Source organism: Cyprinodon tularosa, unplaced genomic scaffold, assembly GCF_016077235.1.
Source record: "Cyprinodon tularosa strain WSP-4 unplaced genomic scaffold, ASM1607723v1 ctg581, whole genome shotgun sequence".
Classification (NCBI taxonomy): domain Eukaryota; kingdom Metazoa; phylum Chordata; class Actinopteri; order Cyprinodontiformes; family Cyprinodontidae; genus Cyprinodon; species Cyprinodon tularosa.
This window is the reverse complement of record NW_024039320.1, coordinates 543,799-615,887: the sequence shown is the minus strand read 5'-3', so window position 1 is coordinate 615,887 and position 72,089 is coordinate 543,799. Positions and strand designations below refer to the sequence as shown.

At 41.3% G+C, this 72,089-nt stretch overlaps 11 non-coding genes across 11 annotated transcripts; all 11 read left to right on the top strand.

The window, feature by feature from the left end:
* The first annotated feature begins 20,019 nt into the window (after positions 1 to 20,019).
* trnal-cag lies at positions 20,020 to 20,102 on the top strand. The gene has a single exon. It is a non-coding gene; the product is annotated as a tRNA-Leu (tRNA).
* A 1,382-nt stretch (positions 20,103 to 21,484) lies between these two features.
* trnal-cag lies at positions 21,485 to 21,567 on the top strand. The gene has a single exon. It is a non-coding gene; the product is annotated as a tRNA-Leu (tRNA).
* Positions 21,568 to 22,949: 1,382 nt separating this feature from the next.
* Positions 22,950 to 23,032, top strand: trnal-cag. The gene has a single exon. It is a non-coding gene; the product is annotated as a tRNA-Leu (tRNA).
* A 1,382-nt stretch (positions 23,033 to 24,414) lies between these two features.
* On the top strand, positions 24,415 to 24,497 carry trnal-aag. The gene has a single exon. It is a non-coding gene; the product is annotated as a tRNA-Leu (tRNA).
* A 1,382-nt stretch (positions 24,498 to 25,879) lies between these two features.
* trnal-cag lies at positions 25,880 to 25,962 on the top strand. Its single transcript has one exon. It is a non-coding gene; the product is annotated as a tRNA-Leu (tRNA).
* A 2,868-nt stretch (positions 25,963 to 28,830) lies between these two features.
* On the top strand, positions 28,831 to 28,913 carry trnal-cag. The gene has a single exon. It is a non-coding gene; the product is annotated as a tRNA-Leu (tRNA).
* Positions 28,914 to 30,295: 1,382 nt separating this feature from the next.
* On the top strand, positions 30,296 to 30,378 carry trnal-cag. Its single transcript has one exon. It is a non-coding gene; the product is annotated as a tRNA-Leu (tRNA).
* Positions 30,379 to 33,375: 2,997 nt separating this feature from the next.
* trnal-cag lies at positions 33,376 to 33,466 on the top strand. Its single transcript has one exon. It is a non-coding gene; the product is annotated as a tRNA-Leu (tRNA).
* Positions 33,467 to 34,848: 1,382 nt separating this feature from the next.
* trnal-aag lies at positions 34,849 to 34,931 on the top strand. The gene has a single exon. It is a non-coding gene; the product is annotated as a tRNA-Leu (tRNA).
* Positions 34,932 to 46,515: 11,584 nt separating this feature from the next.
* Positions 46,516 to 46,598, top strand: trnal-aag. The gene has a single exon. It is a non-coding gene; the product is annotated as a tRNA-Leu (tRNA).
* A 1,381-nt stretch (positions 46,599 to 47,979) lies between these two features.
* Positions 47,980 to 48,062, top strand: trnal-cag. The gene has a single exon. It is a non-coding gene; the product is annotated as a tRNA-Leu (tRNA).
* Positions 48,063 to 72,089: the final 24,027 nt, after the last annotated feature.

Below are 72,089 nucleotides of genomic sequence, written 5' to 3'. Positions count from 1 at the left end.
TTACCTTGGGAGAGTCACTGTTGGTTCTGGAGAGGGGTTTGTCAGCAGAGTCCGTTTGCTGCTTCAGCGTCTCGCGTCTTAGTTTGAACAGACCTTGGCTTGATTTCCCAGCTCTAGTCCAGAGCTGCTTGGGGGTTCTCTGAGAGTCTTCAGGGTTTGGCTCAGAGGGTCGGCTCGGCAGGTTAGCTCTTCCTGAGCTTTCACAGAGGAGGCACAGGTTTCCTGGAAAACAGAGACAGTAGTTAGAATCCAGACTGGATTCAAGGTCATGGAGATACACTGAGAATCAAGGCTTTAGCGCTGACCAACTGGAACAACACTGCGGCGTTGAGGCAAGGTCTGAAGACAGCTTATATAGTGGATCCTCTGATGGTCTTGATGAGCTGCAGCTGCGCAGGAGGCTCCCTCAGAGGATCCACAGCGGACTCTGCTGGAGAAAGATGGAATTTCTCCAGCTCCCAACAGTACCCCCCCCTCAACGACCGCCCCTTGGAGGTCCGGAAGAGGTTGATGGGCAGGAACGCTCGTACTCCTCGATGAGAGCTGGATCGAGGATGTACGAGCCTGGGACCCACTGGCGATCCTCCGGTCCGTAGCCCTCCCAGTCGACGAGGTACTGCCATCCGCGACCTCGTCGACGGGAGTCCACGATGCGGCGTACTGTGAAGGCCGGATGGCCATCGACCTCCAGGGCGGGTGGTGGGGAGTCGGACGGTGGGCACAGAGGGCTCGAAGAGACAGGCTTGATCTGGGACACGTGGAAAGTGGGATGGATCCGGAGGGACTGAGGTAACTGGAGACGAACAGCTGAGGGGTTGATTACTCGAGAGATCCTAAAGGGTCCGATGAATCTTGGGGAGAGTTTACGAGACATCCCTTTGAGAGGGATGTCTCGAGTGGAGAGCCACACCTCCTGGCCCTCAGCGTACTCGGGAGCGGGACGTCTCTTGGCGTCGGCGAAACGTTTTGCAGATGCTGATGACTGATTGAGTGTGGCAATGGTCTCCCTCCAGATCCTCTGGCAACGGCGAATGTGATGATTGACGGACAGCACCGATATCTCTCTCTCATCTGCGGGGAAAAGAGGTGGCTGATATCCGAGACTGACCTGGAAAGGGGACTGTCCAGTGGATGCAGAACGGAGGGAATTGTGGGCATATTCAATCCACGGGAGGAATTGGCTCCAGTCCACGGGGTTACTTGATGTGAGGCAACGGAGGGTTGATTCCAACTGTTGATTCATGCGCTCGGTCTGACCATTCGATTGGGGGTGGTAACCTGAGGTGAGAGAAGGTTTGCAGCCGAGCGCAGAGCAGAAAGCTTTCCATACCTGGGAGATGAATTGAGGGCCTCTGTCCGAGAGGATCTCCTGGGGGATGCCGTGAAGCCGGAAAACATGCTTAATGAGGAGTTGAGCGGTCTGGAAGGCTGTAGGAAGCTTTCTGAGGGGAACAAGGTGGCAGGACTTCGAAAAACGATCAACTATGGTGAGTATAGTGGACATACCTCGGGAGATTGGGAGACCGGTGACAAAATCTATGGCTATATGGGACCATGGACGCGAGGGAACAGGTAGAGGTTGAAGCAGGCCTGAAGGAGGTTGGTGTGAGGCTTTGTTGCGTGCGCATGTGGGGCAGGCCAACACATACTCCTTAACGTCCTTATGAAGAGAGGGCCACCAGAAGCGCCTGGAAATGAGAGCAACTGTCCTACTCACTCCAGGATGAGCGGTGAATTTGGCGGCATGCATCCACTGGATCAGACGGGACCTGACGGAAGATGGGACATATGTACGATTAGGCGGACCGGTACCTGGGTCTGGTTCAGTGGCTTGGGAAGAATTGATTAGATCCATTATCTCCCAGTTGACCACTCCAATGGTGCATGATGCTGGGAGGACAGGTTCAGGAGTCTCTGGATGATCGACGGAGTAGAGACGAGAGAGAGAATCGGGCTTCACGTTCTTTGATCCGGGCCAGTATGAAATGATGAGATTGAAACGAGAGAAGAATATTGACCACCTGGACTGGCGAGGATTTGCCTGCTTAGTTGACTGGATGTAAGCAAGGTTCTTGTGGTCTGTCCACACGAGAACCGGATGCTCAGCTCCCTCCAGCCAATGCCTCCATTCCTCCAATGCCAGCTTAATAGCCAGGAGTTCTCGGTCACCCACGTCATAGTTTTGTTCGGCTGGAGAAAGCCTACGGGAGAAGAAAGCACACGGATGAATCCTTTGATCTGAGTCGAGTCTTTGAGAGAGAACAGCTCCAACCCCGGAGTCTGAAGCATCCACCTCTAGGATGAACTGTTTAGTTGGATCTGGTTGAATGAGAACCGGTGCTCTGGAAAACAAGGATTTTAGTTTTTCAAAAGCTGTTTGAGCCTCGGGGGTCCACTGAAAAGATCGTTTGATGGAGGTTAGTGAGGTTAAAGGAAGGGCGGTCTGACTGTAATTCCTTATGAACCGGCGATAGAAGTTGGCGAAGCCTAAAAACCTCTGTAGCTGCTTTCGGTTTTCTGGAACTGGCCAGTCCAAGACAGCCTTTATTTTGTCCTCTGAAGGTTTTACCTGGCCGCCCTCGAGCACAAACCCCAAAAAGGTGACAGAAGGTTGATGGAACTCGCATTTCTCGGCTTTCACGAATAGTTTGTTTTCCAGTAGTCTCTGTAAGACAAGACGAACATGTCTCTTGTGTTCCTGGAGGTCCTTGGAATAAATGAGAATGTCATCTATGTACACAAAAACAAATACATTGAGGAAATCTCTGAGAACATCGTTAACCAAAGCCTGAAAGCAGGCAGGAGCGTTTGTTAGACCGAAGGGCATCACCAGATATTCGAATTGACCCAAGGGTGTCTTAAAGGCAGTTTTCCATTCATCGCCCTCACGAATCCTAAGGAGATGGTAGGCGTTTCTTAAATCCAGCTTGGAAAACACTGTTGCACCCTGTTCAGGTTCAAAAGCAGAGGCGAGAAGAGGCAGTGGGTATTTATTTTTAACTGTGATCTGATTCAAACCTCGATAATCAATACAAGGTCTCAGGGAACCATCCTTCTTGCCCACGAAGAAGAAACCAGCGCCCAATGGAGAGGATGAAGGGCGAATTATTCCAGCAGCTAATGATTTGTTGATGTATTTTTCCATTGTTTCTCTTTCAGGCTTGGAAATGTTATATAATCTGCTGCTAGGAAGGGGTGCACCAGGTAAAAGTTCAATGGCGCAATCGTATGGTCTGTGTGGAGGCAGGGACGTCGCACTGACCTTACTGAAGACAGGGGCTAAGTCATGGTACTCAGAGGGAACTGAAGAAAGGTCAGGAGAGTCCATCTCCCCCCCACCACTAGGAGGCCCTAACATAGGGGCAGCAGAACGAAGGCAGGTTTCGTGGCAAGTAGTGGACCATGATTCCAGAAGACGTTTAGTCCAATTAATGTGAGGGTTATGCTTCTCTAACCACTCGAACCCGAGGACCAGCGGGGAACATGCAGAGGGAAAAACAAAGAAAGTTATAGTCTCTCGGTGGTTACCTGACAGAAGTAGCTCGAGGGGCTGGGTTTGGTGGGTAACACGGTGGAGTCTTTTCCCGTCTATGGCGGACACACTGAGAGGCTGAGAGAGAGGAACGGTTTTAATCTGGAGTTGCTGGACGAGGTTAGAGTCGATTAGGTTACGCTCACAGCCTGAGTCGATGAAGGCGGAGAAAGAGAGACTTTGGTTATCACAGAAGAGGGTGGCAGACAGCAACAAACGAGGAGATTTTATTGTATTTATTTGGCCCGCCAGACTCCTCAGATCCTCTGGCGGGCCCCGGCTTTTGATTTTCCCGGGCAGGAGGCGATGAAGTGTCCACTCTCGCCACAGTAGATACATAGCTTACTTAGGAAACGCCTCTGTCTCTCCTCTGGAGTGAGCCTAGTGTGTCCCACCTGCATTGGTTCATAATCCCTTTCCCCCGAATGAGAGGCTTGAACAGGCAATGGTAGAGACTGGGGCTTAGACCTCTGAGTGGGCATCTGCTCTGTAGAGGGAGAACACACAGTCACGTTAAGAGAGGCAGGAGAGAAATTACTCTGCTTCTTAGAACTGTTTCTGGCTCGAATCCTATTATCTAGTCTAATGGAGAGGCGAATTAAATCCTCGAGGGAAGCAGGCTCGTCGAGGGTTGCTAGTTCATCTTTAATCTGTTCATTTAAGGCCATAAAGAAGGCTCCCTTCAAGGCGCTTTGGTTCCATCCGGAAGCTGCCGCCTTAACCCGGAAGTTTATTGAAAAATCTGCCACCGATGAATTTCCTTGTTTAAGACTGAAAAGAGCTCTGGAATCAATAGTTTGATCAGTTTCCTGGTTGAAAACCTGGGTAAATTCAGCAATGAAGTCAGAAAAATGGCAATTTAAACTGTCGTCAGTGGCAAATCTTGCCTGAGCCCATTCCAAGGCTCTTCCTGTTAACTGAGAAAGAATGAACGTTATCTTCTTGTGATCTGTGGAAAAGCTACTAGGAGAGTTCTGAAAAATTAACCGACACTGGAATAAAAATCCTTTGCAATCTTTCATGTTACCGGAGAATTTTTCAGGAAGACAAGGGCGGAACTCTGATGACGTCACAGGTTGTGACCTCGGGGGAGGGACTGGACCCGGAAATGGTTGCTGAACAAACGCAGCATTAGCGCTGTTGAAGTAATTAACGTAACTTTGGATTGCTTGATTCTGTCTTTCAATATGGGTGTTTAACTCACGTAGAGCCAGGCCATGTCCATGGATTTGGGCAGCCTGTTCCTCTAGTCGACGGAGTTGTTGATCTGCTGGGCCTTGAGTTTGGCCGCAGTGTTCTGTCATGATGGGTTCACTAAAGGAGACCCAGTTATGCAGAACACCACTGATGGACACAAGGATGAAAAGTTGAACAGTTTATTTAAGCACAAAACACACAGAATGTACTGATTCTGGTTCTGGTCTGGGTTCAGGTTCACCGGAGAGTTATTGGTTAAGACCACGTGGGCTGTTTGGCTTTGTAGCCAATGAAATAAGGTTTCAAACAAGCCTAGACATGGCTGGGTTATATAAATCAGAGCCGCGTTACTGGCTTGCATAAGAGTGAAACACAAAGCTGAGACTGGATTAATGCGCCCAGCTCGAACCTAAATAATAAAAAACATCCTTTCTTTTTAAGTTTAGAGACTGATTTTGTTTCATTACAATGCCTAAGGCTGAAAAAAGAAAACAAAATACAGCTCAGAAAAGGCACTGGGGCCTGACTTCAGCTTGAAAAGCAACAGTTTCACAATTTTTTTAATAGATTTTTATGTTATGTATGTGTAAAAATGTTAAATTTTGTTATATACACTGATTTAGAAAAAAAAGTGAAAAATACTTGCTTCATAAATGTTTTGTGGCCATCAAAGTAAAAGCATTTCACACAATTGGGCACATGTGGCACATTTTTAGACAACCTTTTACTTCTATTCGTTACATTTCTGGTTTTTACATTTATCATTACTTTCTACTCCTTACATCAGGCTTTTATCCAGCAATGCGTATGGGTGTACATTGTATGACCTTTACAAAAAAAGAACAAATTGTACGCCCTGTTTTTCCCCTGGAAAGTTATAGTCTCTCGGTGGTTACCTGACAGAAGTAGCTCGAGGGGCTGGGTTTGGTGGGTAACACGGTGGAGTCTTTTCCCGTCTATGGCGGACACACTGAGAGGCTGAGAGAGAGGAACGGTTTTAATCTGGAGTTGCTGGACGAGGTTAGAGTCGATTAGGTTACGCTCACAGCCTGAGTCGATGAAGGCGGAGAAAGAGAGACTTTGGTTATCACAGAAGAGGGTGGCAGACAGCAACAAACGAGGAGATTTTATTGTATTTATTTGGCCCGCCAGACTCCTCAGATCCTCTGGCGGGCCCCGGCTTTTGATTTTCCCGGGCAGGAGGCGATGAAGTGTCCACTCTCGCCACAGTAGATACATAGCTTACTTAGGAAACGCCTCTGTCTCTCCTCTGGAGTGAGCCTAGTGTGTCCCACCTGCATTGGTTCATAATCCCTTTCCCCCGAATGAGAGGCTTGAACAGGCAATGGTAGAGACTGGGGCTTAGACCTCTGAGTGGGCATCTGCTCTGTAGAGGGAGAACACACAGTCACGTTAAGAGAGGCAGGAGAGAAATTACTCTGCTTCTTAGAACTGTTTCTGGCTCGAATCCTATTATCTAGTCTAATGGAGAGGCGAATTAAATCCTCGAGGGAAGCAGGCTCGTCGAGGGTTGCTAGTTCATCTTTAATCTGTTCATTTAAGGCCATAAAGAAGGCTCCCTTCAAGGCGCTTTGGTTCCATCCGGAAGCTGCCGCCTTAACCCGGAAGTTTATTGAAAAATCTGCCACCGATGAATTTCCTTGTTTAAGACTGAAAAGAGCTCTGGAATCAATAGTTTGATCAGTTTCCTGGTTGAAAACCTGGGTAAATTCAGCAATGAAGTCAGAAAAACGGCAATTTAAACTGTCGTCAGTGGCAAATCTTGCCTGAGCCCATTCCAAGGCTCTTCCTGTTAACTGAGAAAGAATGAACGTTATCTTCTTGTGATCTGTGGAAAAGCTACTAGGAGAGTTCTGAAAAATTAACCGACACTGGAATAAAAATCCTTTGCAATCTTTCATGTTACCGGAGAATTTTTCAGGAAGACAAGGGCGGAACTCTGATGACGTCACAGGTTGTGACCTCGGGGGAGGGACTGGACCCGGAAATGGTTGCTGAACAAACGCAGCATTAGCGCTGTTGAAGTAATTAACGTAACTTTGGATTGCTTGATTCTGTCTTTCAATATGGGTGTTTAACTCACGTAGAGCCAGGCCATGTCCATGGATTTGGGCAGCCTGTTCCTCTAGTCGACGGAGTTGGTGATCTGCTGGGCCTTGAGTTTGGCCGCAGTGTTCTGTCATGATGGGTTCACTAAAGGAGACCCAGTTATGCAGAACACCACTGATGGACACAAGGATGAAAAGTTGAACAGTTTATTTAAGCACAAAACACACAGAATGTACTGATTCTGGTTCTGGTCTGGGTTCAGGTTCACCGGAGAGTTATTGGTTAAGACCACGTGGGCTGTTTGGCTTTGTAGCCAATGAAATAAGGTTTCAAACAAGCCTAGACATGGCTGGGTTATATAAATCAGAGCCGCGTTACTGGCTTGCATAAGAGTGAAACACAAAGCTGAGACTGGATTAATGCGCCCAGCTCGAACCTAAATAATAAAAAACATCCTTTCTTTTTAAGTTTAGAGACTGATTTTGTTTCATTACAATGCCTAAGGCTGAAAAAAGAAAACAAAATACAGCTCAGAAAAGGCACTGGGACCTGACTTCAGCTTGAAAAGCAACAGTTTCACAATTTTTTTAATAGATTTTTATGTTATGTATGTGTAAAAATCTTAAATTTTGTTATATACACTGATTTAGAAAAAAAAAGTGAAAAATACTTGCTTCATAAATGTTTTGTGGCCATCAAAGTAAAAGCATTTCACACAATTGGGCACATGTGGCACATTTTTAGACAACCTTTTACTTCTATTCGTTACATTTCTGGTTTTTACATTTATCATTACTTTCTACTCCTTACATCAGGCTTTTATCCAGCAATGCGTATGGGTGTACATTGTATGACCTTTACAAAAAAAGAACAAATTGTACGCCCTGTTTTTCCCCTGGAAACTTGGCTGAAATGTCCAAAATTTCAAAAGAAGCCGATGTTGGAGCTGGAAGAAGTGAACTTTTGCTGCTCTACGCGCCACAACAACCAACCAGAGAAGCAGATCTGTGAGCTGGTAGGGAGAAGGACATTGCTGCTGATGCAGAGAGCTATGATCACTCCACTGAAACGGTTGATCAACACCGAAATTTGCTAAAAATATTGAAACCTGCCAGCAAAATATGTTCGCTTTTATTATTCTAGTGCTTACAGTTTGAGCTTTACATGAAAAACACTAACATCTACTTTCAGCTGTTTTTTTTCAACATTACTTGTTTTCGATTAACTGTATATGAAAAACTTTCAAAGCTTTTTGCAGGCTTTAAGTACTTAGTGAAATCCTGTGTGAGCTAAACAGGCAGGTACATTGGCAAGACTGTACATCTTCCCAAGTATTAATCAATGCTGACTTGAATGAGAAACACTGAAATTTACCATTCCAGAGTTTGAGGTGAAATCATTTAGCCTTATGTTAAAAGTCACAACAGATTAATAAATATAAAAACAATCTTGTCAGGTTGGGTGGAGGCTTTGAGGACCCGAAAGCAGAGATGAGTAGGCAGAGGTTTAGTTTTGCTGATTTAATTAAGGATTAACAGCTGTTTAAGATCCTCAAATATGGTATTGATTATTATAAAAAAAATTATGAGATGTGTATGTTTGGTTGTCAGGATGAAGACAAAAAGAAAATGTTGATGAAAATTGATCAGACTAACGCAAGCAATGACATTTAAGCCCATTATCCATCCAAACTGTAAGTCAAAAACTTAAGAATGAACAATGACACGCCTGAACCTGTGCTTTACCTGGCTCCACCCTCCACCCCCTCAGAGTGGCCAGTATGTTAAAGACATGCTTGGTGGTTGAACACCCAGGAAGGAACAATGGAAGGAACAATGGTTTCATTTGAAATATATTCACTCCAAAAGGGTGGTAATTTTCTGTATAGACAAAGGCTGTTAAATGTGGACATAATGAGGCTAAAGGTGGGTTGTTTGTGCTAACTTTACTTCATTAGCTTTGTGTGCTGCTATAGAAAATGGTATCATTTATGGCTGTGGAGAGCAAGTGTAATACCCAGCAAAATTACCTCCTTGTTTATTTTCAGTCGGCATGTTTTGATATGTTTACCAGGTCAAGTTGTGTGTACTGTGTTATCATTAGTAGTTTAGAATAAAAGCCATAGGTTATAATGACCATGTGTCCTGATTTCAAGGAAAAGTCCCCATTTTCGAACATCTGTCCTTGTCTTGCTATCTGTACTGACTCAATTAAGCTCTGTCTTCACAGTGGCATGTTGCTCAATCACCCTATATACACACCTTTAAGCTAACAAGCTATATCTTAAAGTTTAAACCAACAATGGTAGTAAAAATAATTCTTTAGTTTCACCAAGTGCCACTGCAAGAGCTTGACATGTTGAAAAAAAAGTGTTGACATCCACCTACGCAGCAGCAGCAAGGAGTGAAAGCTGACCAGAAGAGGAAAACTGGCTGTATAAAAACAAGTGTTTTTGAGAGACTGCTTTTTCAGCAATCTGCACATAAGTCAACATCACATTAGGAGCAAAACCCCAGCTTAAAGATGAGAATTTCTCTACAAAGATGTATTTGGAAATCAGAGAGAGTATCATTAAAAGTGTTGCCATGACAAAAAAGAAAACAATCTCTAACTACCACCTTCGACAATCGGTACTCCCATTTTATACAAGCAGTCCCACTTTAGTACTGTCCTACATAGATTTTCCTTCAGTAAACGTACTGGTTGGTCTTTTCATACCTAAACTATTGTGTATAATTGTACGGAATGTTATTCAGTGCCTAAAATTCACCCCTTTAACTGTGGGGTAAAGAAAGAACATATTTTCAAGGAAGGAAAGCCTTTTAGGGATAACACTTTTTACCTATGCAGGTTAATATATTCTTACCTCAAATCAATACATATACCTACACAAAGGAGGAAACATGTTAAAGCATTAACAGACTTTATTCTAGTAATGATAAAAGGGGTCATAGAATGATTCTATAGGGTATTTGGTGCTGGTTCTTAAGGTCTCTGAATAGGGTGTGTAACATTGGTTGGGCTGAAAATGGCCTATTTGTTGTTCTATTAGCTCTAATGCAAGCCTGGTTATAAGTCCTAGAACGAAATGACATGTTTTCTTCCTTTTATGGTATGCTCATGAATATTTAGAAGAGCTGTGCACTGATTGGTTGGTTTCCAACTAGTGAAGCAGCTGAGCAAAGACGCATCATAGCAAAAAGCACTCACTCACTGAAACATCATGGTAGGGTGACCAGACGTCCTCTTTTTCCCAGATATGTCCTACTATTGTCAACCTTTTGGTTGACAATAGTAGGACATATCTGGGAAAAAGACAAAAAACAACCTTTTGGTTGACAATAGTGCTGCAGAACTGAGCCGTCAGCTCTGAAGCTGGTCTGGGAACTCCAGCGGATGGGTGGAGGGAGCCAGTTGGGGACGGAGCGTCCAAACCTAACCCGGTGATGGTAGTCACGGTTCCGTGCATACTGTCATCGGGTCAGGTTTGGTCGCTCCATCCCCAGCTGGCTGCGGACCTGGACCGGCCCTGGAGCTGATGGCTCGCTTTGAATGCCCGGTCCGGTGCAGTCAGCAGCCCCCACCCAAATGAACAGCTGAGCATCAAACTTTGCAGGGATCTTCTGATACACAAAAATAATCCCTGCTTGTCGAGTCTTCGGATCATTGGGAAGACTGTGAAAATGTTCCCCTTTCTCCATGCAGCCTGAAACACTGCATTTATGCCCATGGCCCCGGCTCATTTTCAGTAGAGAAACTGCCTGCTTTGTAATTCTTGTTGACGTAAACCCACTGTAGGCTAAACAGCTAAACTGGTTGTCTTAAATCTTACTTCTATTCTTAAATCTACTTCTAATCTTCTTGGGCCAGTAAACCAGTTGGCTGGTCTGTATGTCAATTTCGGGGCATGACAAAAGTACAGGCCAGAACCAAATAAGGCAACACCCCCGAATTGGTGCTTTGTTTCATGGTGGAAGTTTAGAATTGTGAGATTAGCAGAGAAAGGAGGTGTTGATGGGGTTTGAACTTCTCTGTACGTCTATTTCACCTACTAAGCTATCGTTATTCATCTATGACAATGTAAACTTGATTTTGCATTCTTTTACCCCTTTAAAAAATTGATTGATATAAGCCCAAATTGTAGAGGATCATCTCACCTTCTATCTCAGGCATTTTTTTTTTATCTTGACCACTCAGCTGGGGAATCAGCTACAATGCAGAGAGCCTCTGCATACTTTCCAATTTTATCTAAAAGTCAGCCATGAATTGTCTTCTGCAAAGCCTCAAGTCAGCATTCAGCCCTTCTCACACAGACTACAGCATTACAATATAAAGAGATGCCACTTATGTTGTCATCCTATGTCAACATAAGAATGGCCATTTTGGCTCACTTACACAGAAGGGCAAACAGATATAGATATGAACAGATGTAGGTGCAACCAGAATTTTTATACCATTAATGTTTTGTTCCATGTTACATCAATTTGTAAAATATCAAATCCGTTATGGTCAATAGTGGTAAGTAGATCAGTTACTCAGTACTTAAGAGGTCTTCTTACCAAATATTTGTTCGCTGCTACTTGAGTATTTTCTTTAAAGGGTCAGTTTTACTTTTACTTAAGTGAAAATATAATGAAGTAGTTCTACTCTTACTTAAGTGCAATGTATGGATAATCTACTACCTCTGACCAGAAATAAATAAACTCAAGAAAAGTTTATTTTCCAAAGCTGCAAAGGAGATCATCTCCCTGCTGGCAGTAACTAAACATCCCACATTAAAATCCACTACAACTTTAGCCCATTTCAGCACAAGCTGCACTTTTGTAAATACTACCTGAAATCTATGAACATCTGTTCTTGTATTACATTTTCAGCATATTTTAAGGATTAAGTGTTATTAAATTGTGTCTATGTATTATGTGTATTTAGAGCTGATGTCTCTCAGAAAACTGTCATTATGGCAACATAATGACAATAAAACCTCTTGATTCAGCTACTGGGGAAAAGAATCAGATCAGGGTGTTAAAATTCATCCTGCAACTAACCCAGGTTTCAGATCTTAGCTTCTGACAGAAAATAATCATGCTGCTTCCTGCCAACATTTATTTAATTCCATAAGAACTTTTGACAACAGCCCCTTATTCATGTCCCACCAGCTATGACCCGTCCCCTCTACATAGTTGGCTAGCACGTTGCCTTTACTTTTTGTTTGGATTGGTTGAATTGTGTGATTGACAGATCAAAGATAGGAATGATAAAAAGTTGGCTACTCTCGAGTAAAAAGCAAAAGTATAGTAAAATAAACACTCTCCAGTCCAGGTTGGTTATGCTGTCTCTCTTAACTGCATTTTCTATATACATTTGTGTAATGTAGGCTTGAGTTGAGTTGAGAATGGAAAATTATGTGAATCATTCCTTGACAACGTATATATTTTTTTCAAAGAGAGAATGACTTGATTCCTGGACCCCTCCCTTGGTAGGTGTCCCAGGCAGGTAGCAAGGGAAAGGAGGCCCAGGGGACGACCCAAGGGCGTAGGTTTGATTTCAATTTTGGTAGGGACACTATTGGTCTTCAGTTTCATTGGTCTGATGTCATTGTTCCTTCGCAAAAATATGTAAGCTCTTTTTTCTCCTTAATGTGAGCATCAGGGCAGATTTTTTTAAAAGAGAACAGCAGCGTTTCTTGCTACATTAACACAAATCTTATAAGCACTACACACACTAGATGCTGTTTATCAATGTTTAAAGCATCACTGGAATCGTAATAGAATTAGGACTTTTCTTTGCATTTAAAGTTACCAGCAACTAAGACAGTGTCTATTTAACCAAATATAGTCTAAATATGTGTGCTATATGTGGATTTATCATGTGTTTTCTTTTGAAGAAAATTCTGAGGAATTGTGCAGAGGTAAACAGAGGTAAAACACACTCTTTTTTTTTATCTAATATGCTCTCTCTGTATCATGCAAAAATAATACATTCAAGGGACGGCAAATAAATCTATTTACATGTGCACTGAAACTATAAGAGGAACTGACACTGAGCATTTGAAATATTAACTTCACTATACAAGTTGTACTTCTAGGCTGTAGTTACTTTGTCTTGCCCATTTCATGTATTTTATCTAGGGCTGAAACAATTAATCATTTTGATCTATCACTTAGATAATCATAGACTAATTTAGTAATTGATTAATCATTAACTGGAGTATAGGGCCACTAAAATGTGCCTTTAGCCGACAGAGCCACCCACTTAGAGGAGGAATTATAAAAAGATTGTAAAAAATATGTAAACGGGCCTTATTTAGATGCTGGAAAGCCACTGTGCTAAAGTTGAATCTGGATCTGCATAAAACAAAAAGCTCTGGTCTTTAACAATGCAAAGTGATGTTTTCTTGCTGTTATATAAAGGTTTGCAGATTAATATTGATATGGGATGGTTCTTTTTTTTAAGCAAACATAAAGTCTAATTTGAGTGTGGCCGAATCTTATCGTCCCTGAGACACAACTGCTTGATAGGTTACACATGTGTCTTTTCTTCTAGTTTTACAATTGGTGTGCTTTACCTCAGGTTTGTACACATTTAGCATCTGCAAAGGAATATAAGAATGTGCTTGTGAGTCTTTTTTAAAGATTCATTGCAAAGCTTTCAGTAGTAGTGTCATTTGTGCTTTTCTTACAAAAGCTCTAGCCTTTTAATCTTCCTTCAACTCTTTTGTCTGTCTTTTGTTAGGATTGTTTCATTCAGTAAAAAAAAAATATGGCAATGTTTTCACTTTTTCTATTGCTCAAATTCCTGCTTTTCAGTCCTGCTTCCCCAATTATTGTCTTGAAGTGATGCCAGGGTATTTAATAGACATGGCAAATACCCTGGCATTTGCGAACATATGGTTAGCTGTCTTTACAGTACCAAAGTCATCAGTATTTGTATCGGCCCGTCAGTCCTGAAAGATCTTGCCAGATGGTTTCTTATGACGAACTGCTGATGTAGGTGTTCTTGCTGAAGGCCAAAAATAGGATTTAACAATTTACTGACTGTTGATGTGTGTTTGCGGTCATTGGTACAGAACACGTTTCAGAACTAGGAACACATTAGCTTTTTTATGACATCCCCATCTACCACAATATACCCCCTAAAATTTAGAAAAAGGTAAATGAAATAGGGGAGCCCTATAAGTAAGGTTTTTGGAAGGCCAATTAGTGTTGATTTGCTCATAGTAAAAGGCTTTCTTTATTGCTTTAATCGTGCAAGGATCAGAATAACGTGTAAAGATACGCTTCTGACTAATAATATGTGCCTCCTGTGACTTTTTGAATAACATTGATAATTTTTCTAAGCTCTTGACAACTATTTTCCTATTGTTGGTGTTGCAAATATGTGTATAAAATAAGCAACAGTTTGATAACCAAGTCAACACGCTGTTGAACTCTCTAACCTACTTAAACAAGGAGGTAAAAGCCAAACCATAGACCAAAAAAATCTGTCAAAGTGGGAATTAAACTTATGCTTGTTATACCAAGGAAAAATTACATTCAGTAATAGAATTTGTTTACACTCTTAATATAACAGTGATTGATAACATTAAGACTTTGCTTTATAGACTTCTTTTTTTGAAAACGTAATGTACAAAAGAAGTCACTCCCCCATGATTCTTTGAATTATTAGGATTCTGTCATTGTATTTCCCCAAAGGAGAAGGTTTCCTGTCAATGTAACACCCTCTTTTAAGATCTAGGTGAGCAGATGGTCTCTCCTCATGAAGCTATGATGTTCGCACAACAATCTGGTTTAATAGAGAAAAGTCTAGTGGATTAACAATTGACTCCACTCAAGTGGAATAACGACACAGTTGGTCATGTTTCTTTTCATGTTTCTTTTAATGTCACTGGGTAAAACAAACAGCGTATAATCATAAAAACAGAAACAACAAAAACAAAGCATAAGCATTGATGTAGATTTCTAAGACAAAAGTGACCAAAAACAATTAAGCCAGCATATGTGGAGTGGCTCATTGGACTCCAATGGTGGGCTGGTTGGCCATCTGACAAATTGGTTGCCATGGATGTTATGAAAACCCTGGGCAGAGGTGATTGGGTACCAGTATACATAGCAGCTGTGGTCAAGAGTTACATTGAGAGGCCAGATGGGGTAGCAGCAGGGGCTGATAGCTGCCCTCATCATTAATACATCATAGCCAAACCAGAATAGTACATTTTTTTGAGAAAGAGGACCTGACATTTGTTTGCAAAGTCAATAAACTTATAAATTCTCCAACAACTACAAAGAAAGATCTTTCAGCATGAAACATCCCACAGCATAGCTTGGATTGGTGACTTCAGTGGCTGTTTAAATTTTTCCAGCACCACCTAATGCATAACAGTCTCGTTTTTGACTGTGGGAGGAAGCCAGAATACCCAGAGAGAACCCACACATGCACAGGGAGAAAATGCAAACTCAATGCAGAAAGACCCCAGGGCAGAAATCGAAGCAAGAATCTTCTTGCTGCAAAGCAACAGTACTGCCTACTGCAGCCCGTTTTTCAATTCAGCTTTACGTTTATTTGATTTGAAACAATTGTAAGCACAATTGTAAGCACTACCAGAGTTTTTTTTTTCTATGTAAACATTTATGGCTCATTGACATTCTGTCACTGTGTTAATGACTCACTGTGCCCATCACACCACCAACAGCCTGCTTTCCTCAAGGGCATTAGGATCAATCAATAAAGACACAACTGGACTTAAATAATCCAGCATGACATTTTATCTGAGGCTCATTGCTGCACATGACTTATTCCACTGAGCACAAAACAAGGAATCACAATTGTCATTCTACAAAGCACAACAAAGTTTGTTCCAGAACAACCCATCCAAGGGGAGCAGGTAGCTGTGGCTACAGCCATTGTGAAACATCATTACTCAATGGCATCGGATGAATCTACACATAGCAGATAGACTGGTCTCAGATATGCAAGACATTAGTAGCAACTGCACAAAGTTGTGCACAGAATGCAAAGTAGTGTTCATAAAAACATTTATTTTCTCTGTTACATTAAAAATTGTTGGGGTGTTTGGTTAATAAAAAAAAGCCTTAGTAATGTTGTTATATCCCAGTATTTTCTAACCTGTTTTGTAACTCATATTTTTCTAATAATTTTTTCTGTTTTGGCTAACAGTGTAACATCAACACACACATAAACAAAAAATGAAAATAGTATAATACTCTATTAAAATTAAGAATCAAAACTGCAAAGGTTGCATTTATAAAAATGTATACATATATATTCAAATGTGTTAATCTCAATCAAGTTCTTAGCTCCTGATTACAAGAGACGTTGTCATATATTTGACCCACATCAGAGACATATTCCAGGAGACCAGGATAAATGTTTGACAAGTGTATTGTTAAAATTCTAATTTCATGAATGGAGATCTTCAATGAATAAATGAATGTGATCAGGTGTTGGCAACAGAGAGATGAATGCAGGATCCAATGTGTTGGCTTGTGTGGACTGGTGGTGTTGGAGGGTGAACAAGTTGTTTGACAAGGCAAGGTAAGGCAAATGTGTTGAAATAGCATATCTGACTGGCAAGACAATTCAAATTACTATACACGAGAAAAAGAAAATAACATTGCAGTGGCATAGAGGCAGGTAAAGGTAAATATGAAAATAGGTAGAGAGAATTAAAGTGACATATACTGTAAGTCACTAAAATGGATTATATATTTAAAAAAAATATATATGATTGATTAAAATAAGACACAATGAGTGGGAAAAATAGAACGAGAGACTGAAAACTGGAATAATGATGTTTAGATTGTGCAGTCATAGGCCACTCTAACCAAATGTGTTTTTAATCTTGATTTAAAGCAACTGGGGAATTTAGGGATTTCACAGCGTTCTGGATTTCACAGCTTTCACAGCTTTCTAGATCTTGATCAACAGACCCAAATGCCACTTCACCATGTCTGGCTCTGGTTCTAGGTATGCAAAGTAAATTAGAGCTAGAAGGCTTGAAATGTTTAGGTGGTAGACACAATGTTAACAAGTCTTTAATACATTTTGCAGCTAAGTCATTCAATACTTTATAGGCTAATGGGAGTATTTTAAAGTGTATTCTTTGAAAGAGTGGGAGCCAGTTGGAAGACAGAGTTTGAAAACCACTAACCTAATAGGCTGTATCAATAATAAGCAACAACTTTACTTAGAATTTTGTTTTTCCTCACATTTAAAAAGAATAAGTCTAAACATTTGAACTATGTCAATCCAGCATCACATCTCATAAATACCTTTGTGTAACAGGTTATCTCTATGAAACTGAAATATTGTTTTCTTCATTATTATACCTGAATGAATGGATCATTTTACTGTCTTGATTGCATATATTTTTCTGTCTGTTTTTCTTTAATATTTTTTAACAGGGAAGTGATTGTTGGTGTTGCTGACATGTACCACTTAAATGCAGACTAAAATGGTCTTGTCACAACTGTGATCTAGCATAGATTCCAGTAACTGCTCTCTCAGCAGGCTAAAAATGGGCCTTAGCTTTGCCTTGTCACACAACAAAAAGCACTTAGTGATAATGCATATGAGTAAAAATGCCAAGCCAAGAGAGAAGCTGCTCCAAGGTTTTGACAAGCTGGCTGTCTGCCATTTTGATTATCTGAAGTTACTGCTATGAGACCTATGATGTATGGAGAAAATTAACGAGCAACATACTATGACAGCCATTGGAATTGTATCTGTTCTGATAATGTCTTTTGATTTCTCACTCACTATACGATCTTATCTTAAATATAGACCATTTAAAATGTGACCTTCACAACCTGCAGAAACCTGTGAAATGTGGGTTTTTGTACTTTTTCTTTGACAATGCTTGGTTCCCTGATGTAACAGACATTGAATTAAAACTGTTCAACAATGATATGAAATTATGTTGTTTCATGATCTCGACACTGATGCTGGTTTTATCCCTTATTCTACACACCTGTCAAGCGCCACCCTGATTCTTATTAACTCTCATCAGATCCAACTACACCAGTCGCTATACAACCTGTCCTAGGATCATAAAACAGGGCTGGATTACTCAAGCCATTTGGTGAGTTAGTCCAGCATTCATTTTTGTCTCCCTGCCTATTTTTGACCTGTTTTTCCTGACCCTGTGCATGTCCCTTGACCTATGCTTATCTGTGTGTCCCATGAACTCGATCTGGGTTCAAATTGACCGTACTGTATGTTAATTCATCCTTGTACCCGGGTTGGAGGGGCAGCAATCTCAGTAGAGCCTCCCAGACTCCCTCTCCACACACACCTCCTCCAACTCTACTCTGGGAGTCCCTAGGTGCTCCCAGGGCAGCAGACAAACATAGTAACTCCAGTGTGTCCTGGGTCGTCCCGTGGGCGTAGGTTTGGATAGGGACCATAGGGACATGTCCCTACCAAAACTTTGGATCGACCTACTTGTCCCTACCAATAACTTGATGTGAACAACATGTTTATAATTTACAATAAAGCGTTGTTGCATAAGGAGCTATGTAAACAGTCAGAAAGTAAGCAATATAGGATGATGATTAAAGGTTGTGTTATATTTAATCCTTTACTATTAAAAACACACTTGTATAATAGAAACATTATATGATTGTGGGAAACACAGAACGAATGATGTAGGGGAGCCCTATGGTGAAGCAGCTGGCCCTTCAGTGCTGTATTATGGAAGAAATGTGTTTGTAATGTTACCATAAAATTAGAAATGTCTCTAATGATTATTTTGCAAATTGATTAATCTGTTGATTATTTTTAGCCAAAGGTTCCTTAAAGATATTTTTTTACTAAATGCACAGAAACTTTTCCTCTTGGGGAGTTCAGGATGGAGAATATTAAAAGACAAAAACTTTTATTTATTTTTTTAAATCTTAAATGCAAAATGTTTACATATTTTTTTTTACAATCTTGTTATAATTCCTGCTCTAAGTGGGTTACTCTGTCGGCTAAAGGCACATTTTAGTGGCCCTATACTCCAGTTAATGATTAATCAATTACTTTTATCAATTATGATTATTTAAGTAATAGATCAAAGCGATTAATTGTTTCAGACCTAGATAAAATACATGAAATGGGCTAGACAGAGTAACTACAGCCTAGAAGTACAACTTGTATAGTGTGTATTTCAAATGCTCAGTGTCAATTTCTCTTATAGTTTCAGTGCACATGTAAATACAATACAATTATTTTTCATCCCTTGTATGTATTATTTTTGCATGATACAGACAGAGCATATAAGATAAAAAAAAAGAGTGTGTTTTACCTCTGTTTACCTCTGCACAATTCCTCAGAATTTTCTTCAAAACTCTTTTGAACTTTCTTCAAAAGAGTATGTAAAAACAGGATAAATCCACAACAGACATGTTTAGACTATATTTGGTTAAAAAGTCCCTGGTAAGTAAAATGCAAACCATTGTAAAAAAAAATAAAAAATTAACTTCACATTTGTCAAAGCCAGTGATGCTTTAAACATTTATAAACAGTATCTAGTGTGTGTAGTGCTTATAAGATTTGTATTAATGTAGCAAGAAATACTGCTGTTCTCTTTAAACAAAATGTGCCCTTATAGACCCTTCGTCCTTATGATACAGGAAAGGTTCTCGCAAAGAATTTTTACAAGATGAATCAATTGTTAAGCACCTCTACAAGTATAATCCATGTGCCTCTTCCCCTTCCACAGCAGCTCAAGTTTACATTTTCCATTCTTTAACCCAGCAGCCCTGCTTCTTCCTGGATGACCGTAAAGGACTTTTGAAGAGTTGTTTCTGTGTTTTTGCAGCCGTTCCTTGGAAAGTGATTCATTGTAGTTTCCCCATTAAGACAAAGGGTTTTATGACAAACTGTTTCATTTTCCTTAGTAGCTATTCTTAAGTTACAAATGTACAGCCTTCAATTTGTTTGCTTTTTTGAAGCTCCAAAGCCAAATTCCATATTTAGTTGTGGGTATCCGGGTCTCTGAGGATAGATGAGTAAACTTGGGAATCAAGCCACAACCACCTCTTCTCTTTGAGCTCCCAAGGTGGAATTATCTTGACCTTATGTTAATTGTGATCCAGGGTGGGTTCTCATAGGCATGTTGTGGGAGCTCTAACGGTCTTTGACAAAGCCCTCATCATGCCCACCTGCTCTCTCAGCTTATTTAAAGTCTTCCAAAATCCATCTCCAATATGCAGCAGGAAGTCAGGATGGCCGAGCGGTCCAAGGCGCTGCGTTCAGGTCGCAGTCTCCAATGGAGGCGTGGGTTCGAATCCCACTTCTGACATGTCTTTTCTGCTTACTTGTACTTGTCTTCTACCAATAGGTTGCCATTTGTGTGCTAGAAAGCAGTTGCCCATTAACGTGTGGATTTAAATCCTGTTACTGATGTGGTGAAGCACTGTAAAACATATCAATGCACTCTTGTTCAAGCCATATAGATAGGACCCAAATAGTCAGATGGCTATAGATTCCATTTATTGTAGCTCATCACTGGTAGTACAGGTGAGTATCTAATCAGGACTTCCAGCAAATCAAAGATTTCCAACACTAAAATGATTCAATTGCACTTGCAATAATTTACATATACAAAACTACACCTCGACACACACTCAAAATGGATGTTTTTGAATATAAAACATAATCCTCTCTTTAACCAGGCTTGACTTGCTCTGTAAAAAAATAAATGATTGTTCTTTTTCCTACTATTCAATATCAAACATCTCTTAGGTAAGCCATGTACTTCATTGGGTGAGTGCTCAGCATACCAGGGCTCAAAACTTCCAATCTTCCCCAAAACCTCTACCACAATTTCTAGGCTTACAGTAAGTGTGGGTGAATGGGTCCAATGGAAACTGATAGTACCCTGAGAATAAATGTACACATCCCTAACTCCAAATACCACCAGGGTCAATTTTAATGATCTTTTCTCCTTGTGAGTCAAAAGTTTATCTAATTGGGCTTCTGGACTAGATGTGTATCTTTTTTGGGGTTCCGGAGCTTGAGTATGTAGGGTACAAGGACCCCTATCCCCTGAAAACCCAATTTCCATTTTATAGACCCTTCGTCCTTATGATACAGGAAAGGTTCTCGCAAAGAATTTTTACAAGATGAATCAATTGTTAAGCACCTCTACAAGTATAATCCATGTGCCTCTTCCCCTTCCACAGCAGCTCAAGTTTACATTTTCCATTCTTTAACCCAGCAGCCCTGCTTCTTCCTGGATGACCGTAAAGGACTTTTGAAGAGTTGTTTCTGTGTTTTTGCAGCCGTTCCTTGGAAAGTGATTCATTGTAGTTTCCCCATTAAGACAAAGGGTTTTATGACAAACTGTTTCATTTTCCTTAGTAGCTATTCTTAAGTTACAAATGTACAGCCTTCAATTTGTTTGCTTTTTTGAAGCTCCAAAGCCAAATTCCATATTTAGTTGTGGGTATCCGGGTCTCTGAGGATAGATGAGTAAACTTGGGAATCAAGCCACAACCACCTCTTCTCTTTGAGCTCCCAAGGTGGAATTATCTTGACCTTATGTTAATTGTGATCCAGGGTGGGTTCTCATAGGCATGTTGTGGGAGCTCTAACGGTCTTTGACAAAGCCCTCATCATGCCCACCTGCTCTCTCAGCTTATTTAAAGTCTTCCAAAATCCATCTCCAATATGCAGCAGGAAGTCAGGATGGCCGAGCGGTCCAAGGCGCTGCGTTCAGGTCGCAGTCTCCAATGGAGGCGTGGGTTCGAATCCCACTTCTGACATGTCTTTTCTGCTTACTTGTACTTGTCTTCTACCAATAGGTTGCCATTTGTGTGCTAGAAAGCAGTTGCCCATTAACGTGTGGATTTAAATCCTGTTACTGATGTGGTGAAGCACTGTAAAACATATCAATGCACTCTTGTTCAAGCCATATAGATAGGACCCAAATAGTCAGATGGCTATAGATTCCATTTATTGTAGCTCATCACTGGTAGTACAGGTGAGTATCTAATCAGGACTTCCAGCAAATCAAAGATTTCCAACACTAAAATGATTCAATTGCACTTGCAATAATTTACATATACAAAACTACACCTCGACACACACTCAAAATGGATGTTTTTGAATATAAAACATAATCCTCTCTTTAACCAGGCTTGACTTGCTCTGTAAAAAAATAAATGATTGTTCTTTTTCCTACTATTCAATATCAAACATCTCTTAGGTAAGCCATGTACTTCATTGGGTGAGTGCTCAGCATACCAGGGCTCAAAACTTCCAATCTTCCCCAAAACCTCTACCACAATTTCTAGGCTTACAGTAAGTGTGGGTGAATGGGTCCAATGGAAACTGATAGTACCCTGAGAATAAATGTACACATCCCTAACTCCAAATACCACCAGGGTCAATTTTAATGATCTTTTCTCCTTGTGAGTCAAAAGTTTATCTAATTGGGCTTCTGGACTAGATGTGTATCTTTTTTGGGGTTCCGGAGCTTGAGTATGTAGGGTACAAGGACCCCTATCCCCTGAAAACCCAATTTCCATTTTATAGACCCTTCGTCCTTATGATACAGGAAAGGTTCTCGCAAAGAATTTTTACAAGATGAATCAATTGTTAAGCACCTCTACAAGTATAATCCATGTGCCTCTTCCCCTTCCACAGCAGCTCAAGTTTACATTTTCCATTCTTTAACCCAGCAGCCCTGCTTCTTCCTGGATGACCGTAAAGGACTTTTGAAGAGTTGTTTCTGTGTTTTTGCAGCCGTTCCTTGGAAAGTGATTCATTGTAGTTTCCCCATTAAGACAAAGGGTTTTATGACAAACTGTTTCATTTTCCTTAGTAGCTATTCTTAAGTTACAAATGTACAGCCTTCAATTTGTTTGCTTTTTTGAAGCTCCAAAGCCAAATTCCATATTTAGTTGTGGGTATCCGGGTCTCTGAGGATAGATGAGTAAACTTGGGAATCAAGCCACAACCACCTCTTCTCTTTGAGCTCCCAAGGTGGAATTATCTTGACCTTATGTTAATTGTGATCCAGGGTGGGTTCTCATAGGCATGTTGTGGGAGCTCTAACGGTCTTTGACAAAGCCCTCATCATGCCCACCTGCTCTCTCAGCTTATTTAAAGTCTTCCAAAATCCATCTCCAATATGCAGCAGGAAGTCAGGATGGCCGAGCGGTCCAAGGCGCTGCGTTCAGGTCGCAGTCTCCAATGGAGGCGTGGGTTCGAATCCCACTTCTGACATGTCTTTTCTGCTTACTTGTACTTGTCTTCTACCAATAGGTTGCCATTTGTGTGCTAGAAAGCAGTTGCCCATTAACGTGTGGATTTAAATCCTGTTACTGATGTGGTGAAGCACTGTAAAACATATCAATGCACTCTTGTTCAAGCCATATAGATAGGACCCAAATAGTCAGATGGCTATAGATTCCATTTATTGTAGCTCATCACTGGTAGTACAGGTGAGTATCTAATCAGGACTTCCAGCAAATCAAAGATTTCCAACACTAAAATGATTCAATTGCACTTGCAATAATTTACATATACAAAACTACACCTCGACACACACTCAAAATGGATGTTTTTGAATATAAAACATAATCCTCTCTTTAACCAGGCTTGACTTGCTCTGTAAAAAAATAAATGATTGTTCTTTTTCCTACTATTCAATATCAAACATCTCTTAGGTAAGCCATGTACTTCATTGGGTGAGTGCTCAGCATACCAGGGCTCAAAACTTCCAATCTTCCCCAAAACCTCTACCACAATTTCTAGGCTTACAGTAAGTGTGGGTGAATGGGTCCAATGGAAACTGATAGTACCCTGAGAATAAATGTACACATCCCTAACTCCAAATACCACCAGGGTCAATTTTAATGATCTTTTCTCCTTGTGAGTCAAAAGTTTATCTAATTGGGCTTCTGGACTAGATGTGTATCTTTTTTGGGGTTCCGGAGCTTGAGTATGTAGGGTACAAGGACCCCTATCCCCTGAAAACCCAATTTCCATTTTATAGACCCTTCGTCCTTATGATACAGGAAAGGTTCTCGCAAAGAATTTTTACAAGATGAATCAATTGTTAAGCACCTCTACAAGTATAATCCATGTGCCTCTTCCCCTTCCACAGCAGCTCAAGTTTACATTTTCCATTCTTTAACCCAGCAGCCCTGCTTCTTCCTGGATGACCGTAAAGGACTTTTGAAGAGTTGTTTCTGTGTTTTTGCAGCCGTTCCTTGGAAAGTGATTCATTGTAGTTTCCCCATTAAGACAAAGGGTTTTATGACAAACTGTTTCATTTTCCTTAGTAGCTATTCTTAAGTTACAAATGTACAGCCTTCAATTTGTTTGCTTTTTTGAAGCTCCAAAGCCAAATTCCATATTTAGTTGTGGGTATCCGGGTCTCTGAGGATAGATGAGTAAACTTGGGAATCAAGCCACAACCACCTCTTCTCTTTGAGCTCCCAAGGTGGAATTATCTTGACCTTATGTTAATTGTGATCCAGGGTGGGTTCTCATAGGCATGTTGTGGGAGCTCTAACGGTCTTTGACAAAGCCCTCATCATGCCCACCTGCTCTCTCAGCTTATTTAAAGTCTTCCAAAATCCATCTCCAATATGCAGCAGGAAGTCAGGATGGCCGAGCGGTCCAAGGCGCTGCGTTAAGGTCGCAGTCTCCAATGGAGGCGTGGGTTCGAATCCCACTTCTGACATGTCTTTTCTGCTTACTTGTACTTGTCTTCTACCAATAGGTTGCCATTTGTGTGCTAGAAAGCAGTTGCCCATTAACGTGTGGATTTAAATCCTGTTACTGATGTGGTGAAGCACTGTAAAACATATCAATGCACTCTTGTTCAAGCCATATAGATAGGACCCAAATAGTCAGATGGCTATAGATTCCATTTATTGTAGCTCATCACTGGTAGTACAGGTGAGTATCTAATCAGGACTTCCAGCAAATCAAAGATTTCCAACACTAAAATGATTCAATTGCACTTGCAATAATTTACATATACAAAACTACACCTCGACACACACTCAAAATGGATGTTTTTGAATATAAAACATAATCCTCTCTTTAACCAGGCTTGACTTGCTCTGTAAAAAAATAAATGATTGTTCTTTTTCCTACTATTCAATATCAAACATCTCTTAGGTAAGCCATGTACTTCATTGGGTGAGTGCTCAGCATACCAGGGCTCAAAACTTCCAATCTTCCCCAAAACCTCTACCACAATTTCTAGGCTTACAGTAAGTGTGGGTGCATGGGTCCAATGGAAACTGATAGTACCCTGAGAATAAATGTACACATCCCTAACTCCAAATACCACCAGGGTCAATTTTAATGATCTTTTCTCCTTGTGAGTCAAAAGTTTATCTAATTGGGCTTCTGGACTAGATGTGTATCTTTTTTGGGGTTCCGGAGCTTGAGTATGTAGGGTACAAGGACCCCTATCCCCTGAAAACCCAATTTCCATTTTATAGACCCTTCGTCCTTATGATACAGGAAAGGTTCTCGCAAAGAATTTTTACAAGATGAATCAATTGTTAAGCACCTCTACAAGTATAATCCATGTGCCTCTTCCCCTTCCACAGCAGCTCAAGTTTACATTTTCCATTCTTTAACCCAGCAGCCCTGCTTCTTCCTGGATGACCGTAAAGGACTTTTGAAGAGTTGTTTCTGTGTTTTTGCAGCCGTTCCTTGGAAAGTGATTCATTGTAGTTTCCCCATTAAGACAAAGGGTTTTATGACAAACTGTTTCATTTTCCTTAGTAGCTATTCTTAAGTTACAAATGTACAGCCTTCAATTTGTTTGCTTTTTTGAAGCTCCAAAGCCAAATTCCATATTTAGTTGTGGGTATCCGGGTCTCTGAGGATAGATGAGTAAACTTGGGAATCAAGCCACAACCACCTCTTCTCTTTGAGCTCCCAAGGTGGAATTATCTTGACCTTATGTTAATTGTGATCCAGGGTGGGTTCTCATAGGCATGTTGTGGGAGCTCTAACGGTCTTTGACAAAGCCCTCATCATGCCCACCTGCTCTCTCAGCTTATTTAAAGTCTTCCAAAATCCATCTCCAATATGCAGCAGGAAGTCAGGATGGCCGAGCGGTCCAAGGCGCTGCGTTCAGGTCGCAGTCTCCAATGGAGGCGTGGGTTCGAATCCCACTTCTGACATGTCTTTTCTGCTTACTTGTACTTGTCTTCTACCAATAGGTTGCCATTTGTGTGCTAGAAAGCAGTTGCCCATTAACGTGTGGATTTAAATCCTGTTACTGATGTGGTGAAGCACTGTAAAACATATCAATGCACTCTTGTTCAAGCCATATAGATAGGACCCAAATAGTCAGATGGCTATAGATTCCATTTATTGTAGCTCATCACTGGTAGTACAGGTGAGTATCTAATCAGGACTTCCAGCAAATCAAAGATTTCCAACACTAAAATGATTCAATTGCACTTGCAATAATTTACATATACAAAACTACACCTCGACACACACTCAAAATGGATGTTTTTGAATATAAAACATAATCCTCTCTTTAACCAGGCTTGACTTGCTCTGTAAAAAAATAAATGATTGTTCTTTTTCCTACTATTCAATATCAAACATCTCTTAGGTAAGCCATGTACTTCATTGGGTGAGTGCTCAGCATACCAGGGCATCCACTTGCAAAATTAAATACAAAAACCCCGCCACACTCAAAATGTGTTTTGATATAAACAAATCTCTTACCAGTTGACTTGCTCTGTAAAAATAAATGTTGTTTTTTTCTATATTCAATATCAACATTTTAGGTAAGCTGTACTTTTGGGTGAGTGCTGCATACGGCTCAAATTCCATCTTCCCCAAAACTCTACCAATTTCTGGCTTCAGTAGTGGGTGATGGGTCATGGAAATGATAGACCCTGAGATAATGTAAAAAAAAAAAAAAAAAAAAAAAAAAAAAAAAAAAAAAAAAAAAAAAAAAAAAAAAAAAAAAAAAAAAAAAAAAAAAAAAAAAAAAAAAAAAAAAAAAAAAAAAAAAAAAAAAAAAAAAAAAAAAAAAAAAAAAAAAAAAAAAAAAAAAAAAAAAAAAAAAAAAAAAAAAAAAAAAAAAAAAAAAAAAAAAAAAAAAAAAAAAAAAAAAAAAAAAAAAAAAAAAAAAAAAAAAAAAAAAAAACCATCTTAATCTTCCTTAGTAAGTATATGTTGGAATGGATTTGGTCCTGAGATGTACAACCTACCAAACCATCATTTTATGACCTTCCTTTGTAGAAGTTCTTTAAATGATCTTTGCCTAGTATCTGGCCCTTCCCCCGCGAAATTTTCCATTTTAGACCTGTCTTTGATACAAAGCTTAAAGTGTTTTTTGACCTTCAAGTATTCATTGTTCCCAAAGTTTAATTTCAGCTTTACAACTTAATTTTTGTTTTTGAAGCCAATTATTTTTGGTTGGGTTATGAAAACTTATCCAACATCTTTATAATAATTATTTGTTGTTTTGGTCAGTTTCTATGGTGTTGTGGGAGTTAATCTTGACAAGCCCACCTTTTAGCATTAATTTCAACCATTGACAGGGTGGCGGGTAGGTCACCTAGGCTTAATCCATTATTCATGATTGTCCAGGTTCATGTTCAATTCCATAGTGGTTAATCCTTTGTGTACTGTAACTTCAATTTGCCATTGTGGCAAAGCAGTGATATTATTTTTGTCATAGGTAGGATAATCACACAAGATTAACAAAATCATGCTTGATATTTATTCAATCACTGCAAATATGTTAAACAAATCCCCTTAAAGTTATTGCTCTGAAAAATAATATTCTACAAATCAAAATTTTGTAAAAAATTACATCTAACTTTCCAAAATCTCCCCAATTTCTAGGTCACATATTTTAGGTAATGATTAGGTACCTGAGAAAAACCTCTAAAATCCCATCTTTAAACTTCCCTTTAAAAGTTATAATTGGTTTTGGTAATGGTTTTTGGGGTCCGGATATTTAACAACCCTTCCCAAAACCATTTTTTTTCCCTTTTTGTCAAAGGGTTCAAAATTTTACAATGATCTTTGCCCCCAAGTTATTCCAGGCCTTTCCCTTAAATCAATTATTTCCTTCTTAAAGGGGTTTCCGGGATAAAGATTTAATTTTTTGTTTTACTTTTAAAATTCTTTTCCCAAGACAAGGTTTAAATTCTTTCGTAGTTTTTAAGAAAGCCCCTTAATTGTTTGTTTTTGCCCAAACCAAAATTTATTTTGGGGTTTAGGAAATTTTTTAACACCCTTTTTAGTCCAGTAATTTTTTTTATTGTTTTTAAGGGTTGGGTTCGGGTTGGGGGAATTAAAAAGGTTCAAGCCAATCCCATTTCTTCCCTTTAATTTCCAAATTTTCCAAAGCGGCCAAGCAGTGGGGTCAAGGGCCCCAAGGGCCACCCCTCCCCTTTTTGGGTTCTTTTCCCATTAAGTTTGTTCGGCTTCCCATGGAATCTTGTGGGCCATGTTTGGTGATTTTTCATTTAGGCCTTTCTAAATTTCTTTGCTTTTTAAAACGGGGAAAATTTTAAAGGTACACTAAAATTTTATCTTTAAACAAAAACCAAATCAAATTTTTTTTAAAAACCTTCATTTTTGGAAAAAATAATTTTTCCAAATAAAAATTAATTTCTTATAAATAAATCTTGGGAAACCTTTTTTTAAATAAAAAACCCCCCAAATTTCCCCCAAAAAATTTGCTTCCTATTTTTAAGTTACAATGTACAGCCTCAAATTTTGTTTGCTATTTTGAAGCTCCAAAGCCAAATTCCATATTTTGTTTTTTGGTTTGGGTATCGGGTCTCTTAGGATAGGATGAGTAAAATTGGGAATCAAAGCCACAACCACCTTTCTCTTGAGCTCCCAAGGTGGATGGAACTATCTTGACCTTATGTAAATTGTGATCCAGGAGTGGGTTCTCATAGGCATGTTGTGGGAGCTCTAACGGGTCTTTGACAATGCCCTCATCATGCCCCACTGCTCTCTCAGTTATTTAAAGTCTTCCAAAATCCATCTCCAATATGCAGCAGGAAGTCAGGATGGCCGAGCGGTCCAAGGCGCTGCGTTCAGGTCGCAGTCTCCAATGGAGGCGTGGGTTCGAATCCCACTTCTGACATGTCTTTTCTGCTTACTTGGACTTGTCTTCTACCAATAGGTTGCCATTTGTGTGCTAGAAAGCAGTTGCCCATTAACGTGTGGATTTAAATCCTGTTACTGATGTGGTGAAGCACTGTAAAACATATCAATGCACTCTTGTTCAAGCCATATAGATAGGACCCAAATAGTCAGATGGCTATAGATTCCATTTATTGTAGCTCATCACTGGTAGTACAGGTGAGTATCTAATCAGGACTTCCAGCAAATCAAAGATTTCCAACACTAAAATGATTCAATTGCACTTGCAATAATTTACATATACAAAACTACACCTCGACACACACTCAAAATGGATGTTTTTGAATATAAAACATAATCCTCTCTTTAACCAGGCTTGACTTGCTCTGTAAAAAAATAAATGATTGTTCTTTTTCCTACTATTCAATATCAAACATCTCTTAGGTAAGCCATGTACTTCATTGGGTGAGTGCTCAGCATACCAGGGCTCAAAACTTCCAATCTTCCCCAAAACCTCTACCACAATTTCTAGGCTTACAGTAAGTGTGGGTGAATGGGTCCAATGGAAACTGATAGTACCCTGAGAATAAATGTACACATCCCTAACTCCAAATACCACCAGGGTCAATTTTAATGATCTTTTCTCCTTGTGAGTCAAAAGTTTATCTAATTGGGCTTCTGGACTAGATGTGTATCTTTTTTGGGGTTCCGGAGCTTGAGTATGTAGGGTACAAGGACCCCTATCCCCTGAAAACCCAATTTCCATTTTATAGACCCTTCGTCCTTATGATACAGGAAAGGTTCTCGCAAAGAATTTTTACAAGATGAATCAATTGTTAAGCACCTCTACAAGTATAATCCATGTGCCTCTTCCCCTTCCACAGCAGCTCAAGTTTACATTTTCCATTCTTTAACCCAGCAGCCCTGCTTCTTCCTGGATGACCGTAAAGGACTTTTGAAGAGTTGTTTCTGTGTTTTTGCAGCCGTTCCTTGGAAAGTGATTCATTGTAGTTTCCCCATTAAGACAAAGGGTTTTATGACAAACTGTTTCATTTTCCTTAGTAGCTATTCTTAAGTTACAAATGTACAGCCTTCAATTTGTTTGCTTTTTTGAAGCTCCAAAGCCAAATTCCATATTTAGTTGTGGGTATCCGGGTCTCTGAGGATAGATGAGTAAACTTGGGAATCAAGCCACAACCACCTCTTCTCTTTGAGCTCCCAAGGTGGAATTATCTTGACCTTATGTTAATTGTGATCCAGGGTGGGTTCTCATAGGCATGTTGTGGGAGCTCTAACGGTCTTTGACAAAGCCCTCATCATGCCCACCTGCTCTCTCAGCTTATTTAAAGTCTTCCAAAATCCATCTCCAATATGCAGCAGGAAGTCAGGATGGCCGAGCGGTCCAAGGCGCTGCGTTCAGGTCGCAGTCTCCAATGGAGGCGTGGGTTCGAATCCCACTTCTGACATGTCTTTTCTGCTTACTTGGACTTGTCTTCTACCAATAGGTTGCCATTTGTGTGCTAGAAAGCAGTTGCCCATTAACGTGTGGATTTAAATCCTGTTACTGATGTGGTGAAGCACTGTAAAACATATCAATGCACTCTTGTTCAAGCCATATACAGGTGCTGGTCATAAAATTAGAATATCATGAAAAAGTAGATTGATTTCAGTAATTCCATTTAAAAAGTGAAACTTGTATATTATATTCATACATTACATACAAACTCATATATTTCAGATGTTTATTTTGTTTAATTTTGATGATTACAAATGACAACAAATGAAAATCTCAAATTCATCATATCAGAAAATTAGAATATTACTGAAGACCAATAAAAACAAAGGATTTATAGAAATGTTGGCCAACTAAAAAGTATGAACATGAAAAGTATGAGCATGTACAGCACTCAGTATTTAGTTGGGCCTCCTTTGGCCTGTATTACTGCAGCAATGCGGCGTGGCATGGAGTCGATCAGTCTGTGGCACTGCTCAGGTGTTATGATAGCCCAGGTTGCTCTAATAGTGGCTTTTAGCTCTTCTGAATTGTTGGGTCTGGTGTATTGCATCTTCTTCTTCACAATACCCCATAGATTTTCTATGGGGTTAAGGTCAGGAGAGTTTGCTGGCCAATTAAGAACAGGGAATACCATGGTCCTTCAACCAGGTACTGGTAGCTTTGGCACTGTGTGCAGGTGCCAAGTCCTGTTGGAAAATGAAATCTGCATCTCCAAAAAGTTGGTCAGCTGCAGGAAGCATGAAGTGCTCTAAAACTTCCTGGTATGTGGCTGCGTTGACCCTGGACCTCAGAAAACACAATGGACCAACACCAGCAGATGACATGGCACCCCAAACCATCACTGACTGTGGAAACTTTACACTGGACTTCAAGCAACGTGGATGAAGTGCCTCTCTTCTTTTCCTCCAGACTCTGGGACCTTGATTTCCAAAGGAAATGCAAAATTTACTTTCATCAGAGAACATGACTTTGGACCACTCACCAGCAGTCCAGTCCTGTTTCTCTTTAGCCCAGGCAAGACGCTTCTGACGCTGTCTGTGGTTCAAGAGTGGCTTGACACAAGGAATGCGACAGCAGAAACCCATGTCTTTCATACGTCTGTGTGTGGTGGTTCTTGAAGCACTCACTCCAGCTGCAGTCCACTCTTTGTGAATCTCCCCCACATTTTTGAATGGGTTTTGTTTCACAATCCTCTCCAGGGTGCGGTTATCTCTCTTGCTTGTACACTTTTTTCGACCACATCTTTTCCTTCCCTTCGCCTCTCTATTAATGTGCTTGGACACTGAGCTCTGTGAACAGCCAGCCTCTTTAGCGATGACCTTTTGTGTCTTGCCCTCCTTGTGCAAGGTGTCGATGGTCGTCTTTTGGACAACTGTCAAGTCAGCAGTCTTCCCCATGATTGTGTAGCCTATAGAACTAGACTGAAAGACCATTTAAAGGCTTTTGCAGGTGGTTTGAGTTAATTAGCTGATTAGAGTGTGGCACCAGGGGCCATCGATTTTGAACCTTTTCACAATATTCTAATTTTCTGATATGATGAATTTGAGATTTTCATTTGTTGTCATTTGTAATCATCAAAATTAAACAAAATAAACATCTGAAATATATGAGTTTGTATGTAATGTATGAATATAATATACAAGTTTCACTTTTTAAATGGAATTACTGAAATCAATCTACTTTTTCATGATATTCTAATTTTATGACCAGCACCTGTAGATAGGACCCAAATAGTCAGATGGCTATAGATTCCATTTATTGTAGCTCATCACTGGTAGTACAGGTGAGTATCTAATCAGGACTTCCAGCAAATCAAAGATTTCCAACACTAAAATGATTCAATTGCACTTGCAATAATTTACATATACAAAACTACACCTCGACACACACTCAAAATGGATGTTTTTGAATATAAAACATAATCCTCTCTTTAACCAGGCTTGACTTGCTCTGTAAAAAAATAAATGATTGTTCTTTTTCCTACTATTCAATATCAAACATCTCTTAGGTAAGCCATGTACTTCATTGGGTGAGTGCTCAGCATACCAGGGCTCAAAACTTCCAATCTTCCCCAAAACCTCTACCACAATTTCTAGGCTTACAGTAAGTGTGGGTGAATGGGTCCAATGGAAACTGATAGTACCCTGAGAATAAATGTACACATCCCTAACTCCAAATACCACCAGGGTCAATTTTAATGATCTTTTCTCCTTGTGAGTCAAAAGTTTATCTAATTGGGCTTCTGGACTAGATGTGTATCTTTTTTGGGGTTCCGGAGCTTGAGTATGTAGGGTACAAGGACCCCTATCCCCTGAAAACCCAATTTCCATTTTATAGACCCTTCGTCCTTATGATACAGGAAAGGTTCTCGCAAAGAATTTTTACAAGATGAATCAATTGTTAAGCACCTCTACAAGTATAATCCATGTGCCTCTTCCCCTTCCACAGCAGCTCAAGTTTACATTTTCCATTCTTTAACCCAGCAGCCCTGCTTCTTCCTGGATGACCGTAAAGGACTTTTGAAGAGTTGTTTCTGTGTTTTTGAAGCCGTTCCTTGGAAAGTGATTCATTGTAGTTTCCCCATTAAGACAAAGGGTTTTATGACAAACTGTTTCATTTTCCTTAGTAGCTATTCTTAAGTTACAAATGTACAGCCTTCAATTTGTTTGCTTTTTTGAAGCTCCAAAGCCAAATTCCATATTTAGTTGTGGGTATCCGGGTCTCTGAGGATAGATGAGTAAACTTGGGAATCAAGCCACAACCACCTCTTCTCTTTGAGCTCCCAAGGTGGAATTATCTTGACCTTATGTTAATTGTGATCCAGGGTGGGTTCTCATAGGCATGTTGTGGGAGCTCTAACGGTCTTTGACAAAGCCCTCATCATGCCCACCTGCTCTCTCAGCTTATTTAAAGTCTTCCAAAATCCATCTCCAATATGCAGCAGGAAGTCAGGATGGCCGAGCGGTCCAAGTGCAGTCCAAGCTGCGTTCAGGTCGCAGTCTCCAATGGAGGCGTGGGTTCGAATCCCACTTCTGACATGTCTTTTCTGCTTACTTGTACTTGTCTTCTACCAATAGGTTGCCATTTGTGTGCTAGAAAGCAGTTGCCCATTAACGTGTGGATTTAAATCCTGTTACTGATGTGGTGAAGCACTGTAAAACATATCAATGCACTCTTGTTCAAGCCATATAGATAGGACCCAAATAGTCAGATGGCTATAGATTCCATTTATTGTAGCTCATCACTGGTAGTACAGGTGAGTATCTAATCAGGACTTCCAGCAAATCAAAGATTTCCAACACTAAAATGATTCAATTGCACTTGCAATAATTTACATATACAAAACTACACCTCGACACACACTCAAAATGGATGTTTTTGAATATAAAACATAATCCTCTCTTTAACCAGGCTTGACTTGCTCTGTAAAAAAATAAATGATTGTTCTTTTTCCTACTATTCAATATCAAACATCTCTTAGGTAAGCCATGTACTTCATTGGGTGAGTGCTCAGCATACCAGGGCTCAAAACTTCCAATCTTCCCCAAAACCTCTACCACAATTTCTAGGCTTACAGTAAGTGTGGGTGCATGGGTCCAATGGAAACTGATAGTACCCTGAGAATAAATGTACACATCCCTAACTCCAAATACCACCAGGGTCAATTTTAATGATCTTTTCTCCTTATGAGTCAAAAGTTTATCTAATTGGGTTTCTGGACTAGATGTGTATCTTTTTTGGGGTTCCGGAGCTTGAGTATGTAGGGTACAAGGACCCCTATCCCCTGAAAACCCAATTTCCATTTTATAGACCCTTCGTCCTTATGATACAGGAAAGGTTCTCGCAAAGAATTTTTACAAGATGAATCAATTGTTAAGCACCTCTACAAGTATAATCCATGTGCCTCTTCCCCTTCCACAGCAGCTCAAGTTTACATTTTCCATTCTTTAACCCAGCAGCCCTGCTTCTTCCTGGATGACCGTAAAGGACTTTTGAAGAGTTGTTTCTGTGTTTTTGAAGCCGTTCCTTGGAAAGTGATTCATTGTAGTTTCCCCATTAAGACAAAGGGTTTTATGACAAACTGTTTCATTTTCCTTAGTAGCTATTCTTAAGTTACAAATGTACAGCCTTCAATTTGTTTGCTTTTTTGAAGCTCCAAAGCCAAATTCCATATTTAGTTGTGGGTATCCGGGTCTCTGAGGATAGATGAGTAAACTTGGGAATCAAGCCACAACCACCTCTTCTCTTTGAGCTCCCAAGGTGGAATTATCTTGACCTTATGTTAATTGTGATCCAGGGTGGGTTCTCATAGGCATGTTGTGGGAGCTCTAACGGTCTTTGACAAAGCCCTCATCATGCCCACCTGCTCTCTCAGCTTATTTAAAGTCTTCCAAAATCCATCTCCAATATGCAGCAGGAAGTCAGGATGGCCGAGCGGTCCAAGGCGCTGCGTTAAGGTCGCAGTCTCCAATGGAGGCGTGGGTTCGAATCCCACTTCTGACATGTCTTTTCTGCTTACTTGGACTTGTCTTCTACCAATAGGTTGCCATTTGTGTGCTAGAAAGCAGTTGCCCATTAACGTGTGGATTTAAATCCTGTTACTGATGTGGTGAAGCACTGTAAAACATATCAATGCACTCTTGTTCAAGCCATATACAGGTGCTGGTCATAAAATTAGAATATCATGAAAAAGTTGATTGATTTCAGTAATTCCATTTAAAAAGTGAAACTTGTATATTATATTCATACATTACATACAAACTCATATATTTCAGATGTTTATTTTGTTTAATTTTGATGATTACAAATGACAACAAATGAAAATCTCAAATTCATCATATCAGAAAATTAGAATATTGTGAAAAGGTTCAAAATTGATGGCCCCTGGTGCCACACTCTAATCAGCTAATTAACTCAAACCACCTGCAAAAGCCTTTAAATGGTCTTTCAGTCTAGTTCTATAGGCTACACAATCATGGGGAAGACTGCTGACTTGACAGTTGTCCAAAAGACGACCATCGACACCTTGCACAAGGAGGGCAAGACACAAAAGGTCATCGCTAAAGAGGCTGGCTGTTCACAGAGCTCAGTGTCCAAGCACATTAATAGAGAGGCGAAGGGAAGGAAAAGATGTGGTCGAAAAAAGTGTACAAGCAAGAGAGATAACCGCACCCTGGAGAGGATTGTGAAACAAAACCCATTCAAAAATGTGGGGGAGATTCACAAAGAGTGGACTGCAGCTGGAGTGAGTGCTTCAAGAACCACCACACACAGACGTATGAAAGACATGGGTTTCTGCTGTCGCATTCCTTGTGTCAAGCCACTCTTGAACCACAGACAGCGTCAGAAGCGTCTTGCCTGGGCTAAAGAGAAACAGGACTGGACTGCTGGTGAGTGGTCCAAAGTCATGTTCTCTGATGAAAGTAAATTTTGCATTTCCTTTGGAAATCAAGGTCCCAGAGTCTGGAGGAAAAGAAGAGAGGCACTTCATCCACGTTGCTTGAAGTCCAGTGTAAAGTTTCCACAGTCAGTGATGGTTTGGGGTGCCATGTCATCTGCTGGTGTTGGTCCATTGTGTTTTCTGAGGTCCAGGGTCAACGCAGCCACATACCAGGAAGTTTTAGAGCACTTCATGCTTCCTGCAGCTGACCAACTTTTTGGAGATGCAGATTTCATTTTCCAACAGGACTTGGCACCTGCACACAGTGCCAAAGCTACCAGTACCTGGTTGAAGGACCATGGTATCCCTGTTCTTAATTGGCCAGCAAACTCTCCTGACCTTAACCCCATAGAAAATCTATGGGGTATTGTGAAGAAGAAGATGCAATACACCAGACCCAACAATTCAGAAGAGCTAAAAGCCACTATTAGAGCAACCTGGGCTATCATAACACCTGAGCAGTGCCACAGACTGATCGACTCCATGCCACGCCGCATTGCTGCAGTAATACAGGCCAAAGGAGGCCCAACTAAATACTGAGTGCTGTACATGCTCATACTTTTCATGTTCATACTTTTCAGTTGGCCAACATTTCTATAAATCCTTTGTTTTTATTGGTCTTCAGTAATATTCTAATTTTCTGATATGATGAATTTGAGATTTTCATTTGTTGTCATTTGTAATCATCAAAATTAAACAAAATAAACATCTGAAATATATGAGTTTGTATGTAATGTATGAATATAATATACAAGTTTCACTTTTTAAATGGAATTACTGAAATCAATCTACTTTTTCATGATATTCTAATTTTATGACCAGCACCTGTAGATAGGACCCAAATAGTCAGATGGCTATAGATTCCATTTATTGTAGCTCATCACTGGTAGTACAGGTGAGTATCTAATCAGGACTTCCAGCAAATCAAAGATTTCCAACACTAAAATGATTCAATTGCACTTGCAATAATTTACATATACAAAACTACACCTCGACACACACTCAAAATGGATGTTTTTGAATATAAAACATAATCCTCTCTTTAACCAGGCTTGACTTGCTCTGTAAAAAAATAAATGATTGTTCTTTTTCCTACTATTCAATATCAAACATCTCTTAGGTAAGCCATGTACTTCATTGGGTGAGTGCTCAGCATACCAGGGCTCAAAACTTCCAATCTTCCCCAAAACCTCTACCACAATTTCTAGGCTTACAGTAAGTGTGGGTGCATGGGTCCAATGGAAACTGATAGTACCCTGAGAATAAATGTACACATCCCTAACTCCAAATACCACCAGGGTCAATTTTAATGATCTTTTCTCCTTGTGAGTCAAAAGTTTATCTAATTGGGCTTCTGGACTAGATGTGTATCTTTTTTGGGGTTCCGGAGCTTGAGTATGTAGGGTACAAGGACCCCTATCCCCTGAAAACCCAATTTCCATTTTATAGACCCTTCGTCCTTATGATACAGGAAAGGTTCTCGCAAAGAATTTTTACAAGATGAATCAATTGTTAAGCACCTCTACAAGTATAATCCATGTGCCTCTTCCCCTTCCACAGCAGCTCAAGTTTACATTTTCCATTCTTTAACCCAGCAGCCCTGCTTCTTCCTGGATGACCGTAAAGGACTTTTGAAGAGTTGTTTCTGTGTTTTTGCAGCCGTTCCTTGGAAAGTGATTCATTGTAGTTTCCCCATTAAGACAAAGGGTTTTATGACAAACTGTTTCATTTTCCTTAGTAGCTATTCTTAAGTTACAAATGTACAGCCTTCAATTTGTTTGCTTTTTTGAAGCTCCAAAGCCAAATTCCATATTTATGTAGCGGACGGGATTTTACCGCCGCCTTGTAGGGGAATTAACTAACCCTAACCGTGGGGAGTACCAAACGGGACAGGATCTAGGTCCCCCACGCCCAATACCTAAAGGCCTCAATACTCCCGTTGTGGCAGCACGTTTTGTCTTGGTAGCACACCTAGGCTTGGTAGAGTGGGCTTCAGTAAAGTACAGTAGCTGCCTGAAGGTGTATGTGGTGAGGTATGGTCCAGCACGTCCGTCACCACCCCACTACTATCCTAAGCCGGCTTCCCAAGTGAGGCGCCCCTACCCCCAGATTAGAGTAACCTGACTACCATTCAATTAAAGTCGGTAAAGAGAACACTACTAGCAGCTAGAGCTCACTTAAGTTCTACAATAACTAATTATATGACACATATATAGCACAAACAGTTAATAAGACGAGGAAACTGGTTATGATAATCAAACTGTAATAAAGGAAAAAAATCAAAACGCTCTCGCACAGGTATAAGAATTCACCTCAGGCGATATGAATCAACTTATAACACAAAGAACCATCAAACCTTTTCTCAAACAGACATAAACATCTGCCCTGGCAGCTGGCAGTGGGCTGAGCAGCACACAGTAACGTGTAAGTGTGTGTACATGCAGCTGTGTGTGTGTGTGGCAGAGGCTTGCTCAGCGGCTCAACAGTCTCTCCCAATACCACAGCAGGAGTGTGTGTGTGTGTCGCACGGGTCAATGCCAATTCAACAGTTCAGTTCAGTCCAGCTGACCCAGCGAGCGTTATGAGCGTTGTGTGTATGAGTCTGCTTGAGTACGGGTGTGTATCGCACGGGTAAAAACAGATATAACAGTTCAGTTCAGTCCACTTGACCCGGCAAATGTTATGGACAGTGCTTTGAGCGTGTGGAGGTTGAGTGTATGTGTATGAATAGTTACCAACCCACGACCAAATTCCGTCACGGTGCTGGGCTGGATGGCAGGGCAAAAAAAACTCACAGACGTCCACTCCTGGCAAAATAGCTGCAAGCTACACTCCAGAACGTATGGGAGGCGGCGGCTAGGCTAGCATTTATAGCCTTACCTCCTTCTTGATGTTGTTGGATAGTCCCTTGGGATATCGCTGATTTCTATTCCCATCCAGTAGAACAGCATAAAACAGTTTACCCCACCGGACCATTAGCCGTTACTCCGCACAGTAATAAAGTAAACGCCCGGGGAACCAATCGATATTAAACTTCACAACTATACCCCAGCCTACCGACTCGAAACACAACGGAGTTAGCTCATTAGCTCGTTCAATCAGCGATATTGGCTCCAAACTTTTCTCCTGCCGGTTAACTTTTTATCCATCTCTATCTTTTTATATCTGTTTCCCTCCTTTTTTTACACACCGCACGTTCCCCTCCCCCACGTACACGAGACCCCTCGTCCTTAAAGGGACAGGCGCTAATTTTGCACCCGCTACATTCCCCCCTGCGAAACCCTGCCATACCATCCAGCATCGGAAGGTGACGGAATTCCTGAAGGACCAAAAAAAAATAAGATCAATACATTAGTAACCTTTCTGCATCAATACATTACAGCAAAATAATGCATTACCTTCACATGTTTTTTTTCTCTTTTTTTCACATTAGTTCAAGTAATCAGTACTCTTTAAAATCCCAAGGAACCATATCAACACAGATAATGAAACACTGGTGAACATTAAAACATTGGTTAATACTCAAATAAGTATTGAAACATTGTTAACGTTTGAAAGGAACACACAGGAAAGGTTATTGCATTTAGTACTTTCACCTTAGTGCAACAGGTAAGCATTCACAACAGGGCTAACAAATTTAAAACATAAGAATGCATTAAGTTGAACCTGAGGACAGTAAGTGCTTAAGAGCTTTAAGGCATTCTAAGACATATCACTCCAACACATAGTCATCAAACCTTGCAGGAAGGGTGCCCCGGTTGGACCTTGCAGAGCGTCTAGGCTCCACCACCCCATCACTCTCACTACCCGCATCTGACCCAGCTGTAGGTTCCATGCCATCCGTCCTAAATCCCTCAGCCCCACCTGGTCCCCCCCCTGGACTCCGATCCCCTGCTACCCCCACCCCTGCTGTGTGTGTGTGGTGCATAGGTGTGAAGGTAGGGAGGCAGAGGAGGTCAGAGCCATCAGTGTCTGAGCCAGAGGTTGAGCTTGTAACCGGTCGACGTCCCCGGGGTTTGCCCCCTTGAGTCGGGAAGGTGCAGAGTCTCAGTTGGTCTCGGTGGACCACTTTCGAGGGCCCGCCCTTCTCTGGCCGTATTGTGAAGACAGGGATGTCACTGTGGTTTTGGTTTATTACAATGTAAGGATGAGGCTCCCACTTATCTCCCATTTTATTTCGACCACGGTGGGAATGGTTGCGTAGGAGCACACGGTCACCGGACCTGAGGAGGGCACCTGCAGACCTTCTGTCATAGGCCCGCTTTCTCCTCTTTGATACACCTTCTGCTGCAGCATGTGCAACCTCCACAGCCGTCCTGAATCGGTCATGGTGGGCTTTTACCCAGTCGTCCAAATTATCCACATTATCTTCCTCCAGATCCTTTCCTCCCAGGACATCCATAGGCAACCGAGGGTCCCTGGCAAACATCAGGTAAAAGGGTGGGTATCCAGTGGAGGAATGGGGACGGCTATTATATGCCATGACAATTTCTGGCAGGTGTTCATCCCACCTCTTTATTTTCTCCGGAGGCAAGGTCCGTAACATTTCGTGCAGGGTCCTGTTGAATCTTTCACATTGGGCGTTACCCTGTGGGTGGTAGGGAGTGGTGCGGCTCTTAGCTACCCTGTAAATGTGACACAGCTCTTTTATAACATTGGCCTCAAAGCACCTGCCCTGGTCGGAATGCAACCGTGCCGGGCAACCATAGTGAACAAACCAGTGCTTCACGAGGTTCTTGGCAGTGGTGTGAGCTGTTTGATTTCTGGTCGGCACGGCGACTGTGAATCTTGTGAACATGTCTGTCATGACCAACACATTTTCAAAGCCCCCACTGGAGCACTCAAGTAGGGTATAGTCCATGGCTACTACTTCTAGGGGTGCAGAGACATTAGTGCAGGTCATGGGGGCTCTTGTCCTAGGGAAAACGTCCTTGGCCAGGGCACAACGTCTGCACTCCTTAACCCAGGCCTGGACATCCTGAGTCATGGTGGGCCAGTAGTAGCTTCGCCTCATGGTCTCCAGGGTGCTGCGTTCCCCGAAATGGCCACCGTGGTCATGCTGCCCTTCGTAAACTCTACGCTGCAGGTTTTCGGGGACAACCAGCTGCCGTATTCTCTCTCCATCTCTAGGGTCAGTGATCGTACGGAACAGAACACCCTTGTGGAGGCTGAGTCGGTCAAACTGCTTAAACAGTCGCTGGAGTTTTGGGTCGGCCTGATGCAGACTCATCCCTGTGGGCTTTTGTTGATTTTGTACGGCTGTCAGTGCCGGTTGGACTCGAGGGTCTTTTCTTTGCTCCATTTCCAACTCTGACCAGCTGAAACCGTTCACTGCTGCCCTGACTGCACTCTGTGTGGCACCCTGAGTGGTGATGTCCTTCTGCCCCGGCCACAGGCAGGCTCGTACCTCCTCAGGCCCAAGGCATATGAAGTCTTTTCCAGAGTCTTCCTCATCTGCTTCTGTCCCCACCGGGATCCTTGACAGGACGTCAGTATTTGTGTTTTGGCGTCCGGGTTTGTAGCAAACCTCAAAGTCATATTCTGCCAACTGAGCGGCCCAGCGCTGCTCCACTGCACCCAAGTTGGCGGTCCCCAAGTAGCGCAGTGGGTTGTGGTCGGTCACCACAGCGAACTTGGAGTACATCAGGTACTCTTTGAACTTTTCCGTGACCGCCCATTTGAGGGCTAGCAGTTCCAGCTTGAAGGCGCTATAATTCCTGTCGTTCCTTTCTGCTCCCCGTAGGCCACGGCTAGCAAACGCCACAACATGCTCAACCCCTCCCTGCTTCTGGCTCAGCACCGCTCCCAGCCCCTGAAGGCTTGCATCCGTTGCTAGGATGAAGGGCAAGTTGAAGTCGGGGTAGGCAAGGACTGGTGGGCTCATCAGGCTAAGTTTCAGCTCTTCAAAGGAGCGCTGGCACTCCTCAGTCCACCTGAAAGCTCCGGCAGCACCAGTCTGGTTTGTCTTCCCCACTAGGGCATGGAGCGGTCGGGCTAGCTGGGCGAACCTGGGGACAAATCGGCAGTAGTAACTCATGAACCCCAGGACTTGCCTCACCTCTTTCACAGACGTGGGGGTTGGCCAGGTCTCTAACGCTTGGACTTTCTCCCGATCTACGTGGATCCCCTCAGCGGATATCACATGGCCCAGGAACTTAACTTCTTCTCTCAGTAGGTGGCACTTACTGGGCTTCAGTTTGAGACCATGTTGCCTTAGCCTATTAAAGACAAGTTCTAATCTCTCACAATGGGTGTCAAAATCATTGGAAAAGACTATCACGTCATCTAAATAGATAAGCAGCACTTCGAATGCCAGGTCTCCTAGTACCACACCCATCAGCCTTTGGAAAGTGGCCGGGGCATTGCACAATCCAAAGGGCATCCTTGACCACTCAAATAAACCGAAAGGGGTTGTCACCGCCGTTTTTGCTCGATCGGCCTCATCCATGGCCACTTGGAAGTACCCCGAGGTCAAATCAAGAGTGGAGAATAGCTGTGCTTTCCCCAGGGCGTCTAGAGACTCTTCTACACGTGGGAGGGGGTAGGCATCCTTGCAAGTCACCTGGTTCAGCTTCCTGTAGTCGCAGCAGAACCTCACGCTGCCATCTTTCTTCATCACGATCACAGCTGGGGAAGCCCAGGGGCTTCGGCTCTCTCTGAGGACTCCTTGCGAGACCAGGTCTTGGATGTGCTTTTTGAACTGCTGGAAGATCTGGGGAGGGACGCGGCGATGACGCTGCTTAATGGGCGGCGCATCCCCCGTGTGTATGTTGTGGGTCACTGAGGTGGTATAACCCAGATCTGAGTCATTCCTTGAAAATACATCTTGGTGCTTGGTCAACAGCTCGGTCAGCTTACAGCGTTGAGCCTTGGAGAACCTCTGGAGGTCTGCCTGAACAGGGACTGGTAGCTGGGTGGGAGGGCAGTCTTGGCTGAGAGTTGACATTGACTCCACCGCTTTCACGTGCAGGATTTCCCCTCTCTCTTCAAACTCCACTAGTTCCTTTGGTAGCACTCTGTGCGGCCAGTATGCTACGGCAAGTCGGGCGCGAGGTTTCAATGTCACTGGCCTTTTGCTGGAGTTCAGGACTCGGACTGGAACACGGCCGTCACTGGTCTTAGCAAGCACATTGGCTACAAGGAGACTCTTCGGTAGGCTCACCCCAGAAGATGCTTCCACTAACACCTGGCAGCTGAATTTCGACGGGGCACCACACCGTCCCTCCAAGACCCGCTCACTTAGCGGGGGGATGGTGACCTCTTCTTTCCCTGCCACTTTCACGTAGCCTATGCGGCCACACTCTGCCTGAGCACTTGTGTCTCTCCTGATGTCGGCCAGTATGCGATGAACCTGGGCTTCAGTCCCTCTGTACTTCTGCATCTTCTTTACACCTTCCCGGGGTCCAAAGAAATCTTTCAGATCGCTCAGTACATTCATGCCCAGGATGCCCGGCAAGCCTTTCATCTCCTCGACGTCAGGACTCTCGTCCTTAAGGACGAAAATGCACTTACGGCCAACCGACTTGCCCATACAGTGTATGTCTGCCTCCAGGCATCCCAGAAGGGAAATGTCTAGGCCATTAGCTGCGGTAAGCTGCACCCAGTGGGCTGAAGACAGGGCTGATTTGTCGAAGTGCTCGTGGAAGAAAGACTCCCGGATGGTGGTCACCTCTGAGCCGGTGTCCAGCAAGCACTCAGTGAGGACGCCTGCTATCTCCACCCCCACCGTCAGGCAGTTTCCAAAGGCACCTCCCCTTAAGGCCCCAGCTGGCTGCGTTGCTTGGTGACTTCGGATGGTTGGTGTGCTTGGTCCCGGGCGTGATGACTCTGTACTGCCTCCCACGGCTCCTGCAGGACCGTTCTGGCGGGGTGGGGGGCGGGTCACTTCGGTGGCCCCCCGGTTCAGAGGGCAGTGTCTGCTGGTGTGCCCTGGCTCATTGCATGTATAGCAGATGTACTGCCCGGCCTCGTCGCGCAGTGGTGAATTTCGCATTTTGGAGTATTTTCGGTATTCGGCCCCATGCACTGCTTTATAGAGCTCTTCTTGCCTCGCAGCTATCTGCTGGATAGAGTCGTGTAGTGTCTGTAATGACAAGGCTGGAACCGTTGCATCTGTGGCCACGCCACTGACCGCCCTCGCATGGCTTTTGTCTCGAGGGACCTGGGAGGTCTCCTCCTCCTCTGACCAATCAATGGCAGCCTGCATAAGCTGATTAAATGTCTCCTTTGGTTTTTCCTTTGCTTGCCTTTTCATTTCCTTCCTCAGGTTGTCATCCTTGAGGCCCAACAGAAATTGTTCTTTGAGCATGACCTCTGGGTCCGGAATGCAACTAGGATCACGGCGTTTTAAATGGTGGAGTTTTTCTTGGAGGTCGTATCCATAGGCCCGTATCCTCTCATTTGGCATCTGTCTTCGGTCATAATAATCCCTCAGCCTGATGCCCACAGGAACTTTATCCCCATATACTCCCTCCAAGAGTTCAAAGACGGCCTCAATGTTTGATGTCCCCTCTTCAAGACACAGTTTCACTGTTTTTTTAGCCTCGCCCCTTAGGTGCTGTTTGACTAGTTCAACTTGGTCACTCGCTGGGGTTTTGCATACTGCAAAGTGTGTTTTAACTGCTGCAACCCATTCCTCTACACACATGTCGTCCTGACTCTGACTGCCACTAAAATCGGGGCATTTCCTGTCTCTCTGTATGTTTACAGTAGCTGGCGTTTTCTGCTCTATGACCTGTTTTGCCATCGCCAGAGCCTCCTTCTGGTCAGTCCTAGCCCGTTCCAGCAAGGCTACTTGCCTAGACTGTTCTTGGAATTTCAGTTGTAATTCCTCAAATTGTTTCTGTAGATCTTCCATGGCTGCTTCAAAATGGCACTATCTAGTGAGAGAGGAGGTAGTGACTGATAAAATGTTGCACTTTGAATGATCCTGTTCGTGACGCCAGAATGTAGCGGACGGGATTTTACCGCCGCCTTGTAGGGGAATTAACTAACCCTAACCGTGGGGAGTACCAAACGGGACAGGATCTAGGTCCCCCACGCCCAATACCTAAAGGCCTCAATACTCCCGTTGTGGCAGCACGTTTTGTCTTGGTAGCACACCTAGGCTTGGTAGAGTGGGCTTCAGTAAAGTACAGTAGCTGCCTGAAGGTGTATGTGGTGAGGTATGGTCCAGCACGTCCGTCACCACCCCACTACTATCCTAAGCCGGCTTCCCAAGTGAGGCGCCACTACCCCCAGATTAGAGTAACCTGACTACCATTCAATTAAAGTCGGTAAAGAGAACACTACTAGCAGCTAGAGCTCACTTAAGTTGTACAATAACTAATTATATGACACAAATATAGCACAAACAGTTAATAAGACGAGGAAACTGGTTATGATAATCAAACTGTAATAAAGGAAAAAAATCAAAACGCTCTCGCACAGGTATAAGAATTCACCTCAGGCGATATGAATCAACTTATAACACAAAGAACCATCAAACCTTTTCTCAAACAGACATAAACATCTGCCCTGGCAGCTGGCAGTGGGCTGAGCAGCACACAGTAACGTGTAAGTGTGTGTACATGCAGCTGTGTGTGTGTGTGTGTGGCAGAGGCTTGCTCAGCGGCTCAACAGTCTCTCCCAATACCACAGCAGGAGTGTGTGTGTGTGTCGCACGGGTCAATGCCAATTCAACAGTTCAGTTCAGTCCAGCTGACCCAGCGAGCGTTATGAGCGTTGTGTGTATGAGTCTGCTTGAGTACGGGTGTGTATCGCACGGGTAAAAACAGATATAACAGTTCAGTTCAGTCCACTTGACCCGGCAAATGTTATGGACAGTGCTTTGAGCGTGTGGAGGTTGAGTGTATGTGTATGAATAGTTACCAACCCACGACCAAATTCCGTCACGGTGCTGGGCTGGATGGCAGGGCAAAAAAAACTCACAGACGTCCACTCCTGGCAAAATAGCTGCAAGCTACACTCCAGAACGTATGGGAGGCGGCGGCTAGGCTAGCATTTATAGCCTTACCTCCTTCTTGATGTTGTTGGATAGTCCCTTGGGATATCGCTGATTTCTATTGCCATCCAGTAGAACAGCATAAAACAGTTTACCCCACCGGACCATTAGCCGTTACTCCGCACAGTAATAAAGTAAACGCCCGGGGAACCAATCGATATTAAACTTCACAACTATACCCCAGCCTACCGACTCGAAACACAACGGAGTTAGCTCATTAGCTCGTTCAATCAGCGATATTGGCTCCAAACTTTTCTCCTGCCGGTTAACTTTTTATCCATCTCTATCTTTTTATATCTGTTTCCCTCCTTTTTTTACACACCGCACGTTCCCCTCCCCCACGTACACGAGACCCCTCGTCCTTAAAGGGACAGGCGCTAATTTTGCACCCAATACATTTAGATGTGGGTATCCGGGTCTCTGAGGATAGATGAGTAAACTTGGGAATCAAGCCACAACCACCTCTTCTCTTTGAGCTCCCAAGGTGGAATTATCTTGACCTTATGTTAATTGTGATCCAGGGTGGGTTCTCATAGGCATGTTGTGGGAGCTCTAACGGTCTTTGACAAAGCCCTCATCATGCCCACCTGCTCTCTCAGCTTATTTAAAGTCTTCCAAAATCCATCTCCAATATGCAGCAGGAAGTCAGGATGGCCGAGCGGTCCAAGGCGCTGCGTTAAGGTCGCAGTCTCCAATGGAGGCGTGGGTTCGAATCCCACTTCTGACATGTCTTTTCTGCTTACTTGGACTTGTCTTCTACCAATAGGTTGCCATTTGTGTGCTAGAAAGCAGTTGCCCATTAACGTGTGGATTTAAATCCTGTTACTGATGTGGTGAAGCACTGTAAAACATATCAATGCACTCTTGTTCAAGCCATATAGATAGGACCCAAATAGTCAGATGGCTATAGATTCCATTTATTGTAGCTCATCACTGGTAGTACAGGTGAGTATCTAATCAGGACTTCCAGCAAATCAAAGATTTCCAACACTAAAATGATTCAATTGCACTTGCAATAATTTACATATACAAAACTACACCTCGACACACACTCAAAATGGATGTTTTTGAATATAAAACATAATCCTCTCTTTAACCAGGCTTGACTTGCTCTGTAAAAAAATAAATGATTGTTCTTTTTCCTACTATTCAATATCAAACATCTCTTAGGTAAGCCATGTACTTCATTGGGTGAGTGCTCAGCATACCAGGGCTCAAAACTTCCAATCTTCCCCAAAACCTCTACCACAATTTCTAGGCTTACAGTAAGTGTGGGTGCATGGGTCCAATGGAAACTGATAGTACCCTGAGAATAAATGTACACATCCCTAACTCCAAATACCACCAGGGTCAATTTTAATGATCTTTTCTCCTTATGAGTCAAAAGTTTATCTAATTGGGTTTCTGGACTAGATGTGTATCTTTTTTGGGGTTCCGGAGCTTGAGTATGTAGGGTAAAAGGACCCCTATCCCCTGAAAACCCAATTTCCATTTTATAGACCCTTCGTCCTTATGATACAGGAAAGGTTCTCGCAAAGAATTTTTACAAGATGAATCAATTGTTAAGCACCTCTACAAGTATAATCCATGTGCCTCTTCCCCTTCCACAGCAGCTCAAGTTTACATTTTCCATTCTTTAACCCAGCAGCCCTGCTTCTTCCTGGATGACCGTAAAGGACTTTTGAAGAGTTGTTTCTGTGTTTTTGCAGCCGTTCCTTGGAAAGTGATTCATTGTAGTTTCCCCATTAAGACAAAGGGTTTTATGACAAACTGTTTCATTTTCCTTAGTAGCTATTCTTAAGTTACAAATGTACAGCCTTCAATTTGTTTGCTTTTTTGAAGCTCCAAAGCCAAATTCCATATTTAGTTGTGGGACCCGGGTCTCTGAGGATAGATGAGTAAACTTGGGAATCAAGCCACAACCACCTCTTCTCTTTGAGCTCCCAAGGTGGAATTATCTTGACCTTATGTTAATTGTGATCCAGGGTGGGTTCTCATAGGCATGTTGTGGGAGCTCTAACGGTCTTTGACAAAGCCCTCATCATGCACACCTGCTCTCTCAGCTTATTTAAAGTCTTCCAAAATCCATCTCCAATATGCAGCAGGAAGTCAGGATGGCAGAGCGGTCCAAGGCGCTGTGTTCAGGCCGCAGTCTCCAATGGAGGCGTGGGTTCGAATCCGACTTTTGACATGTCTTTTCTGCTTACTTGGACTTGTCTTCTACCAATAGGTTGCCATTTGTGTGCTAGAAAGCAGTTGCCCATTAACGTGTTGATTTAAATCCTGTTACTGATGTGGTGAAGCACTGTAAAACATATCAATGCACTCTTGTTCAAGCCATATAGATAGGACCCAAATAGTCAGATGGCTTTAGATTCCATTCATTGTAGCTCATCACTGGTAGTACAGGTGAGTATCTAATCAGGACTTCCAGCAAATCAAAGATTTCCAACACTAAAATGATTCAAATGCACTTGCAATAATTTACATATACAAAACTACACCTCGACACACACTCAAAATGGATGTTTTTGAATATAAAACATAATCCTCTCTTTAACCAGGCTTGACTTGCTCTGTAAAAAAATAAATGGTTGTTCTTTTTCCTACTATTCAATATCAAACATCTCTTAGGTAAGCCATGTACTTCATTGGGTGAGTGCTCAGCATACCAGGGCTCAAAACTTCCAATCTTCCCCAAAACCTCTACCAAAATTTCTAGGCTTACAGTAAGTGTGGGTGCATGGGTCCAATGGAAACTGATAGTACCCTGAGAATAAATGTACACATCCCTAACTCCAAATACCACCAGGGTCAATTTTAATGATCTTTTCTCCTTGTGAGTCAAAAGTTTATCTAATTGGGTTTCTGGACTAGATGTGTATCTTTTTTGAGGTTCCGGAGTTTGAGTATGTAGGGTACAAGGACCCCTATCCCCTGAAAACCCAATTTCCATTTTATAGACCCTTCGTCCTTATGATACAGGAAAGGTTCTCGCAAAGAATTTTTACAATATGAATCAATTTGTTAAGCACCTTTACAAGTATAATCCATGTGCCTCTTCCCCTTCCACAGCAGCTCAAGTTTACATTTTCCATTCTTTAACCCAGCAGCCCTGCTTCTGCCTGGATGACCGTAAAGGACTTTTGAAGAGTTGTTTCTGTGTTTTTGCAGCCGTTCCTTGGAAAGTGATTCATTGTAGTTCCCCCATTAAGACAAAGGGTTTTATGACAAACTGTTTCATTTTCCTTAGTAGCTATTCTTAAGTTACAAATGTACAGCCTTCAATTTGTTTGCTTTTTTGAAGCTCCAAAGCCAAATTCCATATTTAGTTGTGGGTATTCGGGTCTCTGAGGATAGATGAGTAAACTTGGGAATCAAGCCACAACCACCTCTTCTAAAGCCGTATGTTCGGAAAGGAAGCTCGAGGCGGAGAAAAAGCTAGAGAATATATATATACGTGTGTGTGTGTTTGTTTACATACATACAAGAGTCATGGAACTGTGCTTACAGCTCCTTCATGTTTCATGTACACTAATAACTTGTGTACATGGTACTTGTTGATGGCATTAAAATAATTTCTAATAGCATTAAAATAGCATTAAATTAGAGTCACTCATTGCTGTATAAACCCTGTGAACGCTTAAATTAATATGACATATTAAAAAAATCCCCATCAGCTTTCAGCATATGTTCAGTTTCTGCCCAAATATATATATATATATATATATATATATATATATATATATATATATATATATATATATATATATATATATATATATATATATATATATATATTAGATTTTTGTAACGGGGATAACTATGATCATTCTAAACTGCTTTTCTTGAATGAACTTGGTTTGTTCTCTACTACCAAACTCAGCATCTCTTCATCCATTCCTGTAATAAGAAGTATCTTTTGAATGGATTTGATTAAACTTTTAGTCCCTCGGTATAAAATAAATATTTTGATGGAGATGAGAAATCTGCTTCCTGGTTGGTGAATAACCCATAGTTTGCATCGTATCATTTAAATAAACGGTGTTAGTTTTTTTGGAATGTATAAAAATTATGCTATAATTTCTAGTTACCGATCTGTTGCTACTATATTTTAATTTGACGAACCGGAATTTCTCAATGTTCTTTTTCCTGTTTGGTGTGATTGCAATTGCGGATCTTGACCTGGCCGGACCGGAGCAGAGCAAAAAATAACTCTGCTCCGTATTTTGTCGGTGACGGACGGAGAAGACGTACGTGGACGGAGACGTGCGGAGGAGTAGCGGTGGATGTGGAACAGCTCTCATTGATTTACATGAAAGACAAGCGCTCCGCATGACGTACATCAGCGGGGCGGAGCGCTGACGGAGTATGTGGAATCTGGGGGGAAGTCAGTCATTTTCGGTAACTTTGAAAGCAGCGTCCTACTTTCATTCTTCTTTCTCCTCTTTTCAGCACCGCTAGGGTAACTTCTTTTCATCTTTCTTACCTTTCCTTTCTTTTCTCTTCTCCCCCGCTCTGCTCGTATTGTCTCTTCGTGCCGTTTGTTTTCAAATAGTTTGCTGCCGTGTGTTTGGACCTTTCTGCCCATGCGCAGCAAATGGACTGAACCAATGTAGTGGACACTGTAGGGGGGGGCTCGAGACACACTTAATATTATAAGCATTCTAATGGCATTTTAGCGAAAGGATTTTTATCAAAAACATAATTAATGTGCACAAATAAGTAAAAGCTGTATTAACCATACATGTAAAAGGAGTTTTAGGGGGCCCCCCAGGAACTCGGGGCCCTAGGCAACTGCCTAGTTTTGCCTAATGGTAAATCCGCCCCTGCTCACATTAAGCATAAAAAAAGAGAATGCATGTTTTTGTTAAGGACCAATGATATCAGACCAATGAAACTGAAGACCAGCAGTGTCCCTACCAAAGTTGAAATCAAACCTACACCTTTCATGTCTTGGACTGGAAAAAATTTATATGTATGGTAAAAACAGCAGAGGATCATTTGGGCCCCTATTCCCTCCATAAAAGACGTTTCATCCCAGCACTGCGTGTTTCGAGGACATAACATCATCAATGACCCCTCACACCCCCACCATGGACTTCTCCCTGCTGCCCTCTGGGAAGAGGCTTTGCAGAATTCGATGCAGGGCTGGCAGATTCTGCAACAGTTTCTTCCCCACTGCCATCAGACTGCTGAACTGTTGAAAATCAAACTCTAAATCATATCACAAACTCTGCATCACACCGAGAACACCAAACCAAAAGATACTGCATATTTGCACCATATATATTAATGCTCTGAACTTCATATCAATGAGTTTTTTCAACCATGTTTTTTTCTCCTACACTTTTTACATTTAATCACTTCTGCATGGAATGGAAATGTTTATTTACTGTCTGAAAATCTATACTAATCGAAAATTAGTTTTGTATACACCCTGTATACAAAATGTCAATAAAATTGTCTGAGTCGAAGTCAGTGAGGCGAATATGAAATCTGATTGGTTGAAGAAAATGCTCCTCACAAGTATTGTTAAGGTAAGATCAGCCAGCACTGATGATTCTGAAGGCTGTGGGCAAATTTGATTCACATAGCAATGCAAATTATAGCAACCATAGAAATGTGTTCGAAACAGCGCAGCTAAGAGTTCCGCTACAAAATGAATAGAATGGAATGTTTGAAAAAATATTAAAATATTGGTTGTAAATGAAGGCCCTCACAGCCCACATCTACTGGTACTGGTTAGTTCCATTTGCTGCATGCAAAATCTATAATTATGTAAGCATTGCCAAAACCCTACTGAGAAAAAGCAATTGCTGGTGTGCGGGAGAATTATATTGAAATAGTTATCTCATAAGGGGAAGCATAAACTACTAAAATGTTATTACAGAATAAATAAATTAATGTACATATCTTCAACAAGATATCTTTAAATTGTGAATCCACCAATTAGCACTGCTATTGCTAGTGTTACTGGTGGTTAAAACACCCCAGTAAGATATAACAAACAAAAGCTAATATACCCAGAGGGTGTTAAAATGCAGTTAGTCTGACATATAATTTTTAGACAGATATTGTAATAACATCTGCTTAGTTAGAATTTCATTATGCTGCTGCATAAATGCAGTGATGGATTTTCTGACAGTTTGTGCAATCTTTTTTCCCAAGCAGTGGTCACAGCAGAAGACAGGCTCAGTCAATACCTTTTTTTTTTTTTTGCTCTTGCCTAGTTGTGTTTTTGCCAGTGTTTATTGCAATATTGCTCAGAAATTATTTATGTGCTAACCTTTATAGGACATTGCTGTTTGAATTTTATTGGATTCTACTATGACTGCACAGTTAATGTCTATACATTTTTCTATATAAAATGTAAAGCATGTAACATAACATTGCATTTATGTTGATTCTTTTCACAAAGGTGGATAAAATTGATAGTACCCCTTAATGAAAGAAAAACCCACAATGGTCACAGGAATAACTTGAATCTGTCAAAAATATTGTTAGGGAAAAATTTTGAAAAGGAAAAAATTAAACTCAGACACTTACAGGTATTTTTGCCAGGGCAAGAAAACTTGGTAAATTCTCCTTGCCCTGGTTAAATGCTAAATAGTTAAAATGGTTAAATGCTGAATAGTTAAAATGGTTAAATGCTAAATTGTTAAAATGACTGAAAACAAACTCCTTGAAACTGTTTTTGCTTATATGTTTTGTTATGTGAGCGAGAGATGTGATAAATATTTAATTTGTGTGTTTAGTTGTAAAAGCCGCCACTTTTGCCAAAAAGTTTTGTCTTGCTGTGGGTTTTCCTTTTCTTCCTTCTTTGGTTCGCCTTCTGTTTTTGTGAGACCTTTGTTAAAGTCTGTTGGTCAGCCATTGTTTTCTGGGCTGCTAGATTATGACTCATAGGAATTTTTATGTCAGAGTTCTGGTGTGACCCGGTCTGTTATGATCACTGGTCTATTGGCTACACTTCTAACTGCTAGCCTATACGAGTCAACTTAACTTCCAGTAGTGTACTTTAGGCCTGTTGGTAAACTGTTGTTAGAGGCTAAGCTCTCGGTCCAGTTCTCCTTCCTCCCCCTCATGCCTGCTGGATAACAGTTAGATTGACATCAGAAGCCTCTCATCCTCAAATCACCACTTTGTTCCATATCTAATTCAATACTGTCACATAAAATGCATTATGTTTTGTTGGCAAGTGTTATTGTTAGATTAATTGAAACTTAACTGATTTGAATCTTTCCAGACTAATTCTGCACTTCTATGACGCTTGCATCATCTGCATGACTGCCTTACTGAAGACAAGCTAATACACTAAATATTATCAAAGACTCTACCTCAACGAATAATAATTTTTTCTCACTTTAACTGGTAGTTTCATGTATCATTTGCTCTTGTTAGTGTTCACCTTGTTTAGTAGAGAGAATTATACTTTATATAATTTTTTTGCAGAGGTTCTTAGGTTCAATAAAAGCTCACCCCAATTAAACTGTGGTAGTCTGTGACTATTTTGTAACATCAACCAATTGTCTCAACTTCCTTTTGAGTTAACACCTCGAAAAGACAGAGACACTTGTGGTTGATGATTAATAACGTTGCTTGAAATTATGTTATTATAAGTTATTGACAGTTAGTGTACTTGTGGTAGAGACAAACTGGATTTTAACAGACGAGCTAGACATCTAACCTCACAGGTATGCGAGTTAACTGAGCACATCAAACATTATTTTGATTATTTGACCAACATTCACGTTATTGCTTACCATTGATTGAAATAATGAATTCATTAAGTATAACCTTCGGTTAAAGTTAGTAATAAATTAAACATTTTAAAACCTAACATTCATAATGCTCAGAAATTCAGGACCATTTCTCATAAATCATAGGACCTCGTCCGGAACCAACGGCTCCTCATGAGAATCAATTCTTATGGCTACAAATGTCATTTTAAGGTTAGGTGTCAGGTTTAGGACTAAGGTGTGAATTCAGTTTAGGTTCATACATTTAGGTATGAACCCAAAATGTTTAGGTTTAAGGTCATTGTTAGGCTGAGGATATGCGTTAGAAATGAATAAAAATCAATGGGAAGCCACTACAAAGATAGCGAAACATGATGGTATGCATGAGCAAACATCATTTGCTGTAAGGTCAAACATATTCTGAAAACTGCTACAGTATGTTTGGCTCTTACATAATAGAATATTATTAAGAGTGTATTATATTAACACTATGGAATAGCCCACCTAGAATAAAAATCAGATAAAGCTGCGGTGGGAGCTATTCACCGAGGTGATGACAAGGAGTCCTTAAAACCTAAAAGTTTTGAAGCTTAGTATTAAACATAATATTAAGAAGTTATGGTGGAAAAATGCAGATTGTTCATCTGATTATGGAGAAAGATGGGAATAATCTTTTGATTTTCTATTCATTTTAACAAACTGCTTCAATACATTTTACCCTGTTGTTATTATATAATGCTTCTTTAGCTCAGCTTTATTATCATTGAGACATGTCTGTCATATTTCATATGAGAAATAATCTTTTCAGTTGAATAAAAATCATTTTAAATTTAAATCTGCATTGGTTCTTAATAATTTTGGGCTCAACTGTAGGGAGGGCAGCTGGAGGTTAGAGCACACTGCACATGCAATACATTCTGCTAGTATGTTTTATGCCAAAGAGTTCTTCTTCAGGGAGCTTATAGTATTTAGCATGCGACTTGGCACCAAGCGAGCCTGAACACAGACTAGAAATTAAATGACACATTTTTAGCTCTAGTAGCTCTTTTGCATTGTTATGCAGCAGGTCCTTTTGACAGTTTTTCATGTTAACTTCTCCAAGTATGCTTTTATGTATGCTTGTTAGACTTAGACTTATACTTGGACAACTTTTATTGTCATTTTGTATACACAGTGTATTCAAAACGAAATTTCGATTAGATTTTTGTTTAACGTTTCGTTTTGAATACACTCTGTGTATGCTTGTAAATGTATGTTAAAGACTCTTTGTTAGACAAACCAACCCTTAAAGATAGATAACAAGATTTATTACAAAATGCAAGCATGATTGTATATTTTGTGAATTAAACTGAAAAGGAGTCATTAAAATATAAAGAACCTAGAAGTTACTGTAAGAATATATGTGGTGTGGGAAACAGCTTTGTGATTTAGGAAAGCCTTGCAATGTCAGAATGACTTTTTTGTTTGTTAAGTGTATAAATAAACTAACTTAAAAAAATTAGTAAATATGCTAAAAACAGAGAGCATCTAACTATCTAACCATATTTCAATCTGAAAAACTCACACAGAGAGAAAAGATAATTAGAAGAATTTATTGATAAGAAAGTATAGTCTTTGGCGCTCAGACCTCGGCAGGAACATTCATGCTGAATTATGCTTTAACATGCATGAGTAGATGAATGTGAATAGGGATGTTCCCCCAAAAAGCCGAGGTCGAGGCCGGAGAGTCCGTATGCTCGTAGGGCATACGCTAGGGACAGAATAAAGAATGCGTAATGAAATGCTGAGAAGGTTTGCAAACAACTTACCGAGCCAGGTTGTTGATGAGGATGGCGACCACGGTTGACGCCGAGAACTTACCGATGATGATTTACCCATGATGATGATGATGAACCCATGATGATGATGATGAACCCATGATGATGATGATGATGAACCCATGATGATGATGATGATGAACCCATGATGATGATGATGATGATGATGATCCCATGATGATGATGATGATGATGATGATGATGATGATGATGATGATGAACCCATGATGATGATGAACCCATGATGATGATGAACCCATGATGATGATGATGATGATGATCCCATGATGATGATGATGATGATGATGAACCCATGATGATGATGAACCCATGATGATGATGATGATGATCCCATGATGATGATGATGATCCCATGATGATGATGATGAAGATGATGATGATGATCCCATGATGGTGATGACGATGATGATCCCATGATGGTGATGATGATGATGATCCCATGATGATGATGACGATGATGATCCCATGATGATGATGACGATGATGATCCCATGATGATGATGACGATGATGAACCCATGATGATGATGATCCCATGATGATGATGACGATGATGATGAATCCTGCGGATGATGATGACGATGGTGCATCCCATTATGATGACGATGATAATGAATCTTGCAGATGAGTCTGATAATGAATCTTGCGGATGAGTCCATATAGAACATATAACATGACGGGATACAGACATGACGAGACGCAGACATGGTGCATATTGATGCATTGGAAATGCAAGCAAAATGGCGTAGGGATGCATGACGAGACACGACGAGACACAGATAGGGAGCATGTGATGCATGGGGAATGAATCTTGCGGATGAGTCTGATAATGAATCTTGCGGATGAGTCTGATAATGAATCTTGCGGATGAGTCCATATAGAACATATAACATGACGGGATACAGACATGACGAGACGCAGACATGGTGCATATTGATGCATTGGAAATGCAAGCAAAATGGCGTAGGGATGCATGACGAGACACGACGAGACACAGATAGGGAGCATGTGATGCATGGGGAATGAATCTTGCGGATGAGTCTGATAATGAATCTTGCGGATGAGTCTGATAATGAATCTTGCGGATGAGTCCATATAGAACATATAACATGACGGGATACAGACATGACGAGACGCAGACATGGTGCATATTGATGCATTGAAAATGCAAGCAAAATGGCGTAAGGGATGCATGACGGGACACAACGAGACACAGATAGGGAGCATGTGATGCATGGGGAATGAATCTTGCGGATGAGTCTGATAATGAATCTTGCGGATGAGTCTGAATGAATCTTGCGGATGAGTCTGATAATGAATCTTGCGGATGAGTCTGATAATGAATCTTGCGGATGAGTCCATATAGAACATATAACATGACGGGATACAGACATGACGAGACGCAGACATGGTGCATATTGATGCATTGAAAATGCAAGCAAAATGGCGTAAGGGATGCATGACGGGACACGACGAGACACAGATAGGGAGCATGTGATGCATGGGGAATGAATCTTGCGGATGAGTCTGATAATGAATCTTGCGGATGAGTCTGAATGAATCTTGCGGATGAGTCTGATAATGAATCTTGCGGATGATTCTTGCGGATGGTTACATATATGAAGAATTGATGCATTAGGGAATGCATGCTAAATGGTGTCAAGGATGCAAGACGAGACACAGACCAGACGTGACGTGACACACAGGAGAATGCATATAATGCCTGTCATAAAGGTGAGATTGCATGAATGCGAGCCAGAATGAAGATAGCATGAATAGCAAGGAGACAGCATGGAAGACTGCATGAAGCAGGGAATAATGAAGAAAACTGATAAGGAGTGGGAGTAGAAAATTAGTTAGAGGATAGTGGTGATTAGGTCAGAAAATTATGAAAATGAGTTGAACCACCACCAGTATTTGTAATAGAGTTACCTAGAGGTAGAGAGAGCACTGAGCTGAGAGAATTGGTGAGAGTTCTGGGCGGATGAATGAGGTATAGGCTGGTGAGCCATCGGCCCAGAGCTGAGGGAAGCCTCAGAACCCCGCGAGTAGCTGCAATGCAGCTGCTCGGTCCAGAACGAATGCCCAGATTACCTACTAGAGGGAAGGCCACGTGATTCTAAGAGTATCCTGAGGTGGTGAAGAACCATGAGTGGACGTAGGGTAATGCTTGGGCGAATAAAAGTGCTGAATGCCTGAACATAACGCACTGAGATGATGAAACGTTAGTGACTGCTGCCAGTGATGCTTCTGATGAAGGCATGAGAGACTGGGAGGAGGAGTGACTTATTAGTGGCTTCAACTACGAAGTTATCGCAGTGGGCAGACGCGATTCCTTCCCAAAGCCCCACGATGCAAGCTAGCTAGGGTTAGACCTCACACAAGCATAATGGGTGTGAATAAAAGAGGCCATGAACCACCTGTCCTGAAGAACCCCCCAAAACCTACGGATGCAGCATCCGTAAAATTTTTGAAGCATGGCAGGAGATAGATAATGTCGACATAGAAAAGAAATTTGTTCCAATAGAAGCAGTCAGACCAGAGATCCGAACGGCAGCCTACGTTCAGTAATCTGACCAAGAGAGGGACGGAAATTGCCGGATCAAGCAACTGGGAATGAAAGCGCGGCCTTGAGAAATAAGCGCATGGCAAATTAGCTGACCTAGCAAGGAGCGCAATTGGCATTTAGAAATGACTGATGGAGAACATCAGTTTTGTGTGTTTTTTTTTTTGTTTTTTTTTTTTGAAGAAGAAGAAGAAGAAGACAGAACGATAATCAGAAGTAATAATAAGGGGTGGTAAGATGACAGGCTGCTAAGACTGAGGTACGATATATATGAAGCGTGCACGGCGGGGACAGACTGATCGGATGGCCCTCCTGCAGAAGCTCTGAGTAATCACGATAGATGCTGAATGCGGCCAAAAATTTTGGCCAATAGAAAGATCTCTGGTAGACGGAGATCGGATGATTTAAGAAAAACTGTGAAGTCACCTGCTGATGCGACCTGCTGATCGACTTCAGGGGAGGGAAGAATAAGAGACTAAATTAAAATATTCCCCTGAATAATTAGAACGAGGCCAGTGAAAATATCAGCATGTGTGTTAATATAAGTATGCCTGATAGAGGCAGACGAAGCATAAGAGCAAACTCAAATAGATAGAAAATTATGAATGAAAACATGGTTGAATACGTCTTACCCTTAGGCTGGCCCGGCGGGCGTTCCCTAATGTGAATGAGGGGAGGGGGAGGTCCGTCTGAGCAGACAGCGGCAGGGATGACGTGGCAGTGCAGGGATTCCCACGTTTGGAGCGTGCGGACAGCGTCGAAGGATTGAGTGAGAGAGTCCGGTGGAGCGGAGGGAGGCTGAGAGCTGTTAAGCGCCAGAAGGACTAGACGGGGGAGCTGCTATGAATCAGGAAGCTGGAGAAGGTCCAAGGCTGCATCGAAACGATGAGAAGGAGCGGGCGAAGCGGTGACTGCTGCTGGGACAGATCCGGGAGGCCTTCTGCGCCTGGCGAGGGGAGCGGAGGACTTGCATGTCTTTTGCGGCCAGGAATCGGAGCGGATTGAAGCGGAAGGCGAGGGAGATGAATCACGAGGAGGTAGGAGGGAGGCTCGTTAAGACGTCTGAGCAGAGTCTAGGTCGGAGCCTGGCAATATACCCTTGGAGTGTAACGCGGAAGAAGGAGATGAGAGCGGCTAGACGGGAGCTTCTCCGAGCGGGGAAAATTGAATTGTCGTCTGGATCGAAATCCGACATTGCGATTGCAGGATAGCGGCTGTGGTGAGATTTGAGGGAGTTTATAAAGTGGAAGCAGGACGCTGATTGGGCTTCGTGGTGGAGTAGTTCAAAGCTGATTGGCTCGCTTCGGAGACGGATCGGCTTCTGATGATGTGAGGTAAGTCAGAGTTTCTTCAATTGAACTTTCGCTAGAGCTTCATTTGATGTAGCATAGAGAATGAGTTTTGAAACTCTGCACCATAGCAGACCTATGCTGCATCAATAGTGCAGTACGGCTGCTGTCCAACCCGCCCCACTGAATAACTCATTCAAAAGAACGTTTGGCAAGACACCAAAGTTGTTTTAACTTTAACACTAGAACTCCGAAGATTGTCATTTTCACAGTTCTGAGATTTTAAAGGGAAAGAGCTATATTTACAATAATCATGTGGTGGTCATGTTAACTGACTTTACTGTTTCTATATTTCCTTAATTTTCACATAGTTTTTTTTTTTTTATATATAAAATAAAAACATAAAAAAATAAATATGGTTCATTTTAGCTTGATCTCCCACAGCCGTCATTTTGACAGCTCTATTAGTTGCATTGTAAATTCTTCCAGCGGATGATTTCCGTTCTGAACCGTTGCATACCAACCAACATTTTACCTAGAACTTCTTGGCTAATAAAAAAAAAAATCGAACCACGATGCAGGCTTTAGAAATGCTTCAAAATGTTGAGGATAGCGATTCTGGCGGAGAGGGAGAGATGAATGAGGAGGACTGGGTAGGAAGCGGCTCAGATTCTGACAGCGATTCTGAGGATGATCACCCTCCAGATGACTGGAGTCTGGTGTGCTATTGCTTGGTTGGAAAGAAAACCTGAAGCCACACGGCCCTTTCCGGAACCCGTTTGAGACCCCTGCTCTAGATGTAAAACTTTTATTAAACATTTATCGCCTTGATGAAAAGGTTGTAGTAATGACCCTTAAAATCCTTTCTCAGGCCCCAGGCCCCCACTATGTTGTAAAAAAATTCTGCTCATCATCCCTTATCAGATATCTTAAACATTAATTATACTGAATGCCTACAGACTGTATTATGAAAAACAGTCACTATTGATTGCTTGGTTTCTGATTGCCCTTTCAATTTTGCTGTGTTTCAGGATTACTGTTTTTGCAGTAAGTAATCTCTTATGACATCCCTTTATGTGGCTATTATGGTATCGGTCTTCTTACCTACTTGAAGTTAGATTTAAAAAAATAACCAAATAAACACAAACTGATAAAAAAGAGCACTTTCAATCAGCACCATAGACCATAGAGGAATATTAAAGGTTAGAAAAATGGCAATAATTATCAGGTACACTGGATAATTAGTAAAGTACTTGTGTCTGTCTTTTTGTGGCACCCGAGAGGTGCGATCATCCAAAAACAACTAAAAAAGACTGCGGCGATTGTGAGCAGAGCCTTAAAACCTTTTATTAGTTTAAAAGTTCAATAATTTATTTTTTTTTTTAAAGAGTTCACTTAAAAAAAGTTCGCTAAAAAAATAAGCTAAAAAGTAAAAAAAGATTTAAAAAAAAAATGCAGGGTAGTCAGGAACAGCAGAGTCAGTGGACAGTCTGTAAAAAGGGGTGTACTCTTTGCTGACGCGAATGGAGCATGCAGTCCTCTCTCTCTCTTCAACACGCCGGGCCGCTCTCTCTCTCCAACACGCCGCGCGGTCCTCACTGCACGGTCCTCTCTCCGTCTGCAGCTCCTTTCCCCCGTGCTCTGTCCGGCTTTCTTCTCTTCAACTGCGCAGCTGCCTTTTATTACAAACACCACCGTCTGTATGCTGCTCAGCTGATTGAGAACGCCTGTGCTGCCGCCACGGGGTCTCCGGGTGCATGTGGCAACGTCACCTCAAAACCAAAACAAAATAAGAAGAAAACATGCAACACAGCAAACCAAAACTAAATCCAACAAGAAAAGCAAACAACTTCAAATCAGAAAAACAAGACATAAAACCAACATCAAAATAAAACAAAAGAGCCACATTACCACATTTTTTTGATGTCTCTTTTTGTGACAATCAGAAACTGTAAGTGGTGCTATTTTCTTGATAGCGCCACTTAGCCCTAAAAGTAAAGGTCAATGTGATTTTCTGCTTCTCTTTCGGTTGTCATGCTTTTCTGTTCTACCTCTGTTATCAATGCTCAGCAAGTCCAGTTATATATTTAGGCTCAATATTTCAACTTCATCATACAGCAGATGTGAATGATTGGTGTTATTATAATCCCCTGTGGAAAAATTGTGATGGAAGACTTAATTCACATTTGGATTAGAGCTTCAAGTGTGGTATTGAGATTATATACATAGCAGCAAAGAACCAACAACTTGAGAACTATTTTTTAAACTGTGTTAGTTCAAATATATATATAGTGCTATTTCATTATGTACAGTAGTAACCATTCAAAATGTCCTACTTTCCTTGATGGGCCTTTGGCTGGTCCCTTACAATTCCTTTTTAAACATCAATATTTGTACTAAAATATTATTTCTGTCATGTTTTTTGGACATCAATATCTAAAGAGAAGGATAATGTCCTGGTCAGACCCTGTAATTTAGTAAAAGGGCGGAGTCAGAGTAAAAGAATATGCAAGAGCGGGTTACTCCAGCTGCTGGAAGTCAAGGGGGATTTCGCTAAGAGTTGAACGGAAGTGGGCTGCCATTCGGTTGGCATTTGACTGGAAAGGGGCCATTTTGAATGGCTATTACTGTAGATATGTGTTTATTTTTGATGCATTTATGAATACACCAGAGGAATGATGCATGTTTGCAATAAAAAAAATTATTTTAACATTACAACCTTTATCAAAGCCTAACACTGATATTTCCATTGCTTAAATGAATGAGGCAGAGGATTCAGCTTTTTTTTTTTTTTTTTTTAAAAGGGAAGATAGAGAAAACAATGTTAACAAAGGATTGCTCTGAACAGGTCTCTGGTTGGCTCTTAAAAAAAGCTGTGGCCGGGCTCTGGCAGCTCTCATCTGCCCTTCTCTGGTGGATGTTGTGATCCCTATGTCTGCTTTCCTTGTGTCCCAGTCATCTTGGGTGCCTCTGGATATCTGGGACTTGTATCCCCTCTTTTTTGTCAGCGGCCCCATAGTTTACATCTCAAGAAGCTTTGTAATTCTCTATATACGAGCAGACCAATGCGCACATACCATGTGCTAAATACTAAGCTACTGCTACAGATATATAACACCCAGAATAATATTGTGTAATCACCATAGGTTTTGACTTTGACACAAATGGATATCTAAAGGATACCTGCTGCTCTTGCAACTTTTTCTAATGTTTACTTTGGTTGTCTGTTGTCTTCTTTTTGCTGTTATGCTCCCTGTTTGGTGTTCCTGACCTCTCATACAGTTTGGAAGCAGACCTCTAGGAGTTATTGTATATATTCTGTGTTGTCCATTTTTGCTGTTTTGTTTTATTTTGTTTTACATCTCCATATGCGTTGAATATGATTTTACTCTCTAAATAATTCAGTATCAAGCAGAGCCTTATGGCAGCAGTCATAATCTGTCGGGCTACCATCTAGCTCTGGGACATCTCTTCCCAGACCTATATTGGCAGAACAGGATACCATAACCTAAACCTAAACTCAACTGAATAAACGTTTCCATATGGGGACCAGTTGAATGTCCCGATACATACCGGTAAGTCATTTAGCATATTTTACAAAATTCTTACTCCTCATTGTAGGTAAAAAAAAAAAAAAAAAAGACCACCCACAATTTAGAGATGCCAATTAACCTAACAGTCATTTCTGATAGTGGGAGGAAGCCAGAGTACCTTGAAAGAACCCACACACGTGCAGGGAGAACATGCAAACCATGCATGTTGACTTTGGGCCAGGAATAGAGCCTGGAAGCTTCTTGATGCAAGGCAACAGTGCTACAAATTGCATCCCCATGCAGCCCCAATTTGAAGTCATTAACTAAATAATAGGTATTACAATAAGCGTGATATGTTTGTTTGTTTTTAGGATGTTTATTAGGAGTCTAAATTTATATTAGCAGAGAACATGGGCAAATTACTACTCAGATAAGAGAAATCCACAACGCAAGTAGGCCCGATTTGCTTTAGAGCAGTGACATTTGAAACAACTTAAAATGTCATGTGGTTGGAACAGATTGTTATGGATGAAGTATTAATCCCCTACTAGGTCAATTGATTAGAAAAAATAAAATAAATAAGCTCGAGGAGTATAGTTTAAGCTGATTCCTTAACAACTGGTCCGGACTGAAAGATTATACATTCCCTGACCCCTCTAACATTCCATTCAAAACAAATACTTTGTACATATTTTGTTTATTTATGTACTTTATTTTGGTAATATAAGCCACTATATTTTAAAAACCTCTTTGGCTAAACTCCAGCAATCAAGAAATATAGTCTTACTGCGTTTAAGGAGCTCCTCTTACAGTACATCAAATCCTCTATTCTTTCTTTCAGTGCATTGTGACCAGGCACAAATTCACACCAAATCCATATGCTACAGTCAGGGATAAAAGCAAAAAAAAAAGTCCTGAGCCTAAACTTTGTTGACACATACACACACACACACATATATATATATATATATATATATATATATATATATATATATATATATATATATATATATATATATATATATATATATATATATATATATATATATATATATATATATATATATATATATATATGCATTATATATGCGTCATGCGTATGTGTATTTTCAAGCCATGCCAGAAGGGTGTGGGGGCATGGGATCAGAGATTGAATACTAAATAAATTTTGAAAATCCAATACCAAAAAAGGCCAGAAGATGGCAAAAATGCATCTATATCTAGTGTGAATGAGAGGTCGTGTTTGGCAAGGAAAGCACAAACCCTTATTTTTAACTCACATATACGGTCAGTTATTGACGCTGGTACATCATTTGTTGCAGTATCTCCGTGCAAACGTGTAGTGTGCGTGCCCGCACGAACAGCAGCTTGATGACCAGGGTCTTATTCATGTTGCGTAGCCCCTTTTTGCCGCTGGATGCTTAAGCTAAGCTTCCTGGAGCACAGTGGGCCAGAGTTCATGAACTGCATTGTGCCCACTCCATGCAATTCGGCTCTCTCTATCGGCCTTCTCTCCAAACACAAAGTTTAATTTATATATTTTTTTACTTTTAACACGACTCTCCGCTGAATGGAGTCGTATTACGTTGTATTGTACTACAATCTTGAGCAAGAAAAGAGAGGAGGAGGTACACGCTTTCCTAAGACTTCCTAAGCTTCCCTTCTTCTTCTGTTTGGTTAATACTGTAAGTTTCAGAGTGCTCCTTTGCTACCATTGGCTGTCAAACGCTAGGGGGATTTTCTATTGTCTAATTTCGTTTTTTTAAAGTTATTTACCAATTTATTTTTGAGTGATTCTTTTTTAACCCACGGGCAATTGCTACGAGCCGGAAATCCGGCCTGGGGCCGGAATATTTTAATCCCTGTACAGTGTTTGGGTAAACCTTGCCAGGAATAGTAGTTTTCACTGTGGCAAGTAATGGTTCTCTAGTGTTTTAGGGTCCGATATCTGTCGAGATCATATAATATGTTCAAGAATCCAGACTCGGACATGGAATAAAAAGGAATCAAAATGTTTGAATTGAAAGCACATAAGTCTAAATTTTCAATTAAATGAGTTCACATCAATTCAATTCTAACCCGTTAAAATGTTTCAGGTTCAGGTTAGGTCCTAATGTTACATTCATTTCAGTTATCATTTTACTCTTGTTTCAATAAAATCAATACTTTAAAAATATTTACATTGCACTTTTTGGATACATATAAAAGCCCAAATAAATACTGTTGTTAATACTTAGATCTGACACTGTAGACTTAGTAGGTTCTTGAATTATCCTAGTTATTTTATTCTAAATTGAATGCCAAAGGTTTAAGAACTTCTAAACCGGATTATTATAGTAGGTCTTATGCTATCTGGCCTCTAAGTATACAAGACAAATTAGCAGACTCAGGTAGGGATAGCAGACTGTCTGACACAAAAGTGTGCTAAGATAATTTAGTTGAGTACTGTATGTTTGCTTGTTGACTGGGTTCACCAAACACAGAATTGATTACTGAGTTCACTCACACTGACTGGGCATGCTGAAAGGGAGAATGCAGTCATCAGTCAAAGGGTGGCACCATGACAACAAAATGATTGCAACTCAGATCAAGACCACAAGATGGATAAAAAAGCAAACAGTCACCCAGCCACCGCAATGCTCCCGTGGGCATTGCGGTGGCTGGGGGACTTCCTCTGGGCTGTCTCTCCTCCTCTCTTGGTGGGGGTTGGATTTCCTGAGTTGGCCCCTCCTTGGCTTATTCGCTCTTGGGGTCCCTTTGGGTGTCTGGGGCTTTGGGTCTCTGGTAGGTGACTTGGTGCTCTGGGGGAGAGGGCGCCTCTTTGGCTCTTCACAACCACTATTGAGCATATTTTTTGTGAAAGTGCACATTCACAAACAACTACAGCTTGGTTCCAGGTACTTAGATATTCATTTCCATACAGAAAGTCCATATTCCTATTTTCAGGTAACAGAATACATGTCAGATTAAATAATACTACCTATACTTCAGCAATAGTATCTAGGTGTTACGTTATTGTATGTCCCGTACCATGTCCGTTGGTTGTGCTGTTCTTTTTACATCTCTTTGCAGGTAATGAAGCAGACTGAAAATGTTTTATTGTTATCTCCCTTTTATTTCCTCTTTCTTTATCTTTTCTCATTTTTTCTGTTTTTCCTTTCCTGTTCTACCTACTTTGCAGTGTTCATATCATCTGTAAAACTCCCTGCATAATTTTAATAAAGCAATTTATATGCATAAATCAAGCAGAACACTATGGCGATAGCCGTACTGCTCCACTTGTGAAAGTAAAATCTGTTGGGCTCTTTTTGGCATCAAGACAATTATTTGTATTGCCACATCGCCAGACAGGAAACCGTGTTTTTTATAACGTTGATTCATATCGAAATAAGTTCATCATAAACTGTCTGTGTTAAAGTTAAGCAGAGTGGAGCTGAAATTGTAATTTCTTTCATTACCATTCATTACGCATGAACCTAACTACACCAGTGTTATTCAACTGTAAATAAACTATATTCTAATTGTAGCTTTTAAGGTAGCATGTTAAGTCTAGCAAAATTAACCATACACATTTTAGTTTGTTGTTTTTAGAAATACTTACCTAACGTGTTTTGCGAAGGAGTGTTTTGAATAATTTTGGTGTTGTGTCCAGAAATACCTGCTTATCGAGAATTACCTCCCCTCTCACTCACTAATGAGAAAACGGATTGAAATATTAACGAAAAGGGAATATGTAAACTTATTCTTAATTTTGTTATATTTCTTATGCATGGATACCCTAAAATTGAGTTGTGGTGGACAGTTAAATTTGAATGAATAAAATTTTTAGTTGTATGGAGACACATTTTAGTCGATGTGCTACACTCTGTGCCCGATGAATATATTCTCAGCTCAGTGGATGGCTTTCTATATGATTTCTAATAAAACACTAAGAATAAGTTCCCTTTTCATTTATATTTCAATCTGTTTTCTTCTCAGTGTGTAAGAGGGGAGGTAATTCTCGGCAGGCTTGACAGAACACCAGCAACGGCCAGACCTAGTGAGCGCGCAGAGGAGTGAGAGATTCTGATTCTTTTTTTTCCATTTGGACCAAATGGCTGGGATTGGTCAGAGTTTTAAGAGGCTTGCTTTTCTCATAGACGTTTTTTTTTTTTTTCCCTTTTTTTTATAACATTAGGTATTCACCAATCTCAGGATGGAAGGATCATTTAACTCAATACAACCAAAAGTGTTTTGGAACAGGATTACCAAATAAAGCTTTACACTGAAATGTATTGTTCAACGAGAAAGAAATCTTGTCATGTCATGTCAATATCTCTCATAGCAGATACCGTAAATCCTCTAATATTGGCCTGTACTCCATTAGCGGCTGGTCTCTCTAATAATGGCCGGTCTTGCTGTTGGCGGAGGTAAATAATGGCCGGACTCGTATACAGGCCGGGGCTATAAGTAGAACCAATGATGTTTCTGGGCAGTCCTTAACAACTTCTGATAGTAATATACAAGTAGTGTGGCCTTACACAATCGTTCTGCTCTGAAGGACAAATGTGATTACCGGTAGGTGAGGTGGTAACCAGGCAGTGTTAAAATGACAGAATTTCGTTGGCCTTCGTTGTTCTGAATTTCCCTTGAAATATATGATATTGGTAGCCTACTTCCACTTAGCCAGCCTCAAATAAAATTTCAATGTGATGGCAGAACAGTGTCCATTAATTTTTTTTTCACTTTGTTTTGCAAGTCAGTTTGGCCAAGATTCCATTCTGTGTCTCTTTTTTTTTTTTTGTATTGCTGTGCAGAAAAATTGCAGCTGCTGGAAGATGTCTGAATAATATTCTGTATACCGTAATGGTAACTCTACTTTTTCAATAAATGAACCTAGTATTTTATAGGTTCAAAGAGACACAAAATCTCGTTTTTATTCATTCCACTGGTTGTCTGTTTTGATCAAATAGAAATAGAGGCCTGCCTCTAATTCTGGCCTCCTTCCAGTAATGGTCTGGACCAAGATGCACCTGAGTGAAATAAAGCCCCCCTCCAATATTAGAGGATTTACGGTAACTTAGTTTTTAATATATTGTCATATTCCATCATTTAAACACCTAGTCGGAACTATGCTGCCATATAGAATTATTCATCTCACTTTCATTGCACATTTCAGAATTTTAATAAGCATTTATTTTCACAATACAAGTAAATACTTTAAAGGTATACTATGCAACCGGTGTTGATTTTCCAGCGAGGCTCCCCCCAGAGGGCGAAAGTAAAAGTGCACTGTCGTAAATATGCACAGCTGTTCTCCTGGTTTCTCCGTCAAGCCAGGCATGGTTGTTTTGAGCTTAGCAGACAGGCGAACGCAACGAATGACTAACACAGTGAAAGTATGAACATGCACACAGAGAGAGAAACCATTCCAATGTTACTTACAATCGCATCAGCAGAAACGCGAGGTCCGCGTCAGCCTTGCAGCCTTCTTTTTATTTTAGCTCTCGCCATTCGGAAAAAGCTTGCCAGATGTTCACCCGTGTACGACTCCTCTCTCTGTCCGGAGCCCTTTTCCTCTTTCTTGCCTGCTCCGACATGGGCTTTCGCTGTTTTCACGCTGGTTCCGCCATGATAACTGCACAAAGATCACCACTGTGCTAGCAACGAGCATGCTTTTAACTGGGGGCGTGTAGCAGTTCTCACCGTAAAGCAAGACCGACTCTTCTGACGCGAGACTTCTGAGCCTGTGGGTGCGGGCCGAGGGCTCCTGCAATTGCAAGTGCGGTATTTCCCCCACAGACCACCAGGGCGGCCAAGAATACCTTTGTTCAACCTGAAATGACTCATTTAATCATCCAAAACGATATGGAACACATTAATTAACTGAAAAATGTTGCATAGTGTGCCTTTAAACTCAGGCTAGGCTTAAAACTTTCCTTTTTGATAAAGCTTATAGTTAGGGTGGCTCAGGTTATCCTGAGCTATCTCTATACTTATGCTGCTATAGGCTTAGACTTTTGGAGGACATAGGGACCCCCATTTCATCATTCTGCTTCATTCTCTCTCTGTTCTCCTATTCTGCAGAATCTGTTAGTTCAATCTCTAACCTTCTGCTCTCTCTGCTTTTCCTCAGAGTAGCTTTGCCTCGTCTGTTCCTGTTTGGCTGTGACGTCATCCTGGAAAGAAACATCAGCTGTGCTGCTTCTATCAACACCCTTGTTTATAGATGTTGGAGATCGGCCTGTTTTCCAGTGTGGTCCTGTTTCTCTGACCGTGACTGAGTGGATGTGCTCTCTTCGTCCTCTGGCATGGGAGCTGCCTTGGAGCTTGTCTGCCTGGCTGTGTGTTTCCTGGACGGGGCCGCCTTTTACAGCTGCTTTTTGTATCTCTGCTTCTGTCTCCTTGAACCCCAGTCGGCCTCAGCAGATGGCCGCTCACACTGAGCCTGGTTCTGCTGGAGGTTTCTTCCTGTTAAAAGGGAGTTTTTCCTCTCCACTGTCGCTACAAGCATGCTTAGTGTGGGGGATTGTATTTGAGTCAATGAGTCGATGTAATCAACTGGTTTTCCTTAGATAGAAAACTTTGTATCAATTTGACTGTATGATCTGGTTGAACTGTAAAGTGCCTTGAGATGACATGTGTTGTGAATTTGGCGCTATATAAATAAACTGAATTGAATTGAATATGCAATGGCTAAGTAAACCGATATGTTTCAGAGAAAAGCAAAAAGGTGTAAAATGGGAACAAAGACTAACAAAGGGGTTTTGGCTGCTTGTTTTGGCCATCATCACTATATTTAATCACACAGGAAGAATATATTGTTAAATAACTTTCACAGTATACCTTGTGTTAGAAAAAGAAAAAAAAACACAGATGATTAAACTGATCTTTTTTTCGGTTACTAGTGTGTACAGGAAGAGATCATAGTAATAGGATTAACTGAAAGTACATAGATGTAATATATCTTTGGAGGTTATACCCACTTTAGCAGAAACCCACACACATAAGCTTCAGCTACCCATCTAACCTTTTATCTGTAGATGATGAATATTGGCCATGAAGGATTCTGCCTTAGACAATGTTGCCAATTTTCCCCTTTGATGGTCCTGAAACTCTAACAGAGATCTTTTCTGAACTTTCAATTAATCATCCTGGACAGTGTCCACTCAACCAGAAGAACTGAACACAAAGGCCAGACCCATTGGAAGACATGCACAAACACACTGACATGAAACATTCATTACACGCCTACTCTAACACACACACACTGGTAAGCCCACACAGTTACACAGTGTAATGCTAACAAACCCAAAGACAGTTGGATTTGGCTGCCTAATTTTGCCTACAAGACCAAAGATAGAAAGACTGACTTAGTGAGGGTAGGTGACTGAAGATAATTATGCTAGGGCTTGCTTCAAAGAGCATAAAGTTGAGCTCAGACAGGCAAATAGAGAGGCAAACAGTGTCAGGTTGGTTTCTTTATACAATACCAGTGTAATGGAACATGGAGACCTTTAACATTTCAAATAAGTAAGATAAAGGTATTGCCAGCGTTTTATGTGGATAACTTTTTGTTTATTTACCCAGAGGGGTTCAGGGATAATTTCCACCTTAAATTTAATATCTGATCAAGTGTAGCGCCAAAGTTATAAAGTGGAAATGTAAAATAATATATATATTTGCAAGACACAAAATTATTATTATCCTAGTAATATTATGTTATCATAAATGTCACAATTTTGGATTTATAGGTGATTAAACAGAAATAAAAAAAATCAAATGTATGATCCTTGCATTTAAAAAAAACAAACAAAAAAACTTCAAAACACCAAGCAAATTCCCCCTTGAAAATGTTTTTTGAAACGTCAGACCTGACCATAATCTACAATATAAACAACCTAAAACAACATAAAAACAACATGAGTAAAAGTAACTTAAGCTTGAACAGAATTAGGCAACTGGACGTGAATTTATTCCAATCGTGTTTAACAAAACCATTGATATGGGTACAAATTACAGAGGAAGAGCCTGCTATTTTAGACCTTTTTGTCATCTTGACTGTTGGCTGATTGAACGACAAGCAGAGGTTCTGACATCCACGATCCAACAGTTTGAAATCCATTTCCAGTCCAGGGTCATGCACAGAAGATCACTCAGGCTAAAAAGTTTCCAAAATCTGGTGGGTTCAATCAGAGTCAGAGTTAGGCAAAGTTCAGCAACACCCAGAAAAAAACTCATCTGACTCAGAGGTAAGGTCTTAGTAAAGGCAGAGGTCAAGGAGATGCAGAGTGTAGGGACAGGAAAATACTTGGCACAAGAAACAGGACTTTAAGCTATAAAAAGTCAGATGATCTTGGACAAAGCAGGGGTAGAGCAGGAGTTTAAATAGAGAGCAGCCCAGGTGGGACCAATCAGTGATCAACAGGAGAGGGAGAGTGAACACAAACAGGGCAGGACTAAAATCATGACGGCTTCTGTAGAAGGTCGTAAGGATGGGTGGGGGCAGGTGGGCCCACGTCATCCTCCGCAAGAAGTACAGGCGCTTTTGTGTCCTTTCGACAGTGAGGTTGTCTGTGATGTGCACCCCCAGGAATTCAGTGCTGCTGAGCACCTCTACACATTCAAGATCATGCTGTTATCTCTGCACCAGCTGCTTCATCTCCTCTCTGTAGTCTGGATCCTTGTTGTCTCTGATGAGGCCAACCACCGTAGTGTCATCTGCAAACTTTATGAAGTAATTGGTGGTGAACCTGAGCACACAGTCATGTGTCATCAGGTTGAACAGGAGGCGGCTCTGATGGGAGGATGTGCTTAAGATGATGACATAGGAGGTGTTCTGTCCAACCCAGACTGACTGGGGTCTGTTTGTGAGGAAGTCTAGTAGCCAATTGCAGAGGGGTGTATTAAAGCCCAGCTGTTCCAGTTTTCCTATCAGATGCTGTGGGAGGATGGTGTTGAAAGCTGAATTGAAGTCCAGGAACAGCATTCACCGATGGGTGTTCTTTTCCTCCACATGTTCTAGGCTGAGGTGAAGAGCAGAAGAGATGGCGTTCTCAGAGAAGGGCTCACTTGGTAGGCAAACTGGAAAGGGTCGAATGTTGGGGGGAGACTGAAGATGATTTGTTCTTTAACCAGCCTTTCAAAGCACCTCATCATGATACAGTAGGAGTCTATGGGACAGGCCGGTAGTCATTGAGTAAAGTGACCTGAGGCAGGAAGTCCTAACTAGGAAGTAAGCATCAGCTGCATCAACCGGGTAGGAGGGTGTG